Source organism: Jaculus jaculus, chromosome 12 (assembly GCF_020740685.1).
Source record: "Jaculus jaculus isolate mJacJac1 chromosome 12, mJacJac1.mat.Y.cur, whole genome shotgun sequence".
Taxonomy (NCBI): domain Eukaryota; kingdom Metazoa; phylum Chordata; class Mammalia; order Rodentia; family Dipodidae; genus Jaculus; species Jaculus jaculus.
Genome location: NC_059113.1, coordinates 104,466,351 through 104,538,439, shown reverse-complemented (window position 1 = coordinate 104,538,439; position 72,089 = coordinate 104,466,351). Strand labels below are relative to the sequence as shown.

At 44.6% G+C, this 72,089-nt stretch overlaps 1 protein-coding gene across 5 annotated transcripts; it reads right to left on the bottom strand.

Moving 5' to 3' along the window:
* Positions 1-31,293: 31,293 nt before the first annotated feature.
* Tmem144 (transmembrane protein 144) lies at positions 31,294-68,860 on the bottom strand. Of its 5 annotated transcripts, XM_045131852.1 has the most exons (12): positions 68,671-68,860; positions 64,095-64,256; positions 61,254-61,376; positions 57,504-57,603; positions 54,958-55,038; positions 49,677-49,758; positions 47,551-47,627; positions 43,895-44,013; positions 40,809-40,928; positions 39,201-39,298; positions 34,163-34,216; positions 31,294-31,807 (listed from the first exon to the last, which is right to left on the bottom strand). In XM_045131852.1, exons 1-12 carry the CDS (start codon positions 68,822-68,824, stop codon positions 31,724-31,726), a joined length of 1,254 nt encoding a protein of 417 aa, XP_044987787.1. In that variant the 5' UTR covers positions 68,825-68,860; the 3' UTR covers positions 31,294-31,723. The 5 variants fall into 5 exon arrangements, with proteins under 5 accessions (XP_044987787.1, XP_044987791.1, XP_044987788.1 ...); XM_045131856.1 differs by lacking the exon at positions 39,201-39,298; XM_045131853.1 differs by lacking the exon at positions 61,254-61,376.
* Positions 68,861-72,089: the final 3,229 nt, after the last annotated feature.

Here is a 72,089-nt window from a genome sequence, read left to right as displayed (position 1 = left end):
TCCACTTTCAAATACATCGTACTAACATTTAGACCTTTATACACCTTCAGCTGTCTACATTCAACTCCTTTCCTTGGCTGCTTCTAGTAAGGTATTTTGTCCCCCCACTGAGAAAATTAGAGATACATGAGGTCATGCCCTCAAGGACCCACTCCCGTTAATTAGGTCATGCTTTCCAAGTGTCCATTCCCTCCCAATAGCCCATGAAATTATAAGCTATTGGTGGATTAACCCATTAGCGAAATCAGAGCCTCATGTTCCAACCACTTATGCCAAACCTGGCTTCTGACCTCAAATGTTACGGGAAACTGAAGCTCACAGCCTGGACACCAGAGACTGAAAGGAGAATCAGGGATGGAAGTTTATTTTCCATGCCAGTGTGGGCCCAAGAGAATCTCCTCCAAAGCCTGGACCCTGGTTCTTAGTGGTTCAGAGATAATATATTGTACCTGTGACTACTCTCATTATTGTTGAGTCTCAGAGCTCAGAGCCCCAGCCTCGTGCTAGAGACCTTGAGTATGTGATAAGCAAGTTTTATAGAAAGCAGAAACAAACGGTTAATTAGCATACATATGCCTACAGCTGTGCTATGGAGATAAATATATACATAAGATGATTTTCAGTACAGGTCAAAAAGTGCAGTACAGATCATGGCCTTGAAACAATTAAAACACTCACAATGTTGGGCATAATGGGCGCAAAAGACTATAGAGGGTGGAACATAACCAGTACAAAAGACTATACAGTACAAGATGTAACTTTGGGACAGGGACTTCTAGCTTAAATCTCCTTATCCCAATTTCCATCTCAAAAAGAAGACAGAGACCATAGCCACAGAGGAATTTAACAGACCTAGGGCAGTAACTGATGTAACAGAGAAAATAAACGGCAGATAAACAGAGACTTGGACTATATGGGACTCTGGCCTGTGTATGTTAAGCATGCTTTCAGAACATAACACTCAAGTAAGTGCACATGGGTCAAAAAAACATTTCATATATCTGGACTGTAAAGGAAATCACAACAAATTTCCCAGGTATTAAATCACACAAAATATATAAAGAAAATCTGATGAGAGGGAGGAGGGTTTTGCTCAGTGACAGAGCACTGGTCTAGTGTGTGTGAGGCCCTGGGTTTGTTCCTCAGAACCATAATTAAAAAATATATATATCTGATAGGGCTGGAGAGATGGCTTAGTGGTTAAGGCATTTGTCTGTATAGCCTAAGGACTCAGGTTCGATTCTCCAGGTCCCATGTAGGCCAGATGCACATGGTGGCACATGTATCTGGAGTTCATTTGCAGTGGCTGGAGGCCCCGGTGTGCCCATTCTCACACACTCTTTCTCTCTCTCTAATAAATGAATAAATAAAAATAAAATCTTTAAAAAAACTGATAGAAAAAAATGTATTTCTAAATAACTTATATGTCAAAGGAATAATCACACTAAATTATAAAACGTTTAAAAATAAAATATGATTCAAATGATATGAAACAATGTTTGGGATTCAACTAATGTAATGGTCAGAGGAAAGCCTATAGTGTAAGTGCATACACTGAAATTAGAATGAAAAAAAGCAAAACAAACAATATAGAAGGTGGAAGAAATTAAAAGTTAGCAACCAATGAAATTGAAAAGCACGTGTACCAAAGATAATCACTAATAATATTGCTAAATATTTATCCTGACTAATTGAGAAAAAAAGAGAAGTCAAAATTTATCAAAAACTTTCAACACTATGACACATTGGAAGGATGAGAGGATATTTTGTGTAACTTTATGCCAATAAATTCAAAATTTTAGATAACATTTACTGATAGAGGAGAAAATAGAAAATCTGAAGTCTTATTTTTTGTTAAAGAAATTTAATCTGCAACAAAACAAACAGCACAATGTAAACCTTCCTGTAAGGAAAATTCCAGGCTCAGAAGGACTTACTACAAAATCTTCCTTGAACATTTAAGGAAGGCTCATTAACACCATAAACGAAATGTTCTGGAGGACAGAGTTCAAAAGGAAAGCATGCAATTAATTTAATGAGGCTTGTGCGACAGTGTTACCAATCCCATCAGAAACTTCAAGGAAAGGAAAATGAAAACCCAGGTTGCCTCATATATAGAGCTGCAGATAACCTTGAAAAAAATAACATAACAAATGAGGTTTATTCTGGGAGGGAAATGTTGCTTTGGCATATGAAAAGTAATAATTTACAAACACAATAATCTTACTAAGTGCAGAAGGAGCATTGGACAAAAATCTAATATTCAGTTTTGGCTTAAAAAATAAATCCCAGGGCCAGGCTTGATGACACACACCTGTAATTCCAGCGTGGAGGAGGATGAAACAGAGACACAAGTTCTAGGCCAGCCTGGGATACAATGCAAGTTACTGTCTCGAAATCAATGATTTAGTCCACCAATCAGCAACCCCTTAGGAGACTTGAGACTTCCTTATTCCACAACAAACTATCAGAAATAATATAGTTTATGGTAAAACCTCCAGTTGAGAAGCAGAGCGCTATGTCAACACTAGCAGTTACATCCCATACCTTCCTGGGTGTCCTACCGATGTCAGGTCCCAGAAATCCCAGTGCTGGGGCTGCAGACATGGCTCAGGGTTCGCCTCTCTGGGACCCATGTAAAGCCAGATGCACAAGTGGTGCATGTGTCTGGAGTTCTTTTGCAGTGGCTGGAGGCCTGGCACACCCACACTCACTCTCCGTGTCTGCCTCATTGTCTTTGTCTCTCTTTCTCTCAAATAGATAAATAAAATATTAAAATTAAAAGAAGAAAGGAATCTTCATACCATCAGCAGAACGATGGACTTCTGATGTCTGGCACTGGCTCAAGAGCATTCTCTTCATGACCATGGGGCTTCTGCTTGTACTGATGATGGTCTGGATGTGCTGTTACCATGGGTTTTCTATTTGATTTTCTGCTTGATACCAATTCATCTGCCTACTACTAACTCACTATCTCCATGTGTTTCACAATCACACTCCATTGAAAAGATGTGTACCGTCATCAGTCCATTGTCATAGCGCGGAACTCTTCTCTGGAGAAAACCTAGCGAGCACTCCCTCACCACAGGCAGGGCACCCACCACAGACTAAAGGACAATTCCACTGAGTTCAACCTGGTGAAGCAGGGAGTGTATTGGTCTTCCTTCCAGAGCACAGTTGAGAGATTATTTTCGGGACTGTTGAGACCCCAGAGCAGCCAAGGCATTGAGGAGTCTGATCCTAGCATGGAGGACAATGTCACCATATGGCTGCTTAGATGGAGCCCAGATGATCTTCCATCCTTGTATACCCTATGCCCCATGTGCATTATTGCATACAGCTGATACAAGGGACACCTGAGATGCCAGGTGAGGGTCCTCAGATCCTCCTCAACCCCTTTCTAAGGGGACACGTCAGTACACCCAATTTCAAGTCTCTCGTGCAAGTTCACCATAGTTGTTTCCCTCAGAGAACCGTGTCACACAGCAACTGGGTCTTACGTTGAAAGGCAGAATGCTAGCATATCATTCAACCCTGAAGTTTCACTCCTATGTATACCATGGGGAAAACTGAGCTCTTATGTATCAGGAAGCATTAGTAGAGAGCCCATGGCCCAAAATATCATGGTATTTTTTTTCTACTATAAAACATAATTGCTTTAAATAATAGAATGAGCTAGCAAATAGTGATTACCACAGTGAAACAGAGTTATGGAAACAAATGAAATGCCAATGTTCCTAAAGGAATGAAAAACACAAAATTCTGGATAGTCACTCGTGTTGAGCTGGGTAGGAAGGAAGCAGGACTGTGGGATGAGGAGATGAGATAAGAAGAAGGATGGCATTTTATATTCTTGACTTTTTGGTTGGGTGATGGCTTCATGGGTGTTCATTATTTTGTCACTATGTAATGTGCTTATGCTAGACATATACAGTTCTTATATGTACAAGGTCTGTATATAAAAAGACCACATCTTTTACACAGGTGATAATACATAGGGAGAAAACGATTTGTACTAAGTGCCGTGGGATAAAGAAGTTACTACTTAGCTGGGCGTGGTGGTGCACGCCTTTAATCCCAGCACTCGGGAGGCAGAGGTAGGAGGATCGCCGTGAGTTCAAGGCCACCCTGAGACTACATAGTGAATTCCAGGTCAGTCTGGGCCAGAGTGAGACCCTACCTCGAAAAACAAACAAACAAACAAGAAAAAGAAGTCACTACTTCACATGTTTAATTAGAGGTTTATTGTATTTTTTACTCATCAGGCCTCATTGTATCAAACAGGTGAAGATTATCTCTGTTCTCTTGGTAGTGATACCAAGACACAGACACAAAGACAGAAAGTAATGGGAGATTTGATTGAGTGCTTGGCTGTCATCGTCAGATTACCGCACGTCACCCTGCCCACCCCACGGGTGGGTTTCCTATGGGCCATGTATTTAGCCCTGTTGCACTCAGTGGACTGTGATTGTGGTTTCCCAGGAGGCTGATATGGTGGGCTTGGTCATGTGGCAAGTAATAAAGGTAGAAAGTTCTAAGCAGACCGTGGTTACAGTGTAATGCCCCTCAACAGGCATGTGCGAAAGGCTTGGTCCCAGCCCAGGGCATGATCAGGGGGTGGGGCCTTCGGGGAGGAAGGTGGGTCATGGGGGCCTGTCCTGGAAGCAGATACTGATCTACCTCAGCTCTCTATCTGCCACACGGTGAGTAGTTTCTTCTGCCCCACGCTGCGCTTCATGGTGCACTGGTTTGCCACGAGAACTGGGATCCAAACTAATCATTTTCTCTTTGTACACCTCTCAGGTATTTTTGTCACAGTAATGGACTACTAATTCACCGTCCTTTCACCACAGGCTGAGTTGAACCTCTCAAAGGTAATTTTCCTTGCGTTTCTGAGTTTCCACTAACTTCCAATGTGCTTGTTGTAAATAGAAAAGTGCTAAGGTTTGATGATGTAATAAATAGTCTTTTAAAAAATTTAATGATTAAAACAAGTTGTTATTTCACATCTGCAACTGGTTACTTTGCCCAAGTCAAAATTCTGTAAGCATGATGGGCTCCTCACAGGTCACCCATCAAATTGTCCCTTATGGCATAAAGAGAAGCATGGCTGACTCCAGGGCTCGCTCTTCTCTCCTGGAGCAACGAAGTCTGGAGCTGAGTCCAAGCCATTGTGTGGTATTGTGCAGTCCAAACACACATGCATATTAATAGCTGCCTGGTAATTAGAGCCAGGCTGGAGCAATTTGCCAACAATGCTTTTCCAGCTTTCACACATCCCAATAAGGCAAAGAACAGATCAGAACATGCCAAAGTCTGGTGGTGCTTGATAAAATGGACCAAGTTGATTAGTCTTCTAATCCACAATGCTTATATATTGTGTCAAAGGGTTTAAGAGTCAAGGGAAGACAACAAAAGTTGCAAATGCTAGTTAAGCCAAGTTGAATGAAATCCCTGGCCAAACAAACTCCCAGAAGCCCAATGACCTTAAATGACAGAGCTTATTTTAATAGTGTGCATCTCAGGGCATCTTTTATCAGCAAGAGGGGAAAAGCAATAAGAATTTTATTTATGGGCTGGAGAGATGGCTTAGCGGTTAAGCGCTTGCCTGTGAAGCCTAAGGACCCCGGTTCGAGGCTCGGTTCCCCAGGTCCCACGTTAGCCAGATGCACAAGGGGGCGCATGCGTCTGGAGTTCGTTTGCAGAGGCTGGAAGCCCTGGCGCGCTCATTCTCTCTCTCTCCCTCTATCTGTCTTTCTCTCTGTGTCTGTCGCTCTCAAATAAATAAATAAATAATAAAAAAATTTTATTTATCTTGCATTTAAATAGCAATGAAAATACAATGAGAAAGTAATGCATGCTTTCTGACTTTTAATACTTAACCAAAGCATACAACGAATTGTCCTGCTTGGAGGACAGCTGTCTTCAATTCGTAGCAAGAGAGAGAACGCAGGCTAGCATTCCTCAGTCGTTAATTCCTCCTGCCCATTTCTCCAGTCAGCTTGCACGAAAGAAAGCTGGCATGGTTGAGAGCAACCTGAGAGCTTCAGCAGGAGTGACTGAGGTTGAATCCCGCAGCATGCCCCGAGGAGCTGAGAGAGGCGCTGGTACAGGGTAATGGAGCTTTGCTCAGGCTCCCCACGATGTCCTGTGCTGATGACCACGAGCAGGGGAGGGCACTGCCGCCTCCCATGCCACCTTCTCTGTGGTGACTTGGAGTGACAAAGCGGAAGAGCACGGCACTACCATCTGCTGAGAAGCAAGGGCCTTTTCCATGTTTTTCTCCATTTGCTGATGCAGTTAATGACATTCCATGTCTATTAATCAGAAAATTGAGACATAATGAAATAAAGCAATAGGGCACTCTGAGAAGAAAAAAAGAATGAACTGAAATTTAAACCTGGTACTCTTTCCAGCCTCTATGTCATAGTCTACCACGCAAACCTCTTTTAAGCAGTTGCGGTATCATTTTCCTCCATTGCCAAATTAAATACGGCATGATTATTTACATCTTATATTAGTTCTGGGCTTCTAGAAAAAAAATACTTGAGGGCTGGGGTAATGTGAAGCCTAAGGACCACAGTCCGATTCCCCAGTACCCATGTAAGCCAGATACACAAGGGGGCTCGTGGTCAGGAGTTTGTTTGCAGTGGGTAGAGGCCCTGGTTTGCCCATTCTCTCTTTCTCTCTTGTTTCTTTCTTTCTTTCCTTCCTTCCCTCCTTCCTCCTTTCTCGCTTGCTTTCTCTCTCTTAAATAAATAAATAAGCATTAAAAAAAGAAATACTTGAGTCAATTAAGTTCAAAGAAAGTTGTTTCATTCTGGTTCATGGTTCTGGAGGCTCCAGTGCAAAACAGAGTTGTCCCAATACTTTGAGCCAGTGACCAGAAGAGACCATAGGAGCAAGCTGCTCACATCATAAGCCAGGCAGCAAAGGGAAAGACAGGAAGAGGAGGATACTGGGGTCCACAAGCCATGGAGCCTGTGCCCCAATGACCTCGAGACCTCCCGCTGGGTCCTCCCTCTGAAAGGTCCACAGTGCCTTCCAGTGGCGACACCCTGGGGTCCAAACCTTTCTTTCCCACATGGTCCTTTGGAAGTTACTACTTATGTTCCAAGCATGGCACCATTATGACGCTACATCCTCATCATAATAACTTCATAAGGATTTGTTCCACTGTTATTTGTCTTAACACTAATGAATAAGTGGAAAGCTGCAATTCTTTTGAGAGTATTTATATTAACTAGAAGCGTGACCCCCAGTGCCCCCAATTAGTCTAGATTCCCTGATGCCTCAAAGGCAAGTTTTTAGTGTCCATGCTCATGACTGCCTCATTTTCGGAGATCACCCTCAGCAATTTAAAATACACTTGGTGGTACTTCAGAACAATTGTTTGACTTCAGCCCTGAAGCGCATAGACACACACATGGGCGTAGAGGTTAGGCTGGAATCGACCTGGAGGACTATGAGGAGAAAAGCTGGCTCATGACCCAGGAAGTACTTCTTCTAATCCTGTCTTCCCAGGGGTCAGGCTCGCTTGACTTGTCTAAATGACCTTGAAGTCCTCTAGGGCAGCCAGAGTCTCTGAACAAAGCCACCGGAGGTTTACTGAGCTTCATTTTGAAGTGGCTCTGACCAGGAGAACGTGACATGAGGTACGTGGCCACACAACCCTTTCGGTTATTTTACTGACCAGTGCCCTCTTAGTCATTCGGCCCACCGACCTGCTGCGAACAGACCAGAAACATTTTAGAGTTCCTAACTCACACAATAGACACTGAAATGTACCTACTCAAATCCTAATGCGGCTTTCTTTTCTTTTCTTTTTTGTATGTGAAGACTTGAAAACACAATTATTTGGGCTTTCCATGTTTTATAGAAGCAAGCACATTGGTTTTAAATATTGGAAAGCACATCATGTCTTTTCTGGGCTCATTGGATGCAATTGTGTAAAGAAAAAATGTGGAGGTTTCGCTGGTGCAGTTGTGATGTAGTTATCAAAGATAGGATGAGTTCGTTAAGTGGAGGACTCAGAAGGAATGGTAAACACCCAATTATTCACCCAACAGCTGTGCATGAAACACTACCATGCATGTGGAAGACACTCAATGAACTTCTTGTATTCTGTGAGGAACCAAACAAGACTCTCCCCTCTTCTCATGGGGCACACTGGGGAAAGGAAGACTTGTATATGTGTAATTAAAATCTCACAAAACAGGCTGGAAAGATGGCTTACCAGTTAAGGTGCTTGCCCGAGAAGCCTAAGAACTGATGTTCAACTTCCCAGGTCCCATGTGAGCCAGACGCACAAGGAGATGTAAGCATGCAAGGTCACACATGCGTATAAGGTGGCACATGTGCCTGGAGTTCGATTACAGTTGCTGGAGGCCCTGGCACAACAATATATTCTCCCTCTCATAAAAAATACCTCCCAAAACTTATAAAGATCTCCAAAGAAATGTAAGAAACAAGTCAGTACGCAGAGCTCCAAAGGAGTTTCAGAGATTAGATAGCTCAATAAAAAACCACCGGCTATTCCATCTGATTTTCTTTTGGCCAGGGGACATAGTAGGCATTGGAACATCCCTGAGATAAGCACAGTGTTGCCCCAATCAAGAGAATTTTTATTTTTATGCAACTGCTTATTAACTTTTGCAAGATGTTACTTGAGCTGTTGTTTTTTTTAAATTAAGATTATTTATTTCTAAATTTATTTTTATATTTATTTATTTGAGAGAGATACAGAAATAGGCAGAGAGAGAGAGAGAGAGAGAGAGAGAGAGAATGGGCATGCCAGGGCCTCCAGCCACTGCAAATGAGCTCTAGGTGCGTGTGCCCCCTTGTGCATCTGGCTAACATGGGTCCTGGGAGTCGAACCTGGGTCCTCTGGCTTTGCAGGCTAACGCCTTAACTGCGGAGCCATCTCTCCAGCCCAAATTTATTCACTTTTGACTCTTCCATACTTGGCTACTGTGTGTCTCCATCCCATCCCTCCTTATTACCCTCCCTCTTCCCCTTTCTCCTCCCACTAGAACCTTCTTTTTCCCGTCAGGCCTTCCTCCTTCACCCAGGCCTCCTTTGTTAATTTTCCAGTCACTGATTGAATCAGGGGCTCTTGCTCAATCGTGAGTGGGAGGGTATTTACTGGCCAGTGAGCAGTCCTTCAGTGGCTGTCCACCCAGAGGACCTGCCTTGTCCGTCTCCCCGCAATCAGCCTGTGGTCTCCTGAGCCCCTCCCTCATCTAGGGTGAGCAATTGGCAGGCTCAGGCACATGCAGGAAACCCATGTGCTGTGAGTCCGTGAGCTTAGTGGATTGGATTCCGAAGACGGTGTTCTGCAGCCCACCCTCCCCCGTCCCTTCCTCCCTGTGGTGATCTGACTCAGGCATCCCCATAAACTCAGGTGTTCTGAATGCTAGCTTCCCAGCTGATGGAGATTTAGGAATTAACACCTCCTAGAGGCCGTGTATTGCTGGGACTGGGCTTATGGGTGTCATAGCCAGTTTCTCCTGTTGTTGTTGTCCACCTTATGTTGGCCAGGGGGTGATGGCCACCTTCTGCTCATGCAGTCGTTTTCCCCTGCCATCATGGAGCTTCCCCTCGAGCCTGTAAGCCAAAATAAACCTCTTTTTCCCAGAAGCTGCTCTTGGTTGGGTGATTTCTACCAGCAATGCGAACCTGACTGTGGCACTCCTGCTCTTCCCTTCTTTTCGCCCCCTCTTCTTTGAGGTCGCTGAGCCTTGGAAGGAGTGGGTTAGATGTCATGTTTAGGGCTCAGCATGAACTAGCTGTTTATTCTTGGTGATGTTGCCATCTTTGGGTCTCTGTAACCACCTCTGTCCTTTACATAAATCAAGTTCTGGGCTCCAGGCGAAGAGCGGAACCAATCGTCACGACAGAGGTAGGGAGGAGGCTGAGGCAGAGGCGGCCTCTTCTTATCCAGGTGTTACCTTTAAACAAAATGCCTGGAGCAGAAGCTGCACACCATGAACCGACACCTCATTAGTCTCTGAGGTAGTCCCTTTAAATTTTCAAAGTAAAAAATAATTGTGATTGGCAAATTTTGCTGTGGTTAGTATTTACATGTGTTAAGGGCTATCTTTGTATAGATGTTATATAGAAAAATACCAAATGATCATGTTTGATTTTAGAATTATTTCTAAAGTATAATCACTGTAAATAAATAACAAACATAATACTTTTGCCCTTTTTATTGCAGACCAAGTACAGTTGAGTTAATAGGCTCTTAGAGATCAAATTACACTAATCCCTCCCAATATGTAATTAGCTTTTCAATACATGATACTTTAGGAGGGTTCCCTTAGGAGTTTCATTATAATTTTGGTTTTGCTTCCTCCCCCCCCCCCCAAGGCAGAGTCTCACTGTAGCTCAGGCTGACCTGGGAGTCATTCTGTAGTTGCAGGCTGGCCTCACACTCACAGCGACTATCCTACCTCAGTCTCCTGGGTGCTGGGATTAAAAGTGTGCCCCATCTTGCCGAGATCATTATAATGTTGGTTTCATTAAGAGGTTCATTATAATTTTGGCTTACTCAGTTGACTGGAAAAGTAAAAATACGGGAACTGATGCTCAGTGGTTAAGGCAATTGCCTGCAAAACCTAATGACCCAGGTTTGATTGCCCAGTACCCATGTGAAACCCAATGCACAAAGTACCACATACATTTGGAGTTCATTTGTAGTGTCTGGAGGCCTAAATACATAAATAAAATATTTAAACCGGACGTTGTGGCACATGCCTTTAATCCCAGCACTCAGGAGGCAGAGGTAGGAGGATTGCCATGAGTTCGAGGCCACCCTGAGACTACAGAGTGATTTCCAGGTCAGCCTGAGCTAGAGTGATACTCTACCTCGAAAAAGCAAAAAACAAAACAAAACAAAACAAAGCCATATTTTTAAAAAGTAAAAATATGGTTAGAGGGACTGGGAAAATGGCTTAGTGGTTAAGGTATTTGCCTGCAAAGCTTAAGGACCCTGGTTTGATTCCACAGGATCCACGTAAGCCAGATGCACAAGGGAGCACATGTGTCTGGAGTTCGTTTGCAGTGGCTGGAAGCCCTGGCGTGCCCATTCTCTCCTTCTCTCTGCCTCTTCATCTCTCTCTCTCTCAAATAAATAAATAAATAAAATATGTAAAAAATATGGTTAGACTGTTTAGATTGTTAATTATTTCTATTTTGTAGTACTATTTATTTGTTACTTCCTAAGAAACTAAAATAATATTTAAGAAGTTGTTCTTTATCATTTTATGAAATCACAATGGTTAACTGGAATTTATCCTAATTCACTGTGTTATAAGAATGTAACTGAATAGTCCTTAGCTTACCTACTTGCCTTTATCTCTTAAAAGAAATAAATCATTTTCTTCTTATGCAAATTTAATAGTCTGAAACTTAGGCCACTGCAGCTTATCCAAGTCTATTTTTCAAATATACGGAGTGTACTATTTTTTTTTACAGCATCAATGAAGTGCTCTGGAAAGAAAATGTTTATAATTTATCAAATAAATTGCCAGTTCTTCCAATGTGTCTTCTTTACACTACCCTGTCTCTCATAATCCTAGGTTAGGAAAATTCTGTGAGTGGAGCAATTCCAGAAGAACTTGTGCTTATCTTAGGACATTAGCGTGATGTTTGGAGCCCTTCCTGCAGCGATGTGCTGTTACTTTCGTAAGGTAATGAGTCAGGGAGGAGAAATGTTTGACCTGGTACATGAGTACTGGGCAGCATTGGGAACATTAGCTCCTTGAGCCCATGCCGGGCTGGGTCACGCACCATGCCTCTCATAAATTAGGTGGTTTTACACTTGTTCTTTCCATCTTGTTCTGGGAAATGTTCAAAACTCTGATCTCTGTGCCTGCATGTTGACGTGTGGGACTTTATTTCATTTCATGCTGAGATTTCACTAACATGAAACTGCAAAATTGGGATGGAGAGGATCTAGTTGGAGCTGCATGTATTAATCAGTTTTCAAAGTCACTGCCTTTTCACTGGGTAGACAAGATTTCACAGTTTGTCACCACCAACTCTAAAAGCTGAATGCAATTTTAGTCTAACAATTCAACACATGGATATAAATTAGTTATTTTCAATACCAACAAAATTCATATCTAAACTGGTACAGCATTTTGACATCTTTATCTTCCTTGATTGAATTAAAGTTAATATTACTTTTCCTTAAGTGTGAATAATTCTCGGGAGGGGGGTGTGATGGAAGTATCAGGTTTGTGCATTCATGCACCTTGGTAGTTACAGTGTGGTGAGTATCTTAACAGTTACGGTCACGTGTGGGAGGGTGTAGCAAGCAGATTACTATCACTTCCCGGTAAATACCATGTGAAAACCGGAGGTTCCCGCTGTCAACGTCACCACCTCCAAAATGACCGGAGTCAACTTTTTCTCTTGCCCCTGCCCCTGTGTCAGTGGAAACCAAAAGCAGAACTTCTCTTTGAGTCACAGAGAACGGGGAGAGAGAATGAGGTGCCAGGGCCTCCTGCCACTGCACGTAAACTCCAGACCTACGTGCCACTTTGTGTATCTGGCTTTCTGTGGGTACTGGGGAATTGAACCCAGGCTGTCAGGCTTTATGAGCCAGCACTTTTACTGCTGAGCTAGCTCTTCAGTCCCATCCAATAACTTTGCCATGTGAACTTGATCAACTGTCACTAAGCATAACACGCGGCTGTGCTTGTCTTGATTTGAGTGCAGAGAGAGAGAAGTGAGGAAGAAATGGTTCAAGACCCAAATGGTCATGTTTAGAATCTACTTCAAGTTTACAAGCATTGCCGTGTAACAATTTTTTCACCAGTGCTATTTGCATAGCAGACAAGATTTTTAACAAATTTGTTTATTTACTTATTTGCAAGCAGAAAGGAATAGAAGAGACACAGAGAGAATGGGCACGCCAGGGCCTTCAGCTGCTGCATATGAAGTCTGGGTGATGTGCCACTCTGCATCTGTCTTTACATGGGTACCGGGGAACCGAAACCAGGTCATTAGGCTTTGCAGGCAAGGGTCTCAACTGAGCCCTCTGTCCAGCCCAACAGGCAAGTTTTTTACATGAAATGTTTTGTCCTAGGTACGTATTAGTGCTTGAGGTATTTTAAAGTAGAAGTAACCGTAATTCTTTTGTAAACAGCCTTAAGAATCTGTTGGTAAATACTGTGCTTGGCAAGAGAATTGTTAAGCAGTCTCTGTGAAAGGCCACTGTCTGTACCTGTTCAGAGGCTGAGGGAGATGGAGGGCAGAAACTTGAAGACATCTTGTTTGTGTGTGCTGGCGAACTTCACTTGGTTCTTCACGTCACGCATGTGCACCACATTCAGCTTTGACGCCCTGTAGAGATTACGTGTCTGGAGAAATGGCTCCTCATCTTATAATATCTAGCTTCCTGACATCAGAATTTGCCAGTGCAATGTAGCAGTAGAGTGAACAAGCTGGCATGTGGAATGCACTTTGTGTTAAAATTCACAAGAAATGCTGTTCTGAAACCATTTAGGACGTGAGATGTTGAACCCTGCCTTGAAATATCACGCATGCATGAACCTGACCTCCGTTAGCAGACATGGGAAAGGCCCTAAGCTAGAATATTCCTACTTAAGACCCTTTCCAGTTGTAGCCTGTGTTAGGTGCATGCAGCTTATGCACTGGATGGACATATGTACTATGAAATTCAAGTAGATGATTAAAAATGCATACTGTGTGGTTAGAGAGGAAGGGCTAAATACAATGCCCTTTAGGGATTCTCCTGTTCCTCCGTGGAAATGGGATTGTTGATCGTGATATTCAGGGTGGACGCTGAGTGTTCGCTCGGTGGTGACTTGGTTGGAGGGCAGGAAGAAATAATGCACGGAGAGGAGAGGTGTACGCCTGCTGGGCTGGTTCTCCAGCCATTGTTCTTTACATGCAATTGAGTTAATAGTGCTCAAAATTACAGGGTAACATGCACTCTCTTTCTCTCGCTCTCTCAAAATAATAATGAAAATAAAGAGCTGGAGAGATTGCTTAGTGGTTAAGGTGCTTGCCTGCGAAGCCTAAGAATTCATGTTCAAATCTCCAGGTCCCACGTGGCCCAAAGCACACTGATGCAAGCTTACAATGTCCCACATGCTCCACAAGGGGGCGCACATGTCTGGAGTTTGTTTGCAGTGGCTGAAGGCCCTGGTGCACCCATTCTTTCTCCCTCTCTCTCTCTCTCTCACACACACCCACCCACCCACACACACTCTCTCTCCCTTTTTCTTAAAATAAAAAATAAAAATAAAGGATTGCAAGGTAAGTCCTAAAGCCTTACAGGTAGTGTTATGGGAAACTGAGTCACAAAGTGATGGCACCAGAGTGGAGAATCAGAAATTGTATTCATATTGACATGGACTCAGGGAACTAACTTCCAAAGCCTGAGTTCTGAGAGCTTCTGACATCATCTTGAGTTCTTTATACTACTGGTGAGTTACAAGTTTCTAAGGTTACATGATTGTGGGATACAAATAGAAAATTCTTTAGCAATCAGTCAGTGATAAGAAAGTACACGCGTAGAACAGAAAGCGGTTTGTTCAGAGGTGTTTGTATCTAGGGCTGACTAGCCAGAGAACACAGAAGCAGGGTGCAGCTGTATAGACAGGGAGGAGACTCGGGGTTATGCTGTCTCCCTGGTAGAGGCTTGTACAGTAGAAACTCACATTTTAGGTTATCGCCTGGGTCTTGTTTCTTGTTTAATTTCTCCTACCACAGTAGCGCAATAATCCCTCTATGACTGACCTAGGAAGGACTATCTTCTGGCTGTCACCTTGGATATCCTCCTGACATTGTTTTGAACTTAGTCCCTAGAATGGTGCCAATGGACAAGAGGAAGGGAAGGGAAGGGCTCTTTGCCAGGCTCTCTGTATATAAAAGACACTTTTCACTTAAAGCCATGGCTTTGTAAGTGCATTTTTGTTAGAGTTCAAAAGTATCATGCAGTCATTATTTTGCATCTACGCTTTTAGATGTCCTGAGAGGACAGTGTGGTATGGTCAGAAGTAGAGCTAGCAAACTGGTCAGTTAAAGATGCCTGTTCTAGCCTGGTGTGGGGGTGCACACCTTTAATTCCAGCACTCAGGAGGCAGAGGTAGGAGGATCGCCATGAGTTCAAGGCCACCCTAAGATTACATAGTGAATTCCAGGTCAGCCTGGGCCAGAGTGAGACCCTGCCTTGAAAAACAAAACAGAAAAACAAACCCTGTTATATGTGCTGAAGAGATATCTTAATGGTCAAGACACTTGACTGTGAAGCCTAAAGACCCAGGTATGATTCCCCAGGACCCACATAAGCCAGATGCACAAGGTGATGCATATGTCTGGAGTTCGTTAGCAGTAGCTAGAGGTCTTGGCATGCTGATTTCTCTCTCTCAAATAAATAAATGAATAAAGTATTTTTAAAGATACCTGCTATAGTCAATGATAAAGATACATCTTGGATGTGAAATTGTCACACCACCTGCGGGCAGTGTGAGTCAGGATGTGTTCATCAGGCTGGTGGCAGAGGGTGGAAAGAAGTCTATGCGGAGAGGGGTGCCCAAGGTACATTTGGATTTCTGCATTTTGACAAGGGCTATGGGTGCCTGATTGACTAGCTGTACTACAGGAAGATGCTAGTTGAATGGGAACTTACCCTCGTGTCAGCATTTCCATAGTACAGATCTGATACTAGTTCTCTTAGAAATACTGCATGCCTCATTTGAAATTGAGCATTATGGCAATGCAGCATTTGAATCATAACTCTGCCAATACTTCTATCTAAAGGTCTGTTGCCACTTTTGTCTCCAGTGCAATTTTTGCGTGGCAGGAAGGCAGACTCCCAAGCTTTCTAACAGATGGAGCTGCTGCAGTGTATTTATGGCGGCCTTGAGATTCAGAGTTGGTGAATATTCATGGTGTATGGAAAGCATGACACCATGCATTCCAAGCTAAAACAGAATATCGTGTGTTCACACGCAGGACCTGGGACACGTCCCTCTGAAGTGTGATTGTGGTGACTGTTCTTTGCTTCCTTTTATTTCTTAAAATGTTTAGATATGTAACAAAGTTTTGAAACCTGAAAAAAGCTTACTCAATATACAATTATTCAATATCTTTAAAAATATTTATTTAGCTTAAAAATGTTTTATTTATTTGCAAGCAGAGAGAGAGAAAGAAAGAGAGAGATTGGAGAGAGAGAGAGTCAGAGACTGGGTACTCCAGGGCTTCTTGCTATGGCAAACAAACTCTAGACACATGCACCACTTTGTGCATATATGTTTGTGTGGGTACTGGGGAGTTGAACCTAGGCTGTCAGGCTTTGTAAGCAAGTGCCTTTTACCACTGAGCCATTTCTCCAGCAGCTTGACATGGTATAGTCAAAAGTGGAGCTACCAAATTAGCCAGCTTAAAAATAGTTGTTATATGGGCTGGAGAGATAGCTTAATGGTTCAGGCACTTGACTGTGAAGCCTAAGGACCCAGGTTTGATTCCCCAGGACCCTTGTAAGCCAGATGCACAAGGTGATGCATGCATCTGAAGTTTATTTGTTTATTTGCAGTGGCTAGATATCCTGGCATGACCATTCTCTCTCTTTATCTGCCTCTTTTACCCATCCTCTCTTTCATAAATAAATAAAATATTTAAAAACAAAACCAAAAAAAAAAAAAAGAAGCTTCTCTGACCAAAGCTGAGAGCATCATTAAATTGTGGACAGAAACAGAAATATTTAGAGGGCAGTTTGCCTGGTGCAACTTCTGTCTGGTACTCTTTTAAGAAAATCAGGCTTCCGGGCCATGGTAGTGCTCACGGTGAGATTTCAACGGCAGCTGTGTGTGAGAGCTGCAACCCCAACAATGACAATAACAGTTCAGTAAATGGACATGAGACTCTGAAGATCAAGTTCTCACCAGCAAAATGAGAGAGGCTGGGAGCAGGCTGGATGACCTTGCGAGCTGCTCCTGGCTCTAGGGCTCTTCTGTTTGCTCCTGGCCGCAGTCCACGATCTCGCTTCTCTGTGGGGCTTATGTCGCCACACCTCCCCTCTTCAGACCCTGCCCCCCGCCCCCCCCCCCCGCACTGTGGCTCAGGACTCACGGTTCTCCTATTGCCTTGATCCCCTCTCTCTCCCGTTCATAGACGCTTGTTTCACCTCCCTTTACGTCTTGGAATTGCCTCCAACTCCAGCTCTCTGTCTTTTTACTTCATGGGATGCTGTAGTCTCGGCTTTCCCTCTCCAGCTTAACAGTGTTTAACCATGAGCTGTGAGTCTTTCACTTGACGGCATTGCATCTCAGCACATCCGGCCCAATCTTTCATTGTCGGGCCCTTCTTGACATCACCTTTCACCCAAGTCATGCTTAGCTCTCTTTAATTCCTCCCTCCCTCTCCCAAGTGACACCCCAAGCCCCTGAGCCATCACTGCGTCCCCTTTCTCTGATCACTTACGGACATCCTCCTGCAGGATCTCAGATGAAAACAGATTCATTCCTGCATTGCATTCTTGACTGTAGCCTTGTTCTTCTTGGATCTCAGTTACATGCCTACTGGGTGACGTTTTTGTCTGTTAGTTTTTCAAGGGGGGCGGGTCTTGCTCAATCCCAGGCTGACCTAGAAGTCACTATGTAGTCTCAGGCTGGCCTTGAACTCACAAGAATCCTCTTACCTCGGCCTCCCAAGTGCCAGAATTAAAGGAGACTGCCACCACTCACAGCTCAGGGGGACTTTTTCTAAAATTTTTATTTTATTTATTTGAGATAGAAAGAAAGAGAAACAGAGAGAGAATGGGCATGCCAGGGCCTTCCGCTGCTGCAAATGAACTCCAGTCACAGGTGCCACTCTGTGCATCTGGCTACGTGGGTCCTGAGGAATTGAACCTGGGTCCTTTGGCTTTGCAGACCAGTGCCTTTACCGTTAAGACATCTCTCCTGGCCCCAGGGTGACTTTTGAACTCTGAAATTCTGTCCATCCTTTTTTGGAGGGTATGGAGACCTTCATTGACTTTTCATGGGCTGTCATGTGACACTTGGAAATTTTGCTTGCTTCCAGATCTGTGCTGGCCGCAAAGTTTGATTATAGATATCATAAATAACATGTCTTACACAAAGATATATGACAACTTTCGAAAAGAATATGCAGGCAGATTATGACTGCAAACATAAATAGTAATTTCTTCAATTTTAGTGACTCTGGACTTGCTCTCTGTCTGGTACTTAGTGATTCCGCAGTCTATGGTTTACACTAGTACTCACTCAGTGCGGGACATCCTATGACTTGTGACACGTTTTGTTCCTTTTTTTTTTTTTTTTTTTTTTTTTTTGAGGCAGAGTATCATTTTAGCCCAGGCTGACTTGGAATTCACTCTGCAGTTACAGACTAAGTGATCCTCCTACCTCTGCCTCCCTGGTGCTGGGATTATAGGTGTGTACCACCACGCCTGGGTCTGTGACAAGTGTTTAATGATACACATGCATCATTCTAGAATTATGTACAATAACTTCAGTGGACTAAAAATCCTCTGTGTCCTGTCTTCTCACACCTACCTAACCCCTCACAAACAATATTTTTAAAAATATCTTCATAATTTCATTTTTTATAGAAATTTTTTGTTTACGGAAAAGTATTTTGGACCAAATAGTAGCTTTTCTACACTGGCTTATTTAACTTAGGAATATGTATTTAAGTTTATTTCCTTAATTTCTTTTCAGTTATGAATAATTTCATTTTATAGATGGACCAATTTATCCATTCACTATAGAAAGACATCTTGATTTCTTCCAGTTTGCTCAATTATGAATGGAACTGCTATAAATATCCATAAGCAGGTTTTTCTGAGAACATTTATTTTCAGTTCATATGTGTAAATATCAAGGAATATGATGCCTACATCATATGGTAAAATTATGTTTGGTTTCATTTTAAAACCTGCCAAAATCTTCCAAAGACTGTCATGCCATTTTGCATCTCACCAGCAATAAATGAAAGCTCCTTTGCTCGACAATCTCTCAGACTTGGATGTCGTCAGTGTTTTTGATTTTGGCAGTTCTAACGTGTACACAGTAGTACCCTGCTACCCTGTGATTTGCTAATGGCAGTTAGTGGAGAGTATCCATGGTATTTGGAAAGGCCACTGCAAACCAATCCCAGACACATACACCATGTTATGCATCTGATTTTACCTGGGTTCTAGGGAACTGAGCCTGGGAAGGCAGGCTTTGCAAGCAAGTGTCTTTAACCACTGAGCAATCTTCCCAGTCCTTATGTTCATTTTAAATTGAGTTGTTTTCATATTGACGAGTTTTAAGATTCCTCTTTTTGACCACCAGCCCTTGCCATATATGTTTCTCAATCTGTGGCATTTTATTTTGCATTCTCTTGGCAGTGTCTTGTGCAGGGCAGACGTTTCAATTTTCAATTGACTCTAACTTGTCAATTATTTCTTCTAAATAATATGCTTTCAGTGTTAAATCTAAAATCATACTGCCAAATTCAAGGTTGTGTTGATTTTGGAGACTTTCAGAGCTATGTATTTCACAGTTAGCGCCATGATCCATTTTGAGTTAAGTTTTCTGACAACTGGAAGCTTAATTAATTTTTTGGCCTGTAGGTATGTAATGTGCCTTGGCCGTGCTGAAAGACCTTCCCTGTTATGTTGCATTCACTCCTTTGCCACCGCGCCAACTGCATTTCTATGGGTCAGCTCCTAGGCTGTATTCTCTTCCATTGATCTAAGTGTCTTGATTATTGCAGCTCATTTTATTGTAGCTCCTTTTCATTGGTTGGATTCAGGTGTCCCCCATAAACTCAGGTGTTCTGAATGCTAGGTTCCCAGCTGATGGAGATTTGGAAATTAATGCCTCCTGGAGGGAGTGTATTGCTGGGGGCGGGCTTATTTATGGGTGTTATAGCCAGTTTCTACTTGCCAGTGGTTTTCCACCTTATGTTGGCCAGGGGGTGATGTCTATCCTTTGCTCATGCCATTGTTTTCCCCTGCCATCATGGAGCTTCCCCTTGAGCCTGTAAGCCAAAATAAACCTCTTTTTCCCATAAGCTGCTCTTGGTTGGGTGATTTCTACCAGCAATGCAAACTTGACTGCAACAACATATATGTATGTATGTATATATTGCTGTTTTGAGGTAGGGTCTCACTCTAGTCCAGGCAGATCTGGAACTCACTCTGTAGCACCAGGCTGGCCTGCAACTCACAGTGATCCTCCTACCTCAGCCTCCTGAGTGCTGGGACTAAAGATGTGTGCTAGCATGCCCAGCATTTTATAATTTTAAATACATGTAAAAAGTAAAAGTATAGGTATTATCCCATAGTAGCCTAAACTTCTTCAACACAAAGGAGTGCCAGCATTGGAGGTGGGAATTTTACTAAGTCCTCAACCTCTTAAATGGCTTGTGTGGCTCCACGACCAGACCTCCCTGGCTCTTCCTCCACGTCCGGGCATTTCACCGCCCGGGCATTTCACCACCACCGGCACTAAGTTGGCACCCCCTTTGTACTACACACTCCTGTGAACTTTCTCTGCTGCCTGGCTTTTTGCCGCAGAGTCATGTTTTTTCCTTGAAGACTCAAATCAAGGATGGCTTTACTCAGAAAATTTTCCACATCCATCCCAGCCAGCAGGACTCTCCTTCTTATATGCACGGCGCCACTGTGAAGTCCTTGTTTGCGTAGCCGACGGTCTCTTGGTAGCTGGGGCCCCAGCCCTTTGCTTGCCACCCCCAAACCACTGAATGTCAAGCCCCTGCAGGCTTTACTGAAATGTCAGCTTGTCTCCAAATTTTATGTTGCTTTCGGGGCTATTGAAAAAAATGATCTTAGTAAGAGACATTTCCTTACAACAATGCTTTCAGCCAGCTCAGTGACTATTATTAATTGACATTGACATTGACATTGTTTCAGAAGATGCTGGTACCTTCCGTGGGTGCCATGGAGCTCTGTGGGTGTCCGCAGTCTTGCTTGGAGGTGGGTGCTACAGTGCCTCTTGCCTCCGGTCAAATCTGATCATGGATATCCATGTTGTTACCAAGCTGGGAAAACTATGAATGCACAGTCATTAACTATGACCATCGCGTGTCATTCTGAGCATCCTGTCAAGTAATATAAACGAAAGGCTCATTCAGGCCATTTGTAACAATGCTAGTGGGTTCATTCAGCTAAGTTTGTTCATACCACATTGTATAATGTTTCAAAAGTGAGTAAGAAATGGACCTAGAATGTTCTTAGGCCTAGGGACTAATTATGAAGGATATTGGTTATTAGCCTAATTGAGTATTTCTTTTCTTCTTCCAAAAACTGAAATACCAGGGCTTGGGGGATATCTCAGCTGGCTAAGTACTTGCTACATAAGTGTAAAAACCTTAATTTGGTTTCCATCACCCACGTGACAGCCGCATGCGGTGCTATGTGCCTGTAGTCCCAATGCTGGGCGGCAAAGAGAGGAGGATTGCTGGGACCTTCGGGCTAACTAGTCTGGCTGAGTTGGTTATCTCCAGGCTCAGTGAGAGAATCAGTCTCAAAAAGCAAGGTATAGGGCTGGAGAGATGGCTTAGCAGTTAAGGCGCTTGCCTAAGAAGCCTAAGGACTCATGTTTGACTCTCCAGCTCTCACTTAAGCCAGACACGCAGGGATGCAAGCGCGCGAGGTCTCACATGTGCACAAGGGGCGCGCACGTCTGCAGTTTGATTGCGGTGGCTGAGGCCCAGGTGTGCCAGTTCTCATTCTCTGTCTCTCCCACACACACATTAACAAAAAGGTGTAGAGCAATTGAGGATGACACTTGATGTTGACCTCTCTCTTTTTACACACACACACACACACACACACACACACACACACCCCCGAGATCCCTGTGTAATACTTCTATTTGACTCACATTTAAACTCCATTTACTTATTAATGGAGAACAACTTTATATTCTTTTTGCTAAAAAAAACAAATTTCTAAGTATTGGAGGGAAACAGACGGGAACACTTGACACTTGCAGAAGCCATCTCTGGAGTGTGTGCTTTTAACTGGAGGCTTCCAAATGCTAACTTCCCCATGTCTAAATTAAAACAGATTGCCTCTTATTTGTATCATACTGTCCATGCTTGCATAGTTGGAAGTTTCATAATATAAGCAATTATTATGAACGATAGCTAGCAAGTTCAAAACTCACTTGACATTTCATTAAATGTGGCAGAACTACTCTTATGGACATCATCCTTACAGTTAGTGTCATATTCATATAGATTAGAGATGTAGGTGTTCACATAATATAAACCAGAGTGTCATTTCTTTAACTCTGGTGACAACAGTCATTTTGAATTTCAAATATAATTCCCAAGTGAAAAAAATATATATAAAATCTCTTTCAGCCGTGAGAATGGTCACCAGGGATTGATCTTTCTGGTGTCACTATACTTGGTGACTTCATTTGCCTTTAGGCGGAAGCCTAACAAGAAAGAAAAGGTTTCTTATTACTTTCTGGAGCTGTCTTGAAGGGCACACTTCCTGAAATGGAAGAAGCCTTTACAAGTTAACAGACGTTAGGCTTCTGAGGCACCTTGGAAGGTCTGGGGAGGACCCTGGGCTGGCCTCACTCTACAGCCTGACTCTCACACTCTTCCCCTGCCTTTTTGGAGAGACAAAGGGAAGGCTCCTGGTGTCCTGCCCATTGGAATCTAAGTCAATACCGTGAGGGGCTTACTGGGGCAGGAAGCAAAGGGATTAGACAGGAGTTCCAGAATTTGTAGTTCAGGATTTTATGGTTTTTTTTAAAAGATGTATTTTTATTTATTTATTAGAGACACAGACAGGGGTAGGAGGGAGAGAGAGAGAGGGAGAGATATAGAGAGAGACAGAAAGAGAGAGAGGAAGAGAGAGAATGGGCATGCCAGGACCTCCAGCCACTGCAAACTCCAGAGGCATGCACCGCCATGTGCATCTGGCTTATGTGGGGCCTACAGAATTGAACCTGGGTCTTTAGGCTTTGTAGGCAAGCGCCTTAACCACTAAGCCATTTCTCCAGCCCCTATGGTGCTTTCCCTAAAATTAGTTTTGAGAGAGAGTAGTGGGATGGCAACCCTCTGAAGGGCTTTAGAAATCACCCTTGCCCTCAGATCATCCCAAGGGCGGGGAGCAGGCTTGGGACTGGGGGCAAGTGCCAACAGACAGGTGTCTACTCCTTGGCACTCCACTTGCAATGAAAGCACCTGTATTTTTATCTTCTGAAAGAAAACTGAAAAGTGAAAACTACCTGCTATTCTCATTTCCTAGATGAGGAAAAACGAAAATAAAAAACTACCTTGAACCTCAGTGGTGGAGTTGGAACCAATGAGATACCAAGGGTCACACTATCTATACACTGTGGTTTTTAACATCATTTGAACAAGCTATTTTTACCTCTGACAGTTGGGTCCTCCTTTGTAAATCGATACTTGCTGATCACACCTCACAGGATCATTGGTGGGGATGTGAGCCTTCTGCAGGATCAGTACATTCACGGTCCCACAGTGAATGCCAATAACCCCGCTAAGGAGGGCCCTCAGGGAAATGGAGGCAGAAGAGAGAGAACGTAAGACTAAACTGATGGGACTATGACCAACACGTGATATGTCATACAGCAACACTCATAACGTTTTTAAGATTTATTTTTTTATTTAAAATATTTTATTTATTTATTTATTTGAGACAGAGAGAGGGAGTGAGAGAATGGGCACACCGGGGTTTCTAGTCACTGCAAACGAACTCCAGATACATGTGCCACCATTATGCATCTGGCTTACATGGGACATGGAGAATTGAACCGGGGTCCTTAGGCTTCACAGACAAGTGCTTTAACTGCCAAGCCATCTCTCCAGCCCAATGTTCATAATTAAAAAAGAAAGAATCCGTGTTCATTCAGGACAGAATTGAAGGACACCCCAAGAAGCCTTTAGAAAGAGCTATAAACTTGTCTTATAAAGAACTTTCTTTTATTGTCATGTTGAACTCCAGCCCATATCCAGAGCAATTTTTCTTAATGTTTCTCTCACAGGCAGGAAAATTGCCTAAGAATGGGTCACTTTCGTCCTGATGGATTTCTAAGTGATTTCTGGAAAGTTTGAGTGAATAGTCACGCAGATGGGGCTATACAACCAGGACAAGCCCAAATCTGAGAAAAAGGTTATTTTCTTTCTATGTGTGTATGTATGTGGTGTATATGTGTGTGTATACATGTGTGTATCTATGTGGTGTATATTTGTGCATGTATACATGTGTGTCATATGTGGTGTTTGTGTGTACATGTATACATGTGTGTGTGTTGGCTCATATGTGTGCAGACCACAGGCCAGTGTTGGGTGTCTTCCTCAAACACTCCATCTTATTTGTTCATTTATTTGCAAGAAGACAGAGAGAGAGAGAGGGAGAGAGGGATAGAGACTGTCTGGGCACACCAGGGCCTCTAACCACTGCAAACTGCAGACACGTGTGCCATATTGTGCACCTAGCTTTACGTGGGTACTGGAGAATCAAACCTGGGTCCTTTGGCTTTGCAGGCAAGCACCTTAGCTGCTCAGCCATCTCTCCATCTTATTTTTTGAGGCAGCATCCCTCAATGAATATGGCATTTACCAATTAGGTCAGACTGTCTGGCCAGCAAGCCCTGGGAGCCTTCAGTCTCTGCCTGCCCAGAGCTGGCAGGTACCGGGATCTCAAGTCAGGTGGTCGTGTTTATGTGGCAAGCCCTTTTCCTGTTGATCCACCTCGACAGACACATTTTCTTCTTAGGACTTGTGAACCTGAAACATCTCCTCAGGCAGAGAAATGAATCCATAGAAAGCCAAAGTTGATCCCAAGTGGTTAGACATTCAGAGTTTTGCAGCAGCCATTGAAAAGAGGAACATTTACGTGAAATAGCATGGCATGCGAGTCTGCCATAGGAAATCCCTCTGGAGAAAAGTGCCCAATAGCAAGTTTCTTTTCATTCCCAGTCGCCTCCAAGATGAATACAGGTTTATTGGAAGACATGGTGATATTAATTGCCTATGTTTTATTGCCTCATGCTTAAGAAATATGTCACATTTCCATATTGAGTGACTGCATTTGTTTCCAGGACAACACAAATGTATGACGAGTTTAGGTTCAGACTTGAGTGCTTCCATGAGAAACGCCAAGTACATGGAGACATAAGTGAGGGTGGGCTTCTCAGTGGGAGAATGAAAGTGACCCTGGAACACACCTCAGCTTGTGACCTGGGCATTTAGACACGCCAGCATCCTTTTTCCAGTGGAGTTTATATCATGGTAATTTTTCTGCTGTTTCAGAAACAGTCACTTCTCAGTCTTACTTGCTGTTCCACATGTCAGACCTTCATTGCTTTGTGAGTAGTGGTAAAGCCATGAGATTTCGTGTCCATCGAATGTCCACTTACAGCATGTGATTGACTTAATGAGACCACTGGGAAAACATTTCAGACCCGTATTGGAACAAGGTCTTCAAACACAGCAGGGCAAACAGCCCTGGGTCTCTGTGACCTAAGCACATCTTGGAGAAACCTGAGGCCGTGCGTCCTGACAGTTTGGCATGATCTGTCTTGGCCATGAGGTCAGAGAATAATGTGGCTTCCAGGTTAATATTGGCTAAGCCATTTTCATTGATGTTGGTGGCATTCAATGTGAAAATTCTCCTACGTCCTGGGCATGAGGACAACAACACAAAATACTCTGTTTAAGTACTTCCAAAAATTTGAATTGTGGTATCTTCTAGTAAATTAAATGAATTAAATTAAAAGTCCAAATAATAAAGTAAAAAGGCAATGAAAACACTCACTGAAAGATGGATGCCACATTAGAATTAGTGACAGAACATGAAAGTATAATACTGAAAAAAAAACCCAAAATACAGAGAAAATAAAAACCAAAACAAAAATAAAACAGCGATTTCTTTTCTAGCTCCTATTTTGAACACCTTTAATTTGTATGCTTGTGATATGGAGATGAAATGGAGGAGAAAAAGGAGAGAGGAGAGAGCAGAGGGAGAGAAAAGATAGAGACAAAGGGAGGAGAGAAACACAACAAGCAGAACAAGAGGAAAAGAGGGAAGAAAAAGAGATGAGAGCGAAGACAAGACAGGAGACAGGAGAAGAAAGAGAAGAAAAGAGGAGAGAGGAGAAGGAAATGGGGGCAAGGAAAGGCGAGACAGGGAGAGAGAGACAGGAGCAGCAAGAGAAGGAAAACCTGAAAAATGTTTGAGAGGATTGTAATCAGAAATAGACTTATACTACCCTCTGGTGGTCATGTCTGAAAATGTAGTTATACAGGTAAATTTATATATATATATATAAATATAAATATATAATATAAATATATAATATATAAATATATATAATGTATATATAAATATATTATATATATACATATATATTATATATATTATATATATAATATAAATATATATATACACACACACACACACATACATATATGATGTGCTCATTCTCTCTACCTCTCTATAAAAATAAAATAAAAACTAAAAAAATTAATAAAGTAGACTTGTGAGTCATTTGACATTATATTTGTCACACTTATTAATGGGGAAATTTTGGAATCATGGAGTCACATGACACCAGCAAATCGAGGCTCATGTGTGAAAGCCAGCAGTGACGGCGAGTCTCACCTGGTGAGAACTGTGTGTGAGCCTCACACGCCTCACAGCCCTGTCCTTTCTGGGTACCACGCACAGTTCATCATGCTTAGATATTTGGCATTTGATGTTTTTCTTTTTTCTTTTTTGGTTTTTCGAGGTAGGGTCTCACTCTATCTCAGGCTGACCTGGAATTCACTATGTAGCCTCAGGGTGGCCTCGAACTCACAGTGATCCTCCTACCTCTGCCTCCCAAATGCTGAGATTAAAGGCGTGCACCTCCACGCCCAGCTACTTGGTGTTTGTTTATTCTTAAAAAAGTATTTTTATTTGAAAGAGAGGGGGGAAGAAGTGAGGAGACATGATATATTTGTAGGGTTAGGGATACATACATATATATATGTATGTATATATATATATGTATGTATATACATATATATATGTATGTATTTGTATGTACACACACACACACACACACACACACACACACACACACATATGAGAGTGAGTGAGCAGGGTCACACTATGGCTTCTTGCCACTGCAAACCTATGCATGCGCCACTTTGTGCATCTGGCTTTACATGGGTACTAGGCAATTGAACCTAGGCTGACAGATTTTGTTAGCAAGTGCCTTTAACTATTGAGCCATCTCTCAAGTCTACTATTTGGCATTTTTAATTCCAGTACACTTGTAAAATTTTCTACCTGAGGAAAATTAAGCCTGTATTGTATTGTTATATTTTTGTTGGCGAGTTAGTTTTGATCTATTTTGGATAGTTTTATATGGGAACCAATGCGGTTTATGCTTATGAATGTACTCCTTTGTTTAGACTCAAAGAGAAAAGAAAGGAAAATAGCTAATTTTATTTGGTTAGTTTCTGTTCTAATCATGAAACCCTTTTTTTGTTGTTGTTTGTTTTTGCTAAGAAGGGTCATACTGGGCTGGAGAGATGGCTTAGTGGTTAAGCGCTTGCCTGTGAAGCCTAAGGACCGCGGTTCGAGGCTCGGTTCCCCAGGTCCCACGTTAGCCAGATGCACAAGGGGGCGCATGCGTCTGGAGTTCGTTTGCAGAGGCTGGAAGCCCTGGCGTGCTCATTCTCTCTCTATCTGCTTCTTTCTCTCTCTGTCACTCTCAAATAAATAAATAAATAAATAAATAAATAAATAAAAATAAACAAACAAAAAAAGGGTCATGGATGTAGCCTGGTACTACCAACTGAGTTTCAGGTCAGACTGGGCTAGAGTGAGACCCTACCTAAAAAAAAGGGGGGGGGTGCTGGAGAGCTGGCTTAGCAGTTAAGTGCTTGCCTGTGAAGCCTAAGAACCCCGGTTTGAGGTTCGATTCCCCAGGACCCACGTTAGCCAGATGCACAAGGTGGTGCATGCGTCTGGAGTTCGTTTGCAGAGGCTGGAGGCCCTGGCGCACCCATTCTCTCTCTCTCCCTCTGTGTTTGTGTGTCTTTCCTTCTCTGTCGCTTTCAAATAAATAAAGTAAATAAAAATAAACAATTTTTTTTAAAAAGATAAATGACAAACAGAAATCACCAGCAGAGCCTGAAGAGCACACCTGGTTGCCAGCCCGTTAGACGTGATTCAGCAGGTGAAGGCCTCGCGCTTTGAGCCCAGCAGGAGGTCTCGTGGGGCCAACGTGCTATTATTTGGTGAAGTAAGAAATTCCTGTAACTGGAAAGCCTGCCTTATTGGGCAACGACAACTCCTACTGGGCACAGGTTGGCAGGAGCCCTGGGTGCGCTTCAGGCCGGGCGAGGCTGGCAGAGCGGGCACTGGCCGCTCTCGGCCCGTGGGCAGCAACCCCGTCACCGTTGCGGAAAAGCTCGTTTTCCCCACAGTGTTTTGACCCAAGCAATAGGTATTTTCTGGTGCAGGAATGACGTCTGTCTTCAGTTTTATTTTGCAACGTCCTTACTTCACACTGAAGACTTCGCATCTGAAATAAGGGCGGGGGAGGGGGGGAGGGAGGGAGAGCATGTGAATATAGGCATGCCGAGGTCGCACACCGCTGCAAACCGACTCCAGATGCACGCGCCACTTTGTGAGTCTAGCTTTACATGGGTACTGGAGAATCCAACCCAGGCCATAGGCTTTGTAAGCCAGCCCTTTTAACCACTGAGGATTCTCCCCAAACTCACTAGCAATCTTTTTTCTTTTTTTCCAATTTTGTTTTTATTTTTATTTATTTGAGAGCAACAGACAGAGAAAGAGGCAGAAAGAGAGAGACAGAGAGAGAGAAGGAGAGAGACAATGGGCGGTCCAGGGCTTCCAGCCATTGCACACGAACTCCAGATGCATGCACCTCCTTGTGTATCTGACTAACGTGGGTCCTGGGGAATCGAGCCTTGAACTGGGGTCCTTAGGCTTCACAGGCAAGCACTTAACCGCTAGGCCATCTCTCCAGCCTGTAGCAATTTTTTTTTTTTGTACCAAGTTTTTCATGTACATACTGAGTGTGTAAACAGCACATGTTGGTACCATTGCTAGTCTCCGTAGGCTTCACAGGCAAATGTTGTAACCACTAAGCCACCTCTCCAGCCCTGGTGAACATATTCACAGGCTTTCAGTAGCTTGGAGGACAGAGCAGCCATGTGAGATACACATTATCATTAAACCCCCGTTACAGAGAGAAGGGGGCAGGAGAGCTCAGGAGCTGCTCCACAGTCACCTCGTGAAGGTAAAACCTCGGCTGATCCAAGGGCAGGCGGGCAGGCCTCCACGTCTGCGCACTTAAGCAAGTGCTATTGTGTTTCTGGAGCTCAGCGAACGTGGGAGGGAGGAGGGTGATGTGCGTACTTGGAGGAGAAGTTCATTGCGATATGGTTTTGGAAACGGTGGTAATGAACACTGAGCAGATCTATTCATTTAAAGTAATTTTATTTATTCTTTATTTGCAAGCAGAAAGAGAGAGAGAGAATTAAGTATGGGTATGACAGGGCCTCCTACCACTGCAAATGAATTCCAGATATATGTGCTACTCTGTGTGTCTGGCTTTACATGGGTATTGGGGAAATTGAACCTGGGCTGTCAAGCATTGCAAGCAAGCACTTTTAACCCTATAGCCATTGAGCAATCTCTCCAGCCCTCCCTTTTTGTGCTTGTGGGGTGTGTGTGTGTGTGTGTGCGCGTGTGTGCGGTGTATGCATTTGCATGTACCCTAGTAGCACCCCATGCCCTCCAGCAATTATGGGGTCTCTGCTCCCCTTTGAGTACTCGGGTTACCGGTGCACACAGTCATGCCCAGCTGTTGACATGGGTTCTGAGAAGTGGCTTAGCAGTCAAAGGTGCTTGCTTGCCAAGCCTGATGGCCAGAGTGAATCCCCCAGCCACCAATGTAAACACAGATGAACATTCATTGGCAGTGGCTAGAGACCCTGGCACACACATGTGAATAAACAAGTAAAAAATAAAATGATGTACTCTCTTTCAAAAAATAAAGTATACTCCAACAAGTGTAGTCTCTTTAAATTGTCATTGGTAAGCTACATAGAGCTTTCATTTAGCAAGTCTCGAATTTTCCCCAAATCTGGAACAGAACATGAACATGCAAGCTTGTGTCAGCGTTCAATTATACACACATATCCTCAGCAGAGGAAGACTTGTTTTCTGAGGATGAATTTTATCTAGAGATAAGCAGAAGCATTTGAAGCTAAAGAGGGAGTAACTTGAAGTTTAAAAAAATAGTTTTTTACTCTAAAAAATATTATTTATTTATTTTGGGGGGCAGACAGAGAGAGAATGGGCACGCCAGGGCCTCCAGCCACTGCAAATGAACTCCAGACACCTGTGCCCCCTTGTGCATCTGGCTTACATGTGTACTGGGGAATCAAATGTGGGTCCTGAAGCTTAAGGCAAGTGCCTTAACCACTAAGCCATTTCTTCAGGCTAGGGCTATGGCTCAGTAAAGTCTTTGCCTTGCCGGCACTAAGACCCGAGCTTGATCCCCAGAACCTGGGTGAAAATGCTGACTGTGTAGTCCAGCTGGAGGGAGATGGACATAGGAGGGTTCCGTGAAGTCTCCGGCTCCTCAGTCGATCCTGATCAGCGAGCTTCAGGCCTGCAAGAGGCCGCCTCAGGAAGAGGTGGGTGGTGTATCTGAGAATGATACTGAGGTCTCTTCTAGCTTCTGCACGTGTGTATACACACATGTATGTGCACACCACACACACATTCCACATGCATGCACACATGCATAATAGAAATCAGTTTGTGGGCTGGAGAGATTTCTTAGTGGTTAAGACGCTTGCCTGCAAAGCCAAAGGACCCAGGTTGACTCTCCTCAAGACCCATGTAAGTCAGATGCACAAGGTGGCGCATGCGTATGAAGTTCATTTGCAGCAGATAGAGGCCCTGGCATACCCATTCTCTATCTACCCCTCTCTCTCAAATAACTAAAACCTAAAATTAAATATAATAAAAAAATCAGTTTGAGATATTGGAGAGATAGGTCAGCAGTTTGGCTGCAAAGCCTAATGACCCAGGTTCGATTCCCTAATACCCAGGTAAAGCCAGATACACAAAGCGGCACATGCATCTAGAGTTGGTTTTCAGGATTTGGGGGCCCTGGTACCCATTCTCATTCTCTCTTTCTCTCCTTGCAAATAAATAAATAAAAAGTTTGTGTTAAAAATAATGACATGGCCTTTGAAACATTTAGCTGCCAACCACATTTACTTTCCTTAGCAAAGGTTCAGGTATCTTTGAAGTTTTATTCCATGCTTTAAGTCTTTGTTCTTCTCTCCCTCCAAAAAGAAGTATTTGTTTCCATTAGTAAATTAGACAATCAGACAGCATCGCCATGCTGCATTCCAGATTACACAATGCGAGGTCGGCACTGTGCTGAAACCAACACCCTCAAACGGGGTGTGACAAGGGTGCACTCATGCCTTTCTGTCACCCCGGGAAGTCCCACATTCTTGAACTGATCACCAGGAGGATTTTCCACTTGTGTATTTCGGGGAAGCAGCTTCACTTCATTCTCCAGTGCAGACAGCGTCTAGTCTGAGCCACTGGGCTCCTTCACGGACCAGGGTGGGCCTTCTCTGAGCCGCTGCTGCCACCTGCTGTCCTCATCAGGAATGGCTAGATTTTGGAAAATGCCGTGCATAAGGCTCCAGCCAGGATGATACAAAACGCTAGCACCATGAGTAAGTAGTTCCTGAGACCCTAAGTGAGAAAATAGGAATGGCTCATTGAAAGAAAACTTGAATCAAATGCATAAAAGGGACGGGAAGACAGGTGTGGTGGTGCACGCCTTTACTACCAGCACTCAGGAGGCATTGGTAGGAGGGTCACCATGAGTTCGAGGCCACCCTGAGACTACATAGTGAATTTCAGGTCAGCCTGGGCTAGAGTGAGACCCTACCTCGAAAAACCAAAAGAAAAAGAAAAAAAGGGACTGGAGAGATGGCTCAGCAATTAAAGGTGCTTGCTTGCTAAGCCTGCAGGCCCCAGTTTGATTCCCCAACGCCTACATAAACCCAGATGCGCAAAGTAGCTCATGCATCTGAAGAGCGAGGAAAGAAACAGGGAGGTGTTACGAGTGATGGAGACTGACTGTCCCGTCTGCGTGCAGGGGCGCTGGTGTTCACGAGGCGTAACCCCACAGCCTGGCCCCAGTGTAGCCCAGGCCATGTTCGGATTCACAAGGGATAGCTTCCATCGTTAAGCAGTAATATTTCATTTCTGGTAAGATCTATCTTTAGGGATCCACATAAATCGATTTTAATATCCTCTCCTGAGATTAAACCCACAAACACTGAAAAAGAACCATCTTATATATCCCCGAGGCATCTATTCCTGGTCAATATCTTGGATCCTTTGACCATTTTTCACAAGGAAATGTCTCAGGCTTCCTATGTGCCGGCTACTCCTGTCTGAACGATGGCCAGCTAATGTCCACTCCTCTGTAAAATAGGCAGACACCTCCCAAATACTGTCAGGCAAGGTTTAAACATTTCAAAGTAAAATAAGGTCAATGCACCCTACTTTTGGATCCGTGGTCTCAGGTTACATTTAGATCGCTAAGCAGAGATCACAGCATCTACTGTCGGCTGTTTTAGGAACAGTAACAATGACTTGGTTTCAGTCAGCTTGAGGACACACAGGATTCTGGGCGGTGCACAGGGGGTGGGGGAGGTCGGGACAGAACCACGTGCCTTCTGCTTGCTTCACAGCCACGGGGACAGGCCAGGTGTCATGATCCACCTGGCCACTGGGATGGAGCAGCTCGCAGCAGCCTGAGGATGGCTATGGCGATGACATTCAGTGTCCCTGAGAGTTGACTGATTTCCCGTGAGGAATGGGTTTGCACCAACGGGTGGTCCTCAGAGCCTAGCTGGATCGCTGGGCATCTTCTGCAGCAGTGCCTGGCCAAGCAGCTGGCACATGCACCCACTCCTGGGGTCCCCTGGCAGCGGGTGGCTGAGGGACACCTGTTGGCCCTTGCCACGACGCACGGTGGAGAGTGGAGTTTCTGTCTCCACTGCCTGTCAGCTAGCTCTGCTCTGAGGGAAGTGCAGGAAGAAGCGTTCTACCAGGTTCCCCCAGGAACCAGAGCTGGGAGGACTGGGCCAGCCGGATGATCTGTGCACGGGGCTGGGTCTCCCAGTCACACACACCACACAACGCCCACCGCAGACTGAATGCTTAGAGCCTCATGTGGCCCGATTTCCTGACGGCCTCTTCCCAGTCTCAGTTCACTGACACAATGCAGAGCGGAGAGCTGAGTGTGGGTGGTAACCCGGACACAGCAGAAATGGGGTGTGGCGGCCAAGGTCTGCACCCGGCTGAGGGGACTGTGTTTTCAAAGTAATAGCTCTCCTCAAGATTAATGATACTTAACATAGCATCAAAGGTCCAAAGTTATAGGTACCCTTTTTGAAAGTGAATAAAGATTCACATCGGAGCACATTAATTTGCCTCTGATCAGAACTAGGTCTTTGTAAGTTACAGCAAAGAGAGCTGAACTGTCTCACACCACGTGATCCTCAAGAGAAGGCTGTCTAATTGTGCAAGTGCCCCAGGCCGGCCAAGAGATGGTTAGCTTATTTAATACACACGCATATATGTAGTCACATGCAGCATGAACCACACACACACACACACACACACACACACACCTGTGCATGCAAAACCCACACTAAACCTTAGGTTTTCTTAGTTTGCAAATCTTCACCCTAAGTCTAGACGGTAGTTATCAATGTGAAATGGATAATAAATATTTGCTCATAGAATTAATGCACTTTAGTAGGTGATTTCCAAATATACTTGGTGAAACAGAAAGTAAATTATAAGTAGATGCAATTACTTAAATCAAAAAAATGGTGCATCTACTCTAAGCAATACAAAACCTAATTATGTGAATTCTGAGCTCCATTTTTTTTTTTTTTTATCTACACATGAGAGAAATAATGTTCTCAGGGAAGCAGACATTTTACCCTTCAAGGTTAAGCATGAGCCCACACTGCCTCGGCTCCTGTGGGTTACACCTGTGCAGCCATGGCCTCTTCCCACACTTACCTGTACTTCCTTAAAGACGAAGATACCCCACAATGCAGCGATAAACCCAGGACCCTGAAATGAAATTAAAGACTTTCATTCAACTGGATATTTTCCTTTAGTAACCTCGCTGTATTTACATAGAGCAAACTGTGGACCATATCAAAGATTTTTGGAGAAAGTATTTCAAAAAATGAACCCCAGCTCCATATTGAGTAAAATAGAAATCTCGTTTCTTTTATTCCTTAATTTATAAAATTTTGTTATTATTGCAAGAAGAGAGAGAGAATGGGTGCTTCAGGGCCTCTTGCCATTGCAAATGAACTCTGGAGGCATGTGCCACTTTCTGCATCTGGCTTTATGTGGAAACTGGGGATTTGAACCTGGGCCGTGAGGCTTGCAAGCAAGTGCCTTAACTAAGACATCTCTCCACTTCTCCCTTTTGTCTTCATGATCATCACTGCTATTATTCTGATGAAATTATTATGTTTTGTACCTTAGAATCACTTTTCTTCCATGTGCTATGTTAATGATAAACTATTTTAGCTGAACCTGGTAATATAGGTGTCGCAGTTAGATTTGCATTGCTGGCAGAAATCACCTAATCAATAGCAGCTTGTGGGGAAAAAAGATTTATTTTGGCTTATTGACTCTTGGGGGAAGCTCCATGATGTCAGGGGAAAATGATGGCATGAGCAGAGGGTGGACATCACCCTCTGGCCAACATCAGGTGGACAACAGCAACAGGAGAGTGTGCCAAACACTGGCATGGGGAAACTGGCTGTAACACCCATAAGCCCGCCCCCAACGATACACTCCCTCCAGGAGGCATTGATTCCCAAATCTCCATCAACTGGGAACCGAGCATTCTGAACACAAGCATGCAATCCCAGCTACTTGGGAAGCTGACGTAGAAGGGTCACAAATTGAAGGCTGGCTGGTCTATAGCAAGAGTTCAAAGCCAGTCTGGGTAACTCCATGGAACTTCGTTTTTCTTTTTCCTTTTTAAATGAAATTTGAAAAGGGTTTGGGGTATAGCTTAGTGGTGAAGTATTGTTTAGTGTGTGGGAAGCCCTGGGTTTAATATTCGGTATCACTGAAAACACACATAAAGGCAGAGAACACCTTTAATCCCAGCACTCTGAAGGCTGACATAGTGGATTGCTGTGAGTTCAGCGAGGTCAGCCTGGGATTATGGAGTGAGTTCCAGGTTATCCTGGGCTAGAATGAGACCCTACCTAGAAAAAATAAACCACAAAGGGAACAAACAGAAAACACACAAACAAAAAACTCCCTATTTTATTAAGAAAATAACATTTTTCTACTGACTAGGATCTCACAAGTGAGCTTCATAAGATAAAATGTGCGGACACTTCTGATGTTGCCAGGCGCTAATCTGAGAAGCTCATGATGGAGGCACTAAGGGAGAGCTGTCTCTGCCTGATGGGTGATGGGTGGGTGGCAGTGCCATGCGCCCAGCATGGAGCCACCAGCCAGTCTAACATAAGGCACAAATGAAGGTTAAACGTGGCTCCATGTTAAAAAAGAAAACAAAAAAACCAAACCTAAGTTTAAAAGTATGTAAGAAAAAAAAACCAACAGCAGTTACTGGAGGCAAAGATATGAATGAGTTGAACGGAACATGAGAAACGAAAAGAAGGATCCAAAGAACTTGGCAATTTGAAAATTTGGAGCTATTTAGGTTTGGCCTTCATTTATTTTTTTATGAACAAAGGGGAGACATGGGGTTCAGGCTGACCACGGTCTTTGTGAAGAAGGTGTTTAGGGAGTGCAGTTATGACTCCTCTCCCAGCCCTGCCGGCGCCCGGGACTTTCCGTAAACCATCCCACAATGACCTTTCCCCACTGTCTACACGGCCAGCCTGGCCGGGTCAACGGAGGTGATTCTGCTCCTGGCACGTGAGGAAAGAAACAAAAGTTCTGGGCTGGAGAGAGGGCTTAGCGGTTAAGCGCTTGCCTGTGAAGCCTAAGGACCCCTGTTCGAGGCTCGCTTCCCCAGGTCCCACTTTAGCCAGATGCACAAGGGGGCGCACGCGTCTGGAGTTTGTTTGCAGTGGCTAGAGGCCCTGGCGCGCCCATTCTCTCTCTCTCTTTCTGCCTCTTTCTCTCTTTGTGTGTCACTCTCAAATAAATAAACAAACAAACAAAAAAAAGAAATAAAATTTCTTTGCTGTGCATCAGCATCAAAGGGCCTGAAGCAATAGGTCCAAGGAGCTTCCTCTTAGCCGTAAAGTGATGGGTCTCGAAATCCCAATCAAATGAGAAGCCTCTGGCTTGGGGCCGGATGTGCAAACACAAGGTCACAGGGCTGGAGCATCAGTGTCATGCCTGTCACCCAGAACTCTTTATCCACCACTCTGAACTTCATTTCCCTCCAGAGGCCAGATCAGAAGCGAATACCACAAGGTTCCGCTGCCCTTTGAAGCCTCCTGTCCGATGCCTTACTCAACATTGTTGGCGGTGTTCTGAGCATTCCTGGGAGGGGGCTGTGGCTTTAGGAAGTGAAGCCACACTGAAGGAATGCAGCAGGAGATGAAAGTATGTCCCAGGCAAGGGCCAGTCCAGCAGGAAGAGCGGCTTACACTGGTGTGGCCATCCAGACTGTGTGTGTTCCTTTTTGTAAAGCAATTCAAATTACATATCAGCTGGGTGTGGTGGTACCTTGAATTCCAGTTAGGAGGATCACAGTGAGTTCAAGGTCAGTCTGGTTTACAGAGTGAGTTTCCAGGTCAGCTTGAGCTGGAGTGAGACCCTACCTCCAAAAAAATTACATATAATTCAGCCTTCAAAAAAGAAGGTGGGCTTTACCCTCTCTGACAAAGCCACTGCTTTCTTTCTTACATTCTTACACATAAGAGCCAAAGGACGGGCAGGAGTGCTTTGGAATTCTGTCTTCCAGACACAAAGTGGTCATCCCATGCGTGACTTCACAGCAGCTGTGGTTAGCTGCGCAAGACTTGCATAATATTTATTGGATCACAGGATGATGGAGGAAGGTAAGAAAAACAGAAAAACAGCTATCAGGGACTGGAGAGAATGCTCAGTGGTTAGAGGCACTTGCTGGCAAAGTCTGAAGCTCAGACTTGAGTCCCCAGAACCCACATAAAGCCAAGTGTACAAAGTGGCGCATGTATTTGGAGTCCATTTGCAGTGGCAAGAGGCCCTGATGCATGCATTTTTTTCTCTCTCTCTCAAATAAATAAATAAATAAATCAAAAAGCTATCAAAATAGAAGAGGAAATGGTAGGAAAGAAGGAGGTTCAGTGGAGGGAAATGGAGGAGAGGGAAAAAGAGCGGTGGCTGATGTATTATTAAATTTTTAAATAAAATTAAATGTCTACATTTAGTTATCTTTAAAAAACGGAGCCAACATTTCTGGGTGCACCAATTCCCTTTTAGAATTATCAGCTAGTAGAGATAATGGATCCTTGACCCTAAAAGTGGGGCCTTTCTTCCCTCCCCCAACATTTTCATTCATAAAGAGTTTGAATAAAAAGAAATTCCTTGTAGCTTACTAGAATTAGATATTTTCTTTCAGCAAGAATTTATTTTTATTTATTTATTATTTGAGAGAGAGAGAGAGGCAGATTGAGAGACAGAAAAAATGGGTATGCCAGGGCTTCTAGCTACTCCCAATGAGCTCCAGATGCATGTGCCACCTTGTGCTTCTGGCTGACATGGGTACTGGGAAATCAAACCTGGATCCTTAGGCTTTGCAGGCCAATGTCTTAACTACTAAGCCATCCTTCCAGCCTCTATTTCAATTTTTCAAAATTAATCTTGTTTGCGTGCATGTGCATGCCGCGGCGCACGTACAGAGATCAATGGAGTTACAGGTTCACCACCATTTTTGAGACGGGATCTCTTGCTGCTGCAAATGAACTGCCTGGCCATAAGGGACCATCAGACCAGTTGGCCCATGAGCTTCAGGTTCCCTCGGCTCCACTTCCCACTTGTGCAGGTAGGTAACTGGGACCACAGACACATACGCCACTTCACTTCAAGCTTCGTGTGGGTGCTAGGGAATTGAACCTGGGATAGCAGGCTTTGCAAACAAGCTCATTTCACTACTGAGCCATCTCCCCAGCAGAAATGCAGAATGTCAGGGATTCCCCCAGCAGGAATGTGGAATGTCAACAGGTACCTCCTTTTAATGAGAAAGATAACTCCATTATTTGAATTTGGTTGCATGTGAAGGTTATTTCATGAACACAGAACCATAAAAATTGTAGTCTGAGTCAGGTATGGTGATACATGCTTGTTATTAGGGCACTCAGGAAGCTGAGGCAGGGGGATTTCAAGTTCGAGGCTAGCCTGGGTTTAATAGATCCTGTCTCAAAAACAAAATAACTACCCCCTCAAAAACCTATTTGAGAGTCTGGTTTAGACTAGATAATGTATTTTTATTTGTTTATTTATTTATTTATTTATTTGAGCAAGAGAGAGAAAGTGTGGACATTCCAGGGCCTCTAGCCACTGCAAATGAACACATGTACCACTTTGAGTGTCTGGCTTTATGTCAGCAGTGGGGAATTGAACCTGAGCCATCAGGCTTTGCAATCAAGTGCCTTTAACCCCTGAGCCTTCTTCCCAGGCCCAATCAAAGACTCTATCAATACTTAGTCTATGTCAAAAGAAGCACTTCTGTTTTCCTGTTATTCACGTTTTACGTAATTAACACCTAAAACTCAGATGAAGCAAATGGCCTTGTTTACCAAGATCCAGGATGTCACCCGGCGATGAAGCCTTGCGGAACACTTTTCTTAAACACGGTGCAGCCATGTCAAGAAGAGTTTGAAGTACTTGGAGTCTTGCCTTTGTTCTACTTATAAGCGAATATGCAAATAGATTGATACTGTTCTAAATAAAAATTTATAATGTATCCAAAGTGACGTCATGTGAAAAGATCAAGCCAAGAACTGGAAGGATATTAAAGGTTGAGCATGAGCAAGCCTGTGTGGTTACAAATGGTTCTTTGCAATTAAGGGCATGCAGATCAGTGCAGTGCTGCATCAAAATAGACAACCCAGTTACTTACTGCTGTGATTATTGGAAAGCTGACCACCGCACTTAGAGAGTGATTGGCTATGAACCAACAGCAGGTCGCAATGGCCCACAGCACTCCGGACAGGAAGCCTGCAATGCAGACAGCACCCATTAGCAGGGCAGGTTCCTTTCCTCAACATGACAGATCAGGGAAGTACACTTGTATCCACAATGCTAATATGGGTTTTTGAGTTGTGTTTTACAGTCTTTTGGGGTGCCGTGTAATTTCTCTGCTCTTGCCTGCTACGTGTTAATAATCAATCTTTTTCCCAGAGCAGCAGGTGGGGTGGAGGGAGATTGGGTTGTGCAGAGGGACTGGGCCAATAGCTTTTATTATAAGCCAAAGACATAAACAGAAGTGAGGTTTAGAATGATGGTTCAGCCAGGGAGAAATCGAAAGCCTAGCACTTAGGTGAAAACACAAGCTGAAAAAAAAAATTCACAACATTTGATCCATGCATTCAGCAAGTATGCTGCCATTTTCTAGAAGTCTGTATACCAGTGCATAAATTGGGCAGATATTGAAAATAACTGGCTTGCTTATGTTTTATTCTATCATGTAAAAAAAACCATACTTGTGGACCTATATCTACCAAATTGAATGAGTAAACCCTTAAATGAGAAACTATTATTATTTTGACATTTGATGTCTAGTGGATTGTGACCAAAATTACATGGTTAACATGCATCCGCTGAGCCCTATACCCATGTTTTTATTTCTTTGAAAAACTGTTTTTGCAAGTGACTGCAGATTCTTACTTGTTGATCCATTTTTCTAAGAGTAAAAACTCTGACTTGTATGAATCTTTGTGTCATAAAGAAATTCGTTAACACTGCTGATCAAAACAGAAGAGGGGGCTGGAAGGATGGCTCGGCGATTAAGGTGCTTGCCTGCAAAACCGAAGGACCAGTTTGGATTAACCAGGACCCACGTATGCCAGATGCACAAGGATGTGCATGCTTCTAGAGTTCATTTATAGTGGCTGGAGGCCCTGGTGTGCCCATACTCTCTCTCTCTTTCTACCTCTCGCTCTTTCTTTCTCTCTCATAAATAAAAATATTTTAAAAAATAAGATGGGGATGTGGTGATGGCTCAGTGAGTAAAGATACTTGTTCTCAAAGCCCACCAGACTCGGGTTCAATTTCCCAGCCACCTACAGAAGCCAAAAATTTGCCAAGCATCTGGCAGCAAGAAGCTCTGGTGCTGTGGCCCGACCCACCACACACAAGCAAATGCATAAAACAAATGTACAAACAGAAGTTGTTTTAGCAAAGGAAAACATTTCAAAATTCATTGTCCAATGCATTTCAGATTTTATATTAATGATAAAATTTCTATATAGTTTCTTGGCTTTTCAACTCTTCATATGAGGTGGTAAACTGGCCAAAGCAATTAGGAGAAGGAAAACACACACACACACACACACACACACACACACACACACACACACAGAGAGAGAGAGAGAGAGAGAGAGAGAGAGAGAGAGAGAGGGAGAGAGGGAGGGAGGGAGGGAGAGGAGGAAGAAGACAGATTATTTAAGCTCAAGAAGTTGAGGCTAGTACTTCATAAAATAAGATATTGTGAACTTAACATTCTTACCTGGTAAGACTGCCTCAGGATATAGTTTAGGGCTATTTTTCATGACTATACAGTAAGCCAGAAAGTAGACTGTACTTGCAAGAAAGATGCCACTGAAGTGTGCAAAAACATAGTCTAAATCTGCAAATATGGAGAACACAACTCTTACATGTCATGTTAATCATCCCAGGCATACTTTAATTTCTGAAAATAAAACAAACTGACAAAGACTAATCTTAAAAGAAAAGGGATCATAAAGTATACTTAACCACCCTCATTTCCATGTGCTATTTGTGTTGTATTTCAACAAAGAAATGCAATACCTAGAAATATTAAACAGGATATTAGCTGCTATAATCAAACTCAACAGGCTAGCTTTCACAATTACCTTGGAAAGCTGAATAAGATACAATGAGCCCTGTGGGCCTGTGATGCTAATTCCACATTTTTATTTTTATTTATTTATTTATTTTGGTATTATGAGGTAGGGTCTCACTCTAGCCCAGGCTGACCTGGAATTCACTATGGAGTCTCAGGGTGGCCTTGAACTCACGGCGATCCTCCTACCTCTGCCTCCCGAGTGCTGGGATTAAAGGCGTGCGCCACCACAACTAGCTAATTCCACATTTTAAAAATTATTTATTTGCAAGTAGATAGATAGAGAGAGAATGGGAGTGACCGGGTCTGTTGCCACTGCCAACAAATTCCAGATGTGTGCATACTCCATTTTACATGGGTACTGGGGATTTGAACCAGGGCCGTCAGGCTTTGCAAGCAAGTGCGTTTAACCACTGAGCCATCTTTTAAGAAGGTGTTCTGATCTGATTTTACTCAGGCCTATAGAAGCTCCAGAAGACTGTGGGCAGACCGCAGGGAGTGTGTGGGTAAAGAATTGGGGTGTTTATGCGACAATGTCATGGGGCCTGTAGAGCCATGTGGAGGCCAGCCTCTCTCCTGCACACGGCACCTGTGCAGGACATTTAGGAGCCTGTTCTAAAGAGGACTTTTTGGGCTGGAGAGTTTAGTGGTTAAGGCGCACTCCTGCAAAGCCTAAGGACCCAGGTTTAATTCCCCAGGTCCCACGTAAGCCAGATACCCATGGTGGTACATGCTTCTGGAGTTCGTTTACAGTGACTAGAGGCCCTGGCTCTCTCTCTGTTTCAAATAAATAAATAAAAATAAATCTGAAAAAAATAAATAAATAAAGAGGACTTTGTCCCATTGTTGTTTACCACAGCTCGAGCTACCAGAGGGGAGGGATAGTGACGCGTGGAGGTGGACAAGCCCGAGCAGATGGCCCTCTGCCACACACACGGGTACACTACAGGTGCCTGGCTGGCAAAGACACCTTGGACTCAGTGTTTGTGTCATCTGAAAAGCTGGCACAGATGAGTGGCTGTGTTAATGGATAAAAACTTGGACAGTGAGTTTGTCTATTCCTCTGGATGTTAAATCATGCTTTTCATTTTTAAAGGATAAAAACTAAGATAAAAAGGAAGTCAAAAGAAAAGAAATAAACAAGAAAAAGATAAAAGGCATCAAGAATGAGTCTCAAATCTTTGTACTACACTTGTACACTTGCCTGAAATATTCTGGCTCTTCCATTTCTCATAGCCACAGGGGAAATCAAATCAGGCCCAGGACTCAGTGAGCTCAACAGAAAACTGCTCATTGTTCAGAGAGAAAGCTGTCCTTGGTCCTGGGACACAATCAACAATGTCCTCAACAATCTCTTTATGCAAACAGCACAGTGAGAGTTTAGAGATCCTTCTTAGAACAACTCTGGGCATGGGGATGTAGTCTGATAGGAACATACTTTATTCCAGTTTGTTCAAAAATAATTCTCGGAGAGGGCCATTGCTTTGCATTTTGCTTAATTAACAAACAAGAGTTAGAAATTAATGTAGGTATCATGTGCTCTATTCTGTTTTTTTAAATTTTATTTATTTATTTATTTGAGAGCAACAGACACAGAGAGAAAGACAGATAGAGGGAGAGAGAGAATGGGCGCGCCAGGGCCTCCAGCTTCTGCAAACGAACTCCAGACGCGTGCGCCCCCTTGTGCATCTGGCTAACGTGGGACCTGGGGAACCGAGCCTCGAACCGGGGTCCTTAGGCTTCACAGGCAAGCGCTTAACCGCTAAGCCATCTCTCCAGCCCTCATGTGCTCTATTCTTAAGGACTTTGCAGACACTCCCTTGGCTGATACTCATAACAACTGATGTTACTGTTGACCTAGTGTTTCTAACAATGTTTTTATTTATCTGTAAAGAGACAGAGAGAAAGAAAGAAAGAAATGAGCACATCAGGACTTCGTCCTGCTGCAAAGAACTCTCAGCACACTTGAGCGCGATCCACTGCTTACGTGTGTTATTTTTCAACATAATGTCAGGACCGTGCAGCTGACCAGGTGCCGTCGTCTTCTGAGCCTGCGCACGGCTGTTGCACATAATGTTGAGCTGACTCCCGAGGCGCCTCGAATAACAGGGACATTCTAACGAGTATTTCAAGGCAAGTCTGTGCCTGAAAAGTAATGCCCTCTAAGGAAACAGGCTACACTTTGAGCTCCGTTTGGTTTTAAATCACTGTGCACTGCACTTCAGCTTTGCTGGAGAAGTAGAAAACTACATATTTTTTCAGAGGACATGTAACTGGAAAATCATCTCCAAATCTTACTGAAAGGCTAGAAATAATGTGCTAAGATCCCAGCTGGGGAAACGAAGCCTAACTCTAGCTGATTCCATTTCTCTGCTTACGATCTCTCTCTCGCTCCCTCTCCCTCTGTCTCTCCCTCTCACACACACAAAACAAACCCTTTATTGCATTAGTCCTTAGTGACCTGTTTTTTTTCATGGCAGGGTCTCGATCAAGCCCAGGCTATCATGGAATTCACTCTGTAGCCCAGGCTGGCCTCGAATTTATGGTAAGCTTCCTTCCTCAGCCCCCAGAGTGCTGGGATTAAAGCCACATGCCACCACACCCCTACCTTTCCAGTGCACCCCTGACAAATGAAAAGTGGCATAGCCCCTCTCCTCTGCCGCAGCTCTGTTTCTAGAAGAGACGGTGTTAATGAACGTGCCCGCGAGGAGAAAACCCGCTGCTCTCACCGTACTGGCTGGCTCCTGCATAGATGCTGTCATTTCTCTTGCTGTGATCCTTGATGTAAATGATGGGCACAAATGTGGATCCGTAGAGTATCCCAGAGACCACTGCAAGGCCGCAGCCCCTTAAGAAACAAAATGGGATCACTTTGAATCTTGGCTCAAGGCAGTATTTCTTTTTTTTTTTTTTTTTTTGAGTTTTCAAGGTAGGGTCTCACTCTAGCCCAGGCTGACCTGGAATTCACTATGGAGTCTCAGGGTGGCCTCGAGCTCATGGCGATCCTCCTACCTCTGCCTCCCGAGTGCTGGGATTAAAGGCGTGCGCCACCACGCCCGGCTCTCAAGGCAGTATTTCTGAACGACACACAGAGTCAGTACATAAAACCTGCTTCCAAACACAGCTCCCGAGCCACTCCGCAGAGCTGAACTCCAGGGCTGGCAGACAGCAGTCTTCTCCTGCAGCCTCCCTGGAAGGAGGGCGGCGTCCGGGCCCCGCTGTCTCGCAGTGGAAGGAAGGGGGATGGAGAGGGAGGAAGGAGTCCCGACCACAAGGTTACACTCACACGAGATGAGCAAATGGCAACCGCTAGCTAGACGGTGGGGCCGGCACATAAACTTGGCTCTCAACTGCGTTGCAAGGTGTTTGTGCACTGATGCCAGGCCTCGTGCTTCTTGCTTTAAATTTTTTATATAAGTGTGTGTGTGTGTGTGTGTGTGTGTGTGTGCACGTGCATGTACATGCCAGGGTCTCTTGCTGCTGTAAACAAACACCAGACCCTTGTGTCTGCCTTATGTGGGCGGCTTGGGAACTGAACCCTGGCTGGCAGGCATTGCAAGCAAGCACCTTTAACAACTGGGCCATTTTCCAGCTCCCTCAAGTCTCTTAAAAACATGTGATGAGGGCTGGAGAGATGGCTTAGCGGTTAAGCGCTTGCCTGTGAAGCCTAAGGACCCCGGTTCGAGGCTCGGTTCCCCAGGTCCCACGTTAGCCAGATGCACAAGGGGGCGCACGCGTCTGGAGTTCGTTTGCAGAGGCTGGAAGCCCTGGCGCGCCCATTCTCTCTCTCTCCCTCTATCTGTCTTTCTCTCCATGTCTGTCACTCTCAAATAAATAAATAAAAAATCAACAACAACAACAACAAAAAAACAAGTGATGAGCGTGGTGGCGCACACCTTTAATCCTAGCACTTGGGAAGCTGAGGTAGGAAAATCGCTGTGAGTTCGAGGCCAGCCTGAGACTAATTCCAGGTCAGCCTGGGTTAGAGCAAGGCCCCACCTTGAAAAACAAAACAAAAAACAAAACAAAACACTATGTGTAGGGGTCAGCACAGAATTAGGAGAGACCAAGTATGAAAACATTTTTGTTCAAAACAAGTATTGAGAGCCACAGACATGACCTTGGCCAGGTCAAGGGGAAGTGCTGATTTAACCAAAGAATCTGGATTGTTTGGGTAAAATACCTTTCTTATGAGAAAACATTTCATTTCAAATGCTGGAGTGCTGACTCCTCAGCCTTGGGCCCTGTCTGTGTGGAACGGACATTTCCAGTGATTAGGAGGGAGTGAGGAATAACAATCCCTCAATCTCAATACAAACGATAAGGACTTCAAACCAGAAGGGATTTTAGGGGCTGGAGAGATGATTCAGTGGTTACAGGCAACTGCTTGCAAAGCCTGATGGCCTGGCTCCAAGTCCGTAATACATAAAGCCAGATGCACAAAGTGGCACATGTGTCTGGAGTGTGTTTACAGTGGCAAGAGGCCCTAGTGTGCCCAGTTTCTTTCTCTCTCTTCCTCCATCTCTCTCCCCAAATAATTTTTTTTTTTTAAAAAGGGGTTTTAGGCAAAATTTATTCCCTCCTGCAGGCCATGGAGGCACACATCCATAATCCCAGCATTCAAGAGACTCAGGATTGAAGTTAAAGGCCAGCTTGGGCTACACAATGAGACTTAGTTTCAAAAAAGCAAAAATCTCTCCTAAACCTAAGAACAATTTTTTGAAGCCAATTTTAATACTTCTCATTTAAGGAGTTTTATTTAATCAACCTTGTGGAAAGAACAGGAGAATGCAGAACTCCCAGGAACAAGCTGGAAATTTATTCTTTTCATACTGAAATCCCTCAGTGGTTTGGGGAGAGGACTTCATGGTCCCAGAGTGTCTCAAACACAAACAAGAAGCTTATTTCTTCTGCAGCTTGCCTATTTTAATTCACTCTTTTATTCATTTAAGTTATTCAAACATGTCACACTCTTCTTTCTGTCATGAAGATAGCATATGGACTTTTAGGTTGGGGATGTAGACAGCTCAGTGATTGAGCATTTGCCTAGCAGGCATGAGCCCTAGGTCTGACCCCCAGCCCCGCAAAACATCACCCCACCCACCACCCCACGCCACTGTATCTTCCTGAGATCAAGAAAGTATTACTGGGGCTGGGGACCCAGCTCAGTGACAGCATGCATGAGGCCCTGAGTTCAATCCCCAGTACTTCAAAATCAAACAACAGGGCTGGTGGAATGGCTTAGCAGTTAAGGCATTTGCCTGCAAAGCCAAAGGACCCAGGTTCTATTTCCCAGGACCCACATTAGCCAGATGCACAAGGGGGTGCACACATCTGGAGTTCGTTTGCAGTGGCTGGAAGCCCTGGCAAACCCAGTCTCTCTCTCTCTCTCCCTCTTTCTCTCCGTCAAATAAATAAGTAAAAAAATTTTTTTTTAATTCAACAAAAACAAAGTTCTTGGCTGGGCGTGGTGGCGCACACCTTCAATCCCAGTACTCAGCAGCAGAGGTAGGAGGATCACCCTGAGTTCGAAGGCACCCCGAGACTATACAGAATTCCGGGTCAGCCTGGGCTAGAACAAGACCCTACCTTAAAAAAATAAATAAAATAAAGCTCTTGATCAAAGAAGGTATCACTACCACACAAAGTTAAAAGCAGCCGTGGACTATAAAAAGTAAATTACATACGGTTGTATTTCAATATTTATTTGGCACTCCATGAAAAAAAAAAACACCCAAAACTCAACACTCTAAAATAGAACAGGCTAAACTGGAGCTTCACTCTGTGAGTACTTATGTGGGTCACGGTCTCGGGGAGCGCTTATGTGGATGCAAAATAGTCTATCTGCTGGACAGCAGAAATCCTGAGATTATAACACCGACGAAGGCATGAAAGTTTCAAGTGCCTGACGCCTGACTGCAGGGTGGGCACCTTGGACTGGGTGTCTGTGCAGCGCTGTGTCCTGTAGCTTGTTGTGTGACTGCTTAGAACACGCTGGCCATCGCCCGGTCACCACTTAGAACATGCTGGCCATTTAACAATCACCCCTTTAACATGCTGGCCATTATCCCACCTCTTTCATTTTGAGTGTGAGTCCTAAAATATGTGGGTGTTTTTGTCACCTACTGAGAGGACAGGCACTGTATGTCTTAGCATTCTTTGAAGCAGCTGGACTAAAATTCAGCCTGGTGCCAAGGGTACCCGCCCCAGGAAATAGAAGACAAAGTTTGCATCATTTTCTTGTGGATTTAGGTGAGTATCACTTTCACTTCTCTCTGTGAACACCCCTCCCTCCCCCCCGCCCTCCCCCCCCCCCCCCCCCCCACTGCCCAGGCTCTGACCACATTTGAAACAAGCAGAGCAGAGAGAACTCGCCTCCTCTTACACAATGCGGCGGTGCGTGGTAGAAAGTCTGTCCACCCAGGAGGAGCCAGGACAGGGGTCTGCAGCGGTGTTGATTGCCTGGGGAAAACACGGGAACAAGCCCCGGTGGGACGTTCAGCTGGCAATCACACGTGTACAGAAAGATCTTCCCGCCTTCCTGCCCTCTCCTAAGCATGCCTTAAAGTAAGGACATGTCATCCGTGCACTTGGAGGAGTTGAGAGCTGTTCAGGAGCTGTCTCTCCTTTGTCCAAAGGGTTTGGGCGTTGGCAAGTTCTCTAATTCAAGTTTTCAGTTTAATGTGTGGCTATCTGATATGCTGTCAAAACTATCATAAGCTATGAATTTATGGTTCACTAGCAGATTTCAATGAACTGTACAGAAGTAAGAAATAAGAAAAGAAAATCAGATGTCCTACTATGGAATGCACAAAGTCAACTGATCTTTTTACTGAATTATTTTTTCTGAGTGAGCTAGCTTCGAATACCTAGTAGGCCAGACTAACCAATCACAAGGCCACCCCAAGTGGCACATCTCTGGCTTCACATGGGTATTGGGAACTGAACCCTAGCCATCAGGCTTTTAAAATGTTTTTTTTTTTGTTTATTTTTACTTATTATTTGAGACAGATAGACAGACAAAGAGAGAGAGAGAAAGAAGAGAAGAGAATGGGTGCATCAGGGCCTCCAGCCACTGCAAGGAAACTCCAGATGCATGCACCACCTTGTGCATCTGGTTTACATGGGTCTCTGGGGCAATCTAGCCTTGAACTGGGGTCCTTAGGCTTCACAGGCAAGCGCTTAACCACTAAGCCATCTCCCCAAACCCCATCAGGCTTTTGTAAGCAAATGACTTTAGCCAATGAACCATCTCCCCAGCTCTGATTTTATTTTATTATTTTCCTTTTTTTTTTTTAAATGAATTAGTTTGGAACATATTTCTAGCCATGTTTCAAGCTTAGGCCAATATTCTAAGTCAGAAAAGTTTATGAGGAAATTTATAATATTTCTGTTAGCAATGAATCTTTGGTGGTCTCTAGCTGAAGTGTTCTGGCTGTAGGAGAGAAGAAACTAGGTTTTTAAAAAAATTTTATCTATTTATTTGAGAGAGAAAGAGTTAGTATCACCTAAATCCAAAGAGAGACAGAGAGAAAGAATGGGCATGCTGGGGCCTCCAGTCCCTGCAAATGAACTCCAGACGCATAAGCCATCTTGTGCATCTGGATTCCGTGAGTCCTGGGGAATCGAACCTGGGTCCTTAGGCTTTACAGGCGAGCACCTTAACCACTAAGCCATCTCTGCAGCCCAAGAAAGTGCATTTGAATCTGGTGTTCTATGCTGAGTACATGTTGCTTCTCTGAGGGTGCCCAGCTCCCATCAGGGCTTCCTTCTCACAGACCCCACTGCTCTGGCATCCTTTAAGCTCCTCTGCAAACTTTCCCTCTCCTAGAAAGCCTAGGAGGCTGTGGTGAAGAGGAAATGTTCCCAGAGCCTCCTGTGTTGGTGATTAAGCCTCCTTCCTAGTCTCTCGGTGGCGGAGCCGTGCTGGAGAAGGCGTGTCGTGGGCCTTGAGATGCGTCAGTCCAGCCTGCTGGCTGCGTGGAGCTGCCTCGCCCGGCTGCCCAGACTGCGCTGATGTGTGAAGATGTTAACTGGATGTCTGCTGTGCCATGTTTTCCTCCTCCATCGTGAAACGCCCCCTCCCAACGTAAGCCTGAAATAAGCCTCTCATGCTCTAAACTGTTTCTGGTCGGGCGCTTTGTCCCAGTGAGAAGGTAACTGCCATGGAGGCCACCATGCTTCTTTTACCAAGCCGCATGTATTTCACTGTTCTACTTACTTCGTTTGAAGGGTGGTTGGTTGGGGGATACCTGGACCACTCAAGCAGACCAGAAATGCCAGAGCATCTTCCCAGGCCCAGCTTGTTGGATATTCCCTGTTTAGAGATGTCTGGGGCCTAATGACCCCCTTCTAAGCATATATTCAATTTTAGGTTAATTTAGGAGAGGCACCAGCCATCTTTGTCGATGGAAGGAAGCCTTGGTAAGGGAGGAAGGAGAGAAGGGAAGGTGAATTTTGCAGTCAAAATCGATTTGTTTCCAATCAAGCTGTCTGTCAGGGAGTACGCACGGGCTCCGTCAGTAATGGTGTGGTGTCCATGGGACACACGTCGCTTGGTACTTCACTTTTGATGAACAAGAATGTGAAAGCACTGTAAAGAAAACACACACACGCACATTTTAGTGATTTTCATCACCTGCATTGTTTTGTAGGAAGCCACCTACTTTTTTATTTATTTATATTTTTTGGAGGTAGGGTTTCACTCTAGTCCAGGCTGACCTGGAATTCACTCTGTACTCTCAGGGTGGTCTCAAACTCACGAAGATCCTCCTACCTCTGCCTCCCGAGTGCTGGGATTAGAGGCATGTGCCACCACCCTGGGCAGGCACCACCTGCTTTTTAAGACAGGACGGCTGAACCAAGTCCTTTCTCTAAGGCAGTTGCTTCTGCACTGTTTTGCCAGCTCATCCGCAGGGTCGTGTGCTTTCTCACCTTCCCTCCTTCCTTCAGTACAGCGGATGAAAGACTAAACTTAGGAGACTTCCCCTAAATCAGTCTTTTCCTGATTTCCCTGTTTCAGTCAAGCCTCATCTGTCTTACGGTTTGGCTTAACTTTCTTCTTATTATTTTTGGATTAACTTTAGAATCCCATTGCGTAAGAAATATAAATGCAAGTTACATTGAAATAACATATTCCTTAACTATTGTATCAGCCAGGTGCAGAGTTTGCAATGTCCTCAGTGGGACAAGGAGGGGGTGCCATTCTCACACTGGAGTGATGCGGGCACAGAGGAGAATCGTGGGGGTGCGGGAGCTGTCTTGGCAGTCACAGGGCTGTCCATTCTTGCCCCTCCTAGCATGGTCCGAGTCCCCCCCACCGTGTTCCACACTCAGGCGAGGTGGTCACTGGAGTCCAGTGAGGAAATACTATGCAGCACTGAGCGAGGGTTGGGGGCGGTTTCTGTGCTCCATTATGAAAGATATCCGGATGTAATATTTTTTTAAAATTATATTTATTTATTTGAGAGAGAATGGCTGAGCCATGGCCTGTAGCCACTACAAACAAACTCCTGATGCACCACCATGTGCATCTGGCTTACGTGGGTACTGGGAAATTGAACCTGAGTCTGTAGGCTTCAGAGGCAAGTGCCTTAACCACTAACCCATCTCTCCAGATGAAGGATACCATTTTTAAAAATATATATATATATTTATTTATTTGCCAGCAGAAAGAGAGGAGGTGGGGGGGGGGAGAGAGAGACAGAATAGCCATGCCAGTGTCTCCAGCTTCAAATGCACTTAAGATGCGTGTGCCACTTTGTGTATCATCTGGCTTTATATGGGTACTGGGGAATCAAACCTGGCCCATCACGCTATGCAAGCTAGAACCTGTAACCATGGAGCCATTTCCCCAGACTTAAAGCAATCATTTTCATTTTAAACAGAAAATCAACATCCCAGAGTAATGGAACTATATTCCAAGTTAGTTTGTACACCACCATGAAACCCCAGGTTTCCTTACCAATGCCCTTCAGAAGTAGTGATTGAAGTGATTCAAATTAAAGTAACGAAATAACAGATTCCTAAAACTCCTCCCAGTAGAGGAACACTGATGGGACCCCTAATGTCCCCATGAAGTGACTGCTGCACGGTCTGCTGCCTTCCCAGCTCCGACAAAGCTGCCAGGTTTCTTGAGTACGCTGGCTCACTTATCGTGAAGTTGGACAACCGTCCCTCACGTGGAAGGAAGCAGTACAGAGTCTAAACTGCCGTGGTTCGCTTCGTAAGTGTCCCCAGAGCCATGTGCTGCGGACTTGGTGACCTGCCTATGGTGCACTGGAGAGGAGGGGCCTGGCGGGAAGAAGTTAGGTTATTTGTGGCATGCCCTTAAAGGGGATACTATCTTCTTCTTCGTTTTAAATTCTTTCTTTTTCCTCAGTTTTATTTTTGAGGGAGGGACTCAGTCTAGCCCAGGCTGACCTGGACCTCACTTGTAATCCCAGGCTGGCCTCGAACGCACAGAGATCCTTCTACCTCTGCCTCCCGAGTGCTGAGATTAGGGGCGTGTACCACCACACCTGGCTTTTCTTTCTTTCTTTTTTTCAAAATTTATTTGTTTATTTGTAGAGAGAGAGAGAGAGAGAGAGAGAGAGACAGACAGAAAGAGAATGGGCATGCCGGGGCCTCCTGCCACTGCAAACATACTCCAGCTATATATGGCAGTCTGTGATGTAGCTTTATGTGGGTACTGGGGAAGCTGAATCTGGGCCTCTAGGCTTTACAAGCAAGTACCTAAGCTGTGAAGCCTTCACTCCAGCCTGGTCTTTCTTTTTCTGTGGTCCTGAGATCAGCAGTTTTGAGCTTCCATCTGCACTGGCCACGCTGTGCTCTCTCCCCACAAGCCCAAAAGCAAAGGAGTTGACTTACCATGACTGAGTCCTGTAAACCCATGAGCTCAAATCAGCCCTTTCTCTCTATAAATTTTTCTTGCAAGTAGTTACTTCAGTAAAAGAATAATGAGTCACAGTTTTAATTTAAAAAATAATAATGAAAACTACCTAATATACAAAGAATTACCTGGTGCCTAGCAGTATACATAGTACATAAAGATTTTATTTCAGGCTGGATAAATGGCTTAGTGGTTAAGGCGCTTGCCTGCAAAGCCAAAGGACCCAGGTTCCATTCCCCAGGACCCATGTAAACCAGATGCACTAGGGGGTGCATGCATCTGGAGTTTGTTTGCAGTGGCTGGAGACCCTGGCACACCCATTCTCTCTCTCTCTCTTTCTCAAATAAATAAAGAAAAAATTAAAAAGATTTTATTTCATTTAATTTCAAAATCAACTTATAAGACCGGTGCCGTCATTACTTTATTCCTCTTCACAAGTGAGGAAACCAAGGATCGGAGAAAGGAAGCAGTTTACCTAAAGTCCATGGGAATGAGTGGTAGAACACGTAACTTTAGAGAAAGAATACTCTATCCACTGGAAGAAGAAACATGGAGAAAGTAATGTTTAATAGACTCACTACCTGCACCTTAAATTATTGCCAAAGCCAAGGCATGCTACATTATAATTTTAGGGTGTTAAGGAATTGTTTTAGAATTCCATATGAATTGAACAAAATACATAAAACTGTTTCTAACCAAGAAGTGTCAAGATTCACTACTTTAGAATAAGCTATGTTATTTCTTTCCAATCGCCCTGGGACTGTTCTCTAAGGCAACATTTCAATGACAAAGTGATTGTTCCTGAGTGTGGCTGGGGAAAAACCGTCCTTACAGAAGAAGGGGAAATATACTGTTCCTTCCCTGTGGACTAAGAGGGTACTAAAATCTTTCTAGGCAGGGCGATTCATTATGTGTAGAGCTGACAGAGAATACAAATGGAGTCTAGAGTGGATAGGGAGCTGAATTTAAGGTGACCTAATTCTTGTTATTGGCCAAACACAACTATATAGAGATTCACAGTGATTTTCATTCTTACTTACATGGTACATAAATCAAAAAATAGGTGAATAGGGGCTGGAGAGATGGATTAGCAGTTAAGGTGCTTGCCTGCAAAGCCTAAAGACTCATGTTTGACTCTCCAGGTCCCACGTAAGCCAGATGCACAGTGACTCATGTGTGCAAGGTTGCACATGCACCCAAAGGGACACACTCATCTGGAGTTCGCTTGCCGTGGCTGAAGGCCCTGGTACGCCCATTTCTCTCTCTCTCAAATTTAAAAAAAATAGGTGAGTAAAGGGAATGTGTCCTCACAGGTAAGTGTTCTCTCACAGAGAGTGGTAGCAAGGTTAGACAGAGTGAATGGAGCGAGTGAATGGACAGAGGGATGTTGAGAGCTTTGGGGGTCACTGTGAGTTCTAGGCCAGCTTGAGCCTGGAACTCATAACCTTCCCTTCTCTGTGGTTCGCCATCCATGGCTTGACTACTCTGTGGTCAATCACAACCTGAAAATACTCAGTGGAAAATTTAAGGCATACACAACTTGTAAGTTTAAAACTGTGCACTGGAGGCATGGAGGGTGGTTCAGTGGTTAACGGTGCTTGCTTGCAAAGCTTGCCTGCACAGGTTCGATTCCCCAGAACCTGCATAAAGCCAGATGCACAGAGTGGCACATTCTGTATAGCAGCCATAGGCCCTGGTTTGCCCATAGTCACTCTCTTGAATAAATAAACAAACAAATAAAATAAAGTACTTTAGAAAGAAACAAATAAAATTTTGTGCACCATTCTGAAAAGCGTCACGCTGCTTCCTCGTCTGAGGCCTGGGCATCCTGTGTCTAGTGTGTCCACACTGCCGTTACCCTGCCAGTTACTCACTTGCCAGTTCTCTGGCCTTCCTGGACCTTGACTTTCCTTAACACAAGAAAGAAGAGATGCTGGAAAATCTGGTCTGCCAAAGACGAGATATAAAATGCTTCCATTAAGTAAAAAGGTCAAAGGAAGGAAGCAAGAAAAGGAGGGAGGAAGGGAGGGAGAAAGGGAAGGAAGGGTAGATGATTGTGTGCTAAAGCTGCTGAGATTCACAGTAAGGACCAGTCTTCCACTCATGAATCTGTAATGAAAAGGAAATCTGTGTGAGCTTTGTTGGTGTATCTCAAAGTGAAAAAGCATGGCCCGACTGTGTGGTTAAGTGTTTGGTTATGATGGTAAAAACATTCAGTTATAGGGTTCAGTACCACCTGTGGGTCAGGCATCAGAGAAGGGGGTGCCACTGAAAAATACAGAATCAGTGACCTGTGCAGAGGCATCAGAGGCCAACACACAGGCCTGTGTCACATGTTTTGTTTTTGTCAGCAAAATATTTTCATATTCATTGGTTCTCATTTATGAGTTATAGATTATGATCATATATATATATATATATATATATATATAGTATATAAACTTCAGAGCAATTAAATGATTTTTTTCTATTGTCTCAGAGATAAAGCCTGCATTATTTTTATTAAAAAATTATTTTATTATTTATTTATTAGAGACAGACAGAGGGAGAGGGAGAGAAAGAGAGAGAATGGGCACACCAGGGCCTACGGCCACTGCAAATGAACTCCAGACGCGTGTGCTACCATGTGCATCTGGCTTATGCGGGACCTGAAGAATTGAACCTGGGTCCTTAGGCTTTGCAGGCAAGTGCCTTAGCCACTAAGCCATCTCTCCAGCCCTAAGCCTGCACTCTTGACTCTAATCTTGTACTTCCTGTCCTCCAAAACACGTGTGCTATGGTAAGCTAAGAATCTTTGGGAAATTATGTAGGTTTTATGAAATGTAGTTTTTAAAAAACATAAGAGCATGAAGGTTTTTCAAAATGCACAGCACAGCTCAGCCATCAGAAGTGGCTGTGTACCTGACAACTGACAGTCCGGCTCCAATGTAATTCAGCAAGGGCTTTGAAACGTCTTCCGCGTCCATGCCGAACCAGCCGAACCTGGAGAGTCAGAAATGCACATCAGATCTAGATATTGTCGAAGCGTTTTAGAGGAAGGTTTAATAACATGGGCTTGGGTTCAAATATTGGCTCTCATATGCACTACCTCTAACTTTGAAAAAGTTACTTCTCTCTGCTACGCCTCAAATTTCTATATTAACAGTGAGGAAAATAGGGGCCAAGTATAGCGGCACGTGCTTATAATCCTGGCAGTTGGGAGGCTAGAAGGCTAAGGTAGGAGGGTCAAGGGGTAAAGGCAGTCTGGCCTTGCAGCAGGGCCCTACCTCAAAAAAAGTGGGGCCTGGGCTGAAGACATGGCTCAATGGTAAAGGCACTTGCCTGCAAAGCCTAAGGACCTGGGTTTGATTCCCTAGTGCCCACATAAAGCCAGATGCACAAAGTGGTTCATGTATCTGAAGTTCGTTTACACTGGCTAGAGGCCCTGGGGTTCCCATTCTCTCTGTCCATCTGCCTCTTTCTCTCTCTTAAATAAATAGTTTCTGTAAACAAAAGTGGGGCAAAAAAAAAAAGTTGTTCTTGTTTTTTTTTTTTAAATTTTTAAAAAATTTTTATTTATTTGAGAGCGACAGACACAGAGAGAAAGACAGATAGAGGGAGAGAGAGAGAATGGGCGTGCCAGGGCTTCCAGCCTCTGCAAACGAACTCCAGACGTGTGCGCCCCCTTGTGCATCTGGCTAACGTGGGACCTGGGGAATCGAGCCTCGAACCGGGGTCCTTAGGCTTCACAGGCAAGCGCTTAACCGCTAAGCCATCTCTCCAGCCCTCTTGTTGTTTTTTTAATGAACATTAAATGGGTTAGCATATGTAATTGTGTTTAATTATGTCTCTTGCATTAAGACAGAGAAAATGGCACAAATAGGTGTCTGAATACTACAATTAATATTGCATTTCTTTTTTTTGGGGGGGAATATATCTTGCAGTGCTTGGGATGAAACCCAGGGTCATGCACACACTAGACAACTGGTCTACCACCAAGCCACATCTTCAGTCCTTCTGGAATGTCTGAAATAACATTAAAATAACTTGTTGGTTAAAAATTCCTATTCTGAGCCGGGCGTGGTAGTGCACGCCTTTAATCCCAGCACTCGGGAGGCAGAGGTAGGAGGATCACCGAGAGTTCGAGGCCACCCTGAGACTACATAGTGAATTCCAGGTCAGCCTGAGCCAGAGTGAGACCCTACCTCGAAAAACGAAAACAAAAACAAACAAACAAACAAAATTCCTATTCTGGTCTGGAGAGATGGCTTAGCTGCTAAGGTGTTTTCCTGCAAGCCAAAGGACCCAGGTTTGATTCTCCAGGACCTATGTGAGCCAAATGCATGTGGCACATGTATCTGGAGTTTGTTCACAGAAGCTGAAGGTCCTGGCACACCCATTCTCTCTCTGCCTCTCTCTCTCTCTCAAATAAATAAATAAATACATAAATAATAAAAAAATTAAAAATATTTTCTAAAAAATCCTATTTTTTGGCATTTAACTTCTCTATATTTCAGGCTGTGAAGATTGTTCAGTGGTTAAAGTTGCTTGCGTGCAAAACCTGATGGCCTGGGTTCACTTCTCTAAAACCCATGTAAAGCCAGATGCACAAGTGATGCATGTGTCTGGAGTTCATTTGCAGTGGCAAGAGTCCTTGGTGTGCCCATTCTCTCCCTTCCTTTCTCTCTCCTTGGAAATAAATAATAAAAGTTAGAGAAAAAAAAAATGCCAGGGAGAGTGGGCCACAGACTCCAGAGCCCACTCTGAGAGAGAATAAAAAATCGAGAATCAGAGGACTCCACTGAAATCCTGGCTTACTATATCCCTGTGACCTTCGGCAATACCATCTCTTCTGAGCATGAACTCTTACAACAGAGTTCTTACCTCATATACTTGTAAAAACGAGATGAGCACGACACACGTGTTACACTGCCATGCAGCACACAGGAAAAATGCACTACCTCCTTCCTCTCATCCTGCTTGTTTCCCAGGGAGAATTCTTTACTTTGTAAATGTTTTGCTCTATCTTGATCAAATATCTAGACCACTCATTAAGAGCTTTGGGTAAGTAATAATTAAACACAGCACACTTTTATTTATATGTCCCTTCCTAAGCTTAATTTATTTATTTGCAAGGAGAGACAGAGAGACAATATGAGAAAGTGATAGGCACGCCAGGACCTCTTGCGACTGCAAATAAACTCTGGATGCATGCGCCACTTTGTGCATCTGGCTTTACATGGGTGCTGGGGAATTGAACCTGGGGCATCAGGCTTTTTGAAAGCAAATGCCTTTAACCACTGAGCCATCTCTCTTATATGTTGTACCAGGCATTCTCTCTGAGAGGTTTAGACTTGGGGTACTTCTCTTGATGGGCTCAAGCTTCAGCACTGGTCTTACACTGGATATGGTGTACAGGGTGTATGGGGTACAGGGAATCTTAGTTCAAATAATTTGAATTGTGTTACCTTGAGCTTGCCCAGCCAGTTAAAGCATTAAATGATCCCCAGATTAGGATTCCAAGACCCAAGCCAATGGTTTTGAGAATTGGGACAACAGCAATGTTCCCTGTAGGCACAATGTACAGAAGAAAAGTGTTATTTTTCATACAACAAACACATTTACAAATCAGATTGGTATATTTTTTCTAACTTCAACTAGAATGCACAGGTGGATAAATTTAACTATGCACAGGTCCTCATTTGTTAAATAAAATAATCATGCTTTAAGCACCAAGTTTATGACTATGCTTGCTAAAAGGACTAGAGTCAGGGGAAAATCCACTCAAAATACTGAGTTAGCTTCTGGCCCAATTGTAACTGCAGTGACCACACATATTCCTCATTCTTCTCATAGGTCTTGAGTCCAGGGCTCTTTGGCAGAAGTTGTAATAATGCAGTAATTACGACTATCCTTTGACGCCATCTGGGCCAACTGCTTAAAGGAGTCCTCAGCCCCAGTAGGTCCCAGAATTTTCTCTCACACTCACTGACCTTTCTCCAGATCACCACAATCACTGTTTTGTACTCAAGGGTTATCTAGAGTCAAATCCTGGACAGAAAATTTTTTTTTTTCAAGTTACCAGTAGTGTTACTGAGACAGCGTCTAGCTATGCTGCATAGGGCAGCCTCCAACTCATGGACTCAGGGAAGCTTTCACCTCAGCCTTCCCAGGGCTGGGACTCTGGCCCACCACCACACCCAGCTCAGGACTGGATACTTCTGTTATGAACTTCTTGGCAGCCTGACCCCACTCATGCATTTTCCTCTTCAGCCTCTGACAGCCCATCTCCTGATGTCAGCAGTCAGTCAGAGATGCATGTTCTCAACACCACTGCTGTTGCCTGGACTTCTTTGAGTTTCATTGTGATGTTCCCAACTGCTGACAGGAAGTCCACAAGATGTCCTCCGCTGTGGGAAGGCTGAGACCTTGAAACTCAGGAGGTCCCAAACTCCACTCATCATTTTCCCTCCCAGACAAGTTCTTTGCTGGCTTCCTCAACATGTCAGCGTCACCCCCTCCTCATCACCTACAATGACACTTCTACGTTAACACTTCCTCTTTCCCCTCTGTGATCTACAAGTTCACCTCTGTAACCTTCCTCAAGTTTGGCTTCCTACACACCTAGGCCCCAGTGGAGCATGTTGCATGAAGATAAATACTCTGGTGGCTATAGAGATTGCCTGCAAAGATGACTCAAGGGTTAAAGTGCTTGCTTGCATAACCTGAGATCCTGGGTTTGAGTCCCTAGTACCCACATAAACCGAGATACAAAGTGGCACATGTGTTTGGAGTTGGTTTGCAGTGACAGGAGGACCTAGCATTCTCTCTCTCTGGAAATAAATAATAGCGTTTTTTTTTTAAAAAAGAGGGTTAGTGGGGCTAGAGTTAGTTTAGCAGTTAAGGCAGTTTGCCTTAAAGCCTCAGGACACAGGCTCAGCTCCCCATAACCCATGTAAGCCAGATGCACACGATGACGCGTGCACACAAGGTCGTGCATGCGCACAAGATGGCATACACATCTGGAGTTGGGCTGCAGTGGCTAGAGGCCATGGCGTGCCAATTCTCCCTCCCTCTCTCTCGCTGACTCATAAATAAAATAAATTTTAAAAATAAGCCAGATGCACAAGGTGGCACATGCATCTGGAGTTCGTTTTCAGCAGCTGGAGGTCCTGGTGCACCCACTTTTTTTTCCTCTCTCAAATAAATAAAGTAAAAACTAAGGAAAAGGACCAGCTAGATGATACGGGGCATGGGGGGTGCTCTTCCACGGTCTTGTCAGGTGGCTGAGGCAGAAGGACTGACGGTTTTAGGCCAATCTGGACTACATAGTGAGAATACCTCAAAAAGCCAACATGGCACAAATACAGAGGGAAAGCCGCATGTGGTGATGCATGCCTTCAATCCCAGCACTCAGGAGAGTCAGGAGGGTCACCGAGAGTTCGAGGCCACCCTGAGACTACAGAGTGAATTCCAGGTCAGCCTGGGCTAAAGTGAAACCCTACCTCAAAAAAAGAGAAAAGTTAGGGAGAGAAAAATCTATCTGCAGGATGACTGGGTGTTTACTCCTCCCCGGGCCTGCCCCCACTGGACATGACAAACAATCAGATGTACCTAAGACACGATGGTGCACATTCCAATGAAAACTCTTTTTTATCTACACTACAAGAATACTACTAATTCATTCAGTCCCACGAAGACTTAAACATATGGGTAACTCGTACGTTCTTACAATTGCAAATGCATTTGCTTTAGCTCTGCATGGCAGCACACGTCTTTAGTCCCAGCACTCCGGAGGCTGAAGTACGAGGATCGCTGTGAGATTGAGGTCAGCCTGTGACTACAGAGTGAGTGCCCGGTCAGCCTAGACTATAATGAAACCTTTCCTCCAAAGCAACAACAACAAATTATTTGCTGTTAACAAAACTAGCTTTTCAAGATCCTTGATACCTGGAATTCTCTTTTCTGAAAAGAAGAGACTCTCCAGGGGTGAGTTTCCACTCAGAAGTGACTTTGAATGGTGCAAGCGAAAGGACAAATCCTATTTGTAGAACCTCGGGAATCCATGGAGTGACAGAGGGAAGGTTTTCAGTTGTTTTCTTTTTCTGTTTAACAAGCTTCTGGACAAGAAGGGGCACACTCAGGATGGCACGACCCCATGGTGGCATGGAGATGATTATATATCTCCACCTACTGTTAAGGACAAGTCACAAAAGTGACATCATTAAGAACTATTATAAACGTTTCTCAGACAAACATGTGAAAGAAAGGTCAGAAGATGAAAAAAAAAACCCCAATTATTTCATTTATTTACTTATTTATTTGAGAGAGAGAGAGAGAAGGAAAGAGGCAGATAAAGGGAGAATGGGTGTGCCAGGGCCTCTAGTTACTGCAAATAAACTCTAGATGCATGTGCCACCTCATGTGTACGGCTTTATGTGGGTACTGGGGAATCAAACCTGGGTCCTATGGCTTTGCTGGCAAGTGCCTTAACCACTGAGCAATCTCTACAGCCCCTTTGTTATTATTTGTGAGACAGAATGATTTATTTAAAAGAATTAAATACTTTGACTGTAATGATAGTCTGTCATTTACTTATAAAACATTAAAAGGAACAAATCATGAAATTTCAAGACATATACATATATCTATGTATATACTACATATACATATATGTATATAATACATACATACATATATATATGTAGTCTAGTTTCAGTCAGCTTCACAGTGCTGGGACAAACATCCAACCAGAAGCAGCTTATGGGAGGGGAGGGTTTCTCAGAGTTACAATTCCAGGAGAACACCATCAATAGTGGAAGAAGCCAGCTCATTTCCAGAGCATAGCAGAGAGACATCACCAAGTGGCCAGCACAAAACCCACCAGAGCTCAAATTGCTCTCCACAGACCCTAGGCCTGGACACAAGATCCACCCCCAAACACACCTTAGGGATGGACCCGAAGGTCTCCCCCCTCCCCAGTAACATGCCCCCTGTAGTAGGAATTTGCCTATTAGGAACTAAAGCAGGAAGTTTGATCAAAAATGCCTGAATCTGCGGGGCCATACATTCAAGTTGTTATATATATTGTCTACAAGGAAGGAACGACACGGCTAATGCCTATCATCTATGACTAAAGGCTACTGGAATCACTACGCTGCTTCTTCCTATTGTGAGCCAGGTTGTTGGTCGTTGAAGATGAAGATCACATACGTTACCTGTTGCCCAGATGCAGCCCCCAAGCATGGCTAAAGGCCAGAACGTGGGGCAGTGCAGAATCAGGTGGACCACCAAGGCGACCAGCCAGACGGCAGCACAGAGCACCCACTGCAGAAACATGCCTGGAAGGAAGACGGCGGGCGTCAGTGGCGCCCAGTCATTTGCATGTGTTCCTGTTTAGGTATGCTAATGAGATGGAGTCAGAGGATTGGCCACACATGTCCCGTTTTGTCCTTACAACCACTCAGCATCCTACTTGATGGCATCTCAAAGGCCAAGGGAAGGAGCCGAAGATGAGAAGCAGAGTGGCCAGACAGCTAGTGGCTTGGCAAACTGGGATTTCCACCCAGGTTGCTTGACACCCAATGCCCTACATGGTACACACAGTGTGATCTCGCTTAACATGAGAAAAGAAGAAGAGGAAGCAGGGTCTCATTGTAGCCCAGGCTGACCTGGGCTTACACTGTAGCCCAGGCTGGCTATGAACTCACAGTGACCCTCCTACCTTAAGCCTCTCAACTGCTAGGATTAAAGGCATGAAGCCACCATGCCCAACAACATTCTTTTCTTTCACCTACTAGATAAACTAAGACTTTTTCTGGGTTGGAGAGATGGCTTAGTGGTTAAGGCGTTTGCCTGCAAAGCCAAAGGACCTTGGCTCGATTTCCCCAGGACCCACAAAAGCCAGATGCACAAGGGCGCGCTCACATCTGGAGTCTGTTTGCAGTGGCTGGAAGCCCTGGCGCTCTCATTCTTTCTCTCTCTGCCTCTTTTCCTCTCTCACTCTCTTAAATAAATAAAATTTTTAAAAAGAATTTTTCTGTCAGTGAATTGTGGCAAGACAAAGGCCCTGCCCCATGGTGCTTCCACGCTCCCTGCCCCGGTCAGAACGCGCCACCTGAGGGTTAAACCTCTGGCCGTCATTTACGCCACCTTTTGTGGGCCCACACAGTTGTGTTTAATGCCCGTGATAAGCCAGATGTTCAGCCCTGAAAATGGGTCTTTTAGGTCAGTTATCTGCAGCTGCGTTGCAGTGGCGCCTCAGGAATGAGAAAGACAAAAGCTGACATGACAGAAACCCCAAAGCAGGCATGACCTTCTGTTATCGCTTCTGACTCTACTTTTGGAAGGCTTTTATTATTTTTTTTTAAATTCATTCTCACAGTACAGGGGAGATAAAAGTTTGGCTGCTAACTTCTTAACAGAACACAGTCATCTCACAGGGAGGAAAGGTGCTGAATGTTAGTGTGAAACTACAAATCATGAGCACTGTAAGGGGCTGAAAAGATGGCTTGGTGGTTAAGGTGCTTGCCTGAAAAGCCAGAGGACCCAGGTTCAGTTCCCCACGATCCATCTAAGCCAGATGCACAAGGTGGTGCATGCATCTGGAATTTGTTTGCAGTGGCTACAGGCCCTGGGGTGCCCAGTCTCTCTCTCTCTCTCTCTCTCTTTCTCTCTCTCTCTCTCTCTGCCTCGTTGTCCATCTCTCAAATAAATAAATAAAATAGTTTCTAGAAAAGCACTGATAAGACTTGCTTAAGGGCTGGGTGTGGTGGTACATAGGTCTTTAATGCTAGCACTTAGGAGGCAAAGGTAGGAAGACTATTGTGAGTTCAAGGCCAGCCTGGGACTACTGAGTGAGTTCCAAGTCAGCTTGGGCTAGAGTGAGACCTCACTTCAATAATAAATAAATGAATAAATAAATAAAATGAAATAAAAGACTTGCTTAGGGCTGGGAGTGAAGCTTGGCAGTAGAGTACATACTATGTACAAAGGCTCTGGTTCAATTTCCCGTCTTTAATCCCAGCACTCGGGGAGGCAGGGGTAGGAGGATCACCATGAGTTCAAGGCCAGCCTGAGACTACAGAGGGAGTTCCAGGTCAGCCTGAGCTAGAGCGAAACCCTACCTTGAAAAAAGCCCAGACCCAAAACAACATCAACAAAACAACAATCTAATGAAGATGACAGTGCAGGTCTGATTGGTTAAGTGCATGAATACTGCCATAAATGAGGCATTTTATTTTGGAAAAGACGGAGGCTTTGCCTGGAAGCACAAGCTGGGAGGAGAGCAGCTGGAGGGGCCTGTGAGCTGCACAAGCCACGGGGTCAACTGAAGAGCCTGCACTGTGGTGAAGGACGCGTGTGTGTGTGTGTGTGTGTGTGTGTGTGTGTGTGTCTGCGCACATGCATATACACATGGGTCTTGTGCATTACTTGACATCTTTAGCAGGGAGCAGTCTTCTACGCTCACCTCACGTTTTCTCAGAGACAAGAATTTATCATTAGCAATACAAAACGGCTCAAGCTGCTCTCTCATGTGTCAGTCAGTTGCTTTGGAAAACTTGTTTCGGAAACAAATGTTGAGCAAGGCGTGGTGGCACTCACCTTTCATCCCAGCACTGCGAGGCAGAGGTAGCAGGCTCCCCTGAGACTACGTGGGGAGTTCCAGGTCAGCCTGGGCTAGGGCAAAACCCTACCTCAAAAACAAAAGCAAAGCAAAACAAACAAACAAACAAAAACTACTCCAAAACAGTAGACAGTAGACCTGGCAGACATTTATTTAAGAAACACAGCAGATATATCCTCAAAACATCCCAATACACTCACTCACCCAGGGCCCGCTAGAAAGTGCACTCTTAAAGGCTTCCTGTCCTGACTTTTAGCCATATCAGCAGGATGCTGTTAAGTGATTTATGTGAGTTCTTTTTATTAGGCATGAGAATCAATGAAACTTATTTTTGTAGCTATCAGTTCTCAAACACACACACACCCTGCCCCCAACCCCACCACACAAAGCATCAAATATAAGTGTAGGTTAACAATAAAAGAGAAAGAATTACCGTCACCAGTGTCATATTTTTTCAGTGGTACAAAATTAGAGCCATATAAGAGGATTGCCACAGAAGAGGAGATGTAGCCAGTGGCGAGGTCTGTCCCGTTACTGCTCATGTTTCCAGAGGGCCAGTGGACTTTTTTTTTTTTTTTTTGCTTTTCAAGAGCTTCTGGAACAAAAGAAGGAGAATCTTAGTGAGAAGTTGGGAATCTGTGAGCAAATTGTGATCAACATGTGAGATTCCTTTTTGTAATTAGGAAATTACATATTATGATCAATTTTTTTAAAAAATATTTTTATTGCTGGGCATGGTGGCATATTCCTTTAATTCCAGCACTCAGAGGCTGAGGTAGGAGGATCACTGTGAGTCTGAGACCACCCTGAGATTACATAATGAGTTCTAGGTCAGCCTGTACTAGAGCAAGACCCTACTTCAAAAATCCAAAATTATTATAAAATAAAATAAAAGATTTTTCTTAAGTATTTTATTTATTAGAGAGAAACGGATAGATAGAGAGAGACAATAGGCACACCAGGGCCTCTAGCCACTGCAGCTGAACTCCAGGCACATGCGCTGCCTTGTGCATCTGGCTTATGTGGGATCTGGGGAATTGAACCTGAGTCCTTAGGTTTTGTGGGCAAGCACCTTAACCAGCAAGCCATCCCTCCAGTCCCTTATTTATTTATTTGAGAGACAGAAGCACAGAGAAAAGGGGGAGAGAGAGTGTGAGAGATTATGGGCACTCCAGGGCTTCTTGCCAGTGTAATGAACTACAAAGATGTTCATGCCACTTTGTCCATCTGGCTTTACGTGGGTACTGGGAGATTAAACCCAGGCCTTTTAGGCTTCATAAGCAAGCACCTTAACTGTGGAGCCATCCTTCTTCAGCCCTTCTTTTTTTGTTTTACATTTATCCTATCATTTTTTTAATCATTAAGTTAAAATAAAAATTTCTTCAGGGCCTGAAAATCTAACTTCTTCTAAGATCTGGTTCCAGTTTCTTTTTAATGTCACAGAGAGTATCTCCCTGTGACGTGAACTGGCATGATGCGACGACTTCTGGACTTGGACTCTTTGATTGCTTCTTCTGCCCATCAAGTCCGAAGTCACCTGAGAAGTGTCTGATGCCACCTACAAAAGACCTGCCTAAAAGGAAGGAAAAAGCGATGATGTCAAAATAGAGACTTCTTCGAATGAGGAAGGGATTCAGTGGAGGAGCAGGGGACAGGGAGAGTGGAGGGAGGTGTGGCATATTGTGTGCATATATGGAGGTTGTCAATTATAAGTGAAAAGAACACTGGTGAAGACTTTCAAAACTCTTACGTGTTCTACAAGCAGAAGTTTCTGGTCTACTTCAGACGTGAGCCACAGGGCACATCAGGTCAGATTGCTGCTAAGGACCCCACATCACACTGCTCTTCTCACCGGAACAGCACCCATGGTCAGTCCTTTAAATAGTTCAAGGACCTTGACGGGGCATGCGGCTTAGAGACAGAGCATGCACCTAGCATGTGCCAGGCCCTGGGCTCAGTCCTCAGCACAGTCACTCAATCCATCAGTCAGTCTATGGACTTTTTTGAAAAAACAAAATGAAGATAGAATGGCTGAAGAGATAGCTTAGCGGTTAAGGCACATGACTACAAAGCCTAAGGACCCAGGTTCGATTCTCCAGGTCTCTCATAAGCCAGATGCAAATGGTGGTGCATGCATCTGGAGTTCCTGGCCCTGGTACACCCATAAAAATAAAAAAAAGAGAAAAAAATGAAGATAGAAGAAGCAACTTTAAAACAGGGCAAAAAGTTCGGTGAGGGAAATACTGTGTGCACTTTCTCAAAACAACAAAAACAAGCCAGGCGTGGTGGCGCACACCTTTAATCCCAGCACTCAGGAAGCAGAGGTAGGAGGATTTCCGTGAGTTCTACTACAGAGTGAATGCCAACTCAGCCTGGGCTAGAGTGAAACCCTACCTAGAAAACCAAAACAAAACAACAACAACAAAAACCTTTAAACATACTGTTGGTAAGGAAACACCTTCCATGGGGCTATAGCCAGGGAAAGACTCTGAGCGTGTTTAGCAGTCAACTCAGCAGCTCTGCTCATGGTAAGTACGCGTCTGCCTGGGGAAGTCCAGCCCCACCCTGGCCCGCTGACTGCTCATGGGATGGGGCGCACTCGCTGAGGTATTAGCTGCAGGAAGGGTGAAAAAGGAGTTTGGGGCCAGCGGGGAGTTACTCGGCTACTTAGGGAGACAGGCCTTGTCTCAGGAAAAACCAAACCAAACCAACCAAACAAACAAACAAAACCAGGATATCCCAGGGCTTCTAAAGGTAAGAGGCAGAGGTAGCAGGAAAGTCAATATGGAACTGAAAATACAGGATTAGTTGTTTTAAAAATCAGTTGTTTTCCATTTGAATTAAAACAAGCAGGTATGTAGATATGGCTCAGCAGTTAAGGCGCTTACCTGCAAAGCCTAACGATCCAAGTTCTACTCCCCACTACCCACATAAACCCAGATGCACATAATGGCTCATGTGTCTGGAGTTCATTTGCAGTGGCTAGAGGCCCTGGTGTGCCCATTTTTTCCCCTTTCTCTCTCTCTCCTTTGCAAGTAAATGAATAAATAAATATTAAAAAAAATAAAACAAGCAAAGCAACTGGGTGTGGTGACCTGCGTCTTTAACCCCAGCACTTAGAGGCCGAGGTAGGAGGATCTCTGTGAGTTTGAGTTCACACGTAGCCTGCGGCTGCAGAGGGAATTTCAGGTCAGCCTGGGCTACAGTGAGACTCGACTCGGAAATCACAGCAACAACAAAAAACTAGGCTGGGAATAAATAAAAATGAAAAAAATAATAAAGGGCTGGAGAGATGGCTTAGCAATTAAGGCATTTGTCTGCAAAGCCAAAAGACCCAGGCTCGATTCCCTAGAACCCACATAAGCCAGATGAACAAGGGGCACATGCATCTGGACTTCGTTTGCAGTGGCTACAGGCCCTGGTGCGCCCATTCTCTCTCTCTCTGCCTCTTCTCTCTCTCTCTCTCTCTCTCTCTCTCTCTCTCTCTCTCTCTCTCTCTCTCTCTCGGCTTGCAAATAAAAAAATCACAGGCTAGGGAGATTGCTAAGGGGTTAAAGGTACTTGCGTGCAAAGCCTGATAGCCAGGGTTTGATTCCCCAGGACCCACGTAAAATAAAGCCCAGGTGCATAACACGTGGAGTTTGTTTGCAACAGCAAGAGGCCTTGGCACAGCCATACATTCACTATCTCTCTCTCCCTGTCTCAAATAAATAAGTGAAATATATATATATATTAAAAAAACCATTAAAACCCTTGTAAGACCATGGGTAAGAAGACAATGCCTGGTCTCTGCACATAGCATATTACTGAAAGGTAGGCTCCAGCCAGGGAATGCTGACGGCCTGTCCCAAGGATGTCACCTGGGCTTGCTACAATCATTCCAGGGCTTATCACCCTCAGGGCCTGCTGAATGAACTTTGGTCACTGTGGTAGATAAAGGGTTACTGAACACAGCTCCAGGTGCACCGGTGCATTTCAACAAGCACGTGCCCTAATTCACTGTGTACCGGCAATGCCCAACCTTAGGGAAGCATCTACCTCTTTCTTAGTCAATAAAATTTTTGTGAAAAAGAACAATGTTGTTATTCTTCTCAGCACATTACACACAAACTTGTTAAACTACTACTTTAAATTTTTATTTTCTTAATTTTATTTTTTCTTTCTTTAAAAAATCATTACATTTATTTATTTAAAATTATGTCAAGCCAAGCGCAGGTGACCCGTGCCTTCAATCCCAGAACTGAGGAGGCAGAGGTAGGAGAACTGCTGTAAATTCAAAGCCAGCCTGGGATTACTGAATGAGTTCCGGGTCAGCCTGGGCTAGAACGAGACGTTATCTCAAAATCAATCAATCAATCAATCAAGTAGGATGATCCATTGATAAGTGGTCAATGCCAAGGATGATGTCTGTACGCATTTGCCAGGACAGACATTTATTTCTTCCTGATTGGCACACCAGGCCACGGAAATCCTACCTGCGGATCCGTGACCCGTGACCTGTTTACAGTGCAAAGTTTCCACCGATCTGATCGCCTCAATCCTGTATCATTTCAAGGCAAAACGCCTTCAAAAGTCTGGTTTGAAGCAGTTTTGAGTGAGGGCAAGCAGTGACGTTTACTTTGAAGAGCCCCACCCCCGATACTTGCTTAAACTTTAAATTTCAGTAATTACGTTTCATGCACTAGCACACCCCCACCCCCGGTTTTCCCGATTTTGGGGTGGTCCCCTCCCGCCCCATTGCGTTAATGAGAATCTGATGTCCGGTGCTCGGACCGCGGCTCGGCAGAGATTTCATGTTTGGTTTCCCGAGAACGCGCCGCAGCGGTCGGCCGAGGCTGGCACGCCCGCGCCCGGGCCGGGGGCTCCTCCGGGGACCGCGCCCGGGCATGGCGGGCACCCCGGGCATGGCGGGCACCCCGGGCATGGCGGGCACCCCGGGCATGGCGGGCACCCCGGGCATGGCGGGCACCCCGGGCATCGCGGGCACCCCGGGCGGCAGCGGTACTCACTGCGTCCCGGTCGTGCTCGGCCGCGGGTCCTGCCTGGCAGACTCGCCCCACTTCCTGCCCCAGGTCCCGCGGGCCGGGCCGGGCCGGGGCGGGGCGTCCCTCGCCCTCCCTCCCGGCTGTCGGGTGACTCAGGCCAGTGGCTCGGAGAAGTCATCGCCGGGGAGCGGAGCAGGTCACCCTCCCCCCAGAGGGAGGCCTTTTCCATGCAAATGTACAAGATGACAAGGTTCAACCTGAACTGCCGCCCTGAGCTTACCCCCAGGCCCTGGAGCTCTGGATGCTCCAGATAGGAACTTTCATCAGGAGAAATGTTGGTGAAGGCTCTCTCTCTCTCTCTCTCTCTCTTTCTCTCTCCCTCTCTCTCCTGCTGCAGGTTCTATTCCCACCCTGTTTCTTTTGCTGGGCTTTCAATGTGCTATAATTTCATGTCAGTTTCTGGGGCTGTTCGGTTTTGGTGGCCCTACCGGGAAAGTCATTGCCTGGACAGCGGTGTCTCACAGGTGGTGGCAGAGTCTCATGTCTTAGATTTAGGTCTTGGTCCAGTTTGAGGTTTATTATTAATTATTATAATTGTTATTATTATTAATGGAACCCTTTGTTTCATGGGCCACCAGGGAAATACTAGTTAAATCTTACAGGTTGGCTACCTAGCTGTATAAATTTTTATGTGTGTATGTGTGTATAATACAAGGAAGGAGCAGGGTGTAGCTGTGCATGCCTTTATCCCAGCATTCAACGCTCAGGAGACTCAGATAGGAAAATGGCTGTGGGTTTGAGGCCAGCATAGTTCGAGGCAGGCCAGCATGGGCTACAAAGTGAATTCGAAGCCAGCTTGGACTATAGTGAGACGCTGCTTCAGAAAAGAAAACAAAACACAAAAGAAAAATAATTCCTGGGAACAAAGAACGCTTCCATTGTGTTGGTGGGAATATAAATTAGTTCTTTGCTATGGAGAACAGTATGGTGGTTCATTTCTTTTTTTTCTAAAGCACTAAAATGAGGGCTAGAAGAGTAGTCAGTGGCAAAATGCTTGAATGCCATGCACAGGGTATAAGATCCTTAGCACTGAGAAAACAACAACAAACAAGAATCCTACAAACTGAACAAGATCCCCAGTACATAGCTAAAGGAAATGAAATCAACGGTCACAGTAAAGAGCGGCCCCCACCTTTACATGAGGAAGGCAGAGAGGGTCACTGAAAAACAAAAACAAAAACAAAAACAAAAACAAAAACAAAAACAAACAGAAAGAAAGAAAGAAATCACAGTGGTTAAGGTGTTTGCCTGAAAGCCTAACAACCTGCGTTCCATTCTCCAGTTCCCACATCAAGCCAGATGCACAAAGAGGCCCTGGGGCACCCATTCTCATCTCTGTGAGGTGTGGTGCACACCTTTAATTCCAGCAGAGGTAGGAGGCAGAGGTAGGAGGATCGCTGTGAGTTCAAGGGCAGCCTGAGACTACGTAGTGGGCTAGAGTGAGAAATATCCTACCTCGACCCCCAACCGTACCCCCTCAAAAGTCACACACACATGCAGTATTACTCAGCCTGAAAGTAGAATAAAATTCTGTCATTTGCAGTTTGCAGCAAAATGAGTGAAACTAGATATTAGGTTAGGGAGGAAAGCCAGATACAGGAAGACCAGAACTGCACAGGAACGTGCAGGTAGTTCGCACAAGAGTGACCGCCGGGCACCGGGAAGGAGCACGGGGAGGGTGGCAGACAGTAACTGTATGGAAATACCACGCTGAGCTTCAGCAACACGCATGTTAACAACGAATAGACGTACAACCGCCACGCTAGCGCACACAGGAATGAAGCGGTGCTGGAGCCTGCCTGCTGACACGGAGAAGAGCTAGCTATCGGCTATAATCAGGCGAGCCACAGTTCTTTCCCACCAAAGCCTAGTTCAGGCTGAAGCTCCGTCTTGAATTGTGTGAAGGCCCTCAGAGGACAGGAGGATGCAGGAGGAACACGGGGAGCTGGCAGAGCCTGGTTCCTGAGGACGGAGAAGCCACTTCTGCGTCACACAGCGGAGCAGGTGCTGACGGACAGTCACTTCTCCAGAAGGCCTTCACAGATGACAGCGAGGGCAGCTGCAGTAAAAGGTTTCCAAAGCAGCTCAAACAAGCCGCTCTTGGAAAACAATGTCGTGCAGGAGTTTTCTGTTTTATATTTATTTATCTATTTAAGAGAGAAAGAGTAGGGGGAGAGAAAGTATGGGAACACACCAGGGCCTCGTGAACTCCACACATATGTCCCGATTCATGCATCTAGATTTAAATGGGTATGGGAAAAGCCGGGCGTGGTGGCGCAAATTTTTTAATCCCAGCACTCGGGAGGCAGAGGTAGGAGGATGGCCATGAGTTCAAGGCCACCCTGAGACTCCATAGTGAATTCCAGGTCAGCCTGGACTAGAGTGAGACCCTACCTCAAAAAAACAAAACAAAAAAAAAACCAAATGGGTATGGAGAATCGAACCCGGGCCATCAGGCTTTGCAAGCAAGTGCCTCTGACTGCTGAGCCATCTCCCCTGCTCTTAGGACTTTGAATAGATAGAAGTTGTGGTGGTTTGATTCAGATGGCCCCCATAAACTTACGTGTTCTGAATGTTGATGGAGATTTGGGATTAACACTTCCTGGAGGCAGTGTATCTTTGGGGGCGGGCTTATGACTGTTATAGCTAGTGTCCCCTTGCCAGTGTTTGGCACACTCTCCTGTTGCTATTGTCCACCTTATGTTGGCCAGGGGGTGATGTCCACCCTCTGCTCATGCCATCATTTCCCCCTGCCATCACTGAGCTTTGCCTTGAGTCTGTAAGCCAAAATAAACCCCCCCCCCCCCCCACCAAAAGCTGCTCTTGGTCAGGTGATTTCTGCCAGCAACGCGAACCTGACTACAACAGAAGTCAATGCCTGACCTCAAAGTTTCAGAGGACAGGTGACATTCAAACTCAAAGTTTCAGAGGACAGGTGACATGGTTCAAGCTCAAGGGGCGGATCCCGAGAGGCTGAGCTGAAGAAGCAGCAGGAAGCTCCTGCCGGAGTGTCACTGGCAGCCATCTTGGAGAGACACGTTGAGACCAGCCAAGCTTCAGCTTTGACATGATGGGCGGAATGGTGTCTCCTTGTTCCCTGCTTTGGGCCTCTATCCTTAGCTAACTGCCTGAAAGAAGCTAGCTGGCTTCGATTTCTCCTTCAGAACCAGGAGGTCCGGATGATAGCGGTCAGTTTGCTACACGACTTACTGAGTATTCTAAGGCCTCAGTGGGGACCTACCTGAAGTCTGGAAGACATCTTTTTTTTTTTTCTTTCAAATGTTAATGCTCATTTACAATGCATTTGAACACTAAAGTGCTCTGATGGAAAGATAAAAGATTAACGTTGTTTTCAATTCTGCCAACACAGCATTTATCCTGTA

Bases quoted from the DNA above. Each gene is read 5' to 3' on its own strand.
- Tmem144 (XM_045131852.1), bottom strand. From the start codon at position 68,824: ATGACTTCTCCGAGCCACTGGCCTGAGTCACCCGACAGCCGGGAGGGA. The intron at 40,929-43,894 runs GTGAGAGCAGCG...CCATATTTGCAG, and splicing joins TGCAGGAGCCAGCCAGTACG to ATTTAGACTATGTTTTTGCA. The intron at 39,299-40,808 runs GTAAGAATGTTA...TCTGCATTGCAG, and splicing joins TCCTGAGGCAGTCTTACCAG to GCTTCCTGTCCGGAGTGCTG.